The sequence below is a fragment of the Vulpes vulpes genome, chromosome 12 (genome assembly GCF_048418805.1).
Source record: "Vulpes vulpes isolate BD-2025 chromosome 12, VulVul3, whole genome shotgun sequence".
Taxonomy (NCBI): Eukaryota; Metazoa; Chordata; class Mammalia; order Carnivora; family Canidae; genus Vulpes; species Vulpes vulpes.
Window position 1 is genome coordinate 26,527,514 of NC_132791.1, and position 72,089 is coordinate 26,599,602.

The following is a 72,089-nucleotide window of genomic DNA, read 5'->3' on the forward strand; positions in this document are numbered from 1 at the left end:
CTTGAAAGAATTAACATACATAATTATACTAATAACAAGAGCAAAAATTTTCAAATATTTCTTAATGTTAATAAGCATGTGTTAGTGTAAACACGTTTTTACACAGCAAAAATGTGGTTTTTACACATAACAGTTTTTATGAAAAACAAAATTATTTTATGAAGAAAGCAGTTCTTCAATGTGACATTTACAATAGCTAACTTATTTAATGCATGTCTAGTAATATAGATAATACCTTATTAAAGGAACATTTAAAGAAAGCATATTTACATGAAGAGATTGAGAGATAAGAGACAAAAATTACACGTGTATAATTAAAGCACTAATTTTTAAGAACATAAATACTTTAAACTTTTTATAGGAAAATAAGAAATTTATATTTGTAAATACTATTTACAGTGATATTTCCATAACAGTTATTTATTAATGTATATTTTGAGTCTCACTTGTGTGCTGGCTTTTAGACCTTGCAGATGGAAACATGAACAGACTTGTTAAAGTACCTGCTCTTTTGGAGATTGCATTGTATTGGTAGTAAATAGGCAGTAATTAAATGGCAAGTCAATAAGGAATACCGCAGACAGTGATATTTGCTATGGAATGAAACAAGTCTATATATTGTTTGGGAAGACAATTACTGGACATAGGTACCCAGAGAAATTATTCCATATAGTATGGTCAGGGAAAGCTTCACTGATTAATGCATTTTTAGGCATAATTAAAAGAAATGAAGGAACAAGATAAATGGCCATCTGGGAAAATAGTATTCCAGGCAGAGGAAATAGCCAAGCGCTAAAGTCATGCTTTTAGAGCCTACTTGTCCTAGGAAAGCAACAAGAATAGTGTGGGTGAGGCTGAATGAGGAAAAAGGAGACCTTATTAAACTTGCAGCTTTCCATGTGAAACTTTGTCAGTGTAGACCACCCCTTTTTCCCAGAGGACATTAGAACAGTAGAGTGCAAGTAAATATTTGGCAGACAGCTCCTGGAGGGGATGGAGGGCTAATATCATTTACCGGTTCCCATATTATAAATGTGTCGACTATAATGATTTTAACCTATCAATATGATACTGAACATGGAGTTCAGAAAAGGTATACCCAATCAATTCTTGAGAGCCAGTATGAGGCAGCTCCAACACACCATTGCACTCATGTCTCTGTATCTATAATAAACTCCCATGAATACAGAGAATATTGTATAATTTTGTGTATATAGTTGAGCAATTATTGACACTTTGAATAAATGAAACAAGGATAAGTCCTATAATTGTTGGTGACTAACAACTAAGATTATAAATATTTACTAAGTGTGGAGCACTGTATCTGGAAGACAAATGCAGTTTCAAGATGCATCTTTAATCTTGTCACTTTTGTGGTAATTGACTTGGAAAAAACTTTAGGACTCTAAAGTCATTACCTTCACTGAATGACATCAAGTGTACTTCACTTTAATGGTCACGATATGATGTGGATCAAATTTAATGAGTAAATTGTATAGCAAAAAGTAGCTGGATGTGCTAATAGTAATTCAATTGATAGAAATTATTGAGACAGAAGTGGTCATTTTTCTAGCCTCAGTCATTCATTTTACTTTATCAAATGTGTTCAGTTGTAAAGAAAAATAACAAAAATAGAAAATACTGAAAATGTTCCATCATAGAACATAAATAAAGAGACATACTATCTGAAGGAAGAAAAGGAGATTTTATGTTTTAATTTAGCCTAAGAATCTGTATCAAAAAGGAAAACAAAAAGGGTTTAGGGAAGATTTTAAGATAATGTCAGTGGAAATAGCATATTCTTGAGCTTTTTATTTAAAATATTTTTAGGCTTAGATAATTCCATTTATAGATACTTTTAATTCCCATAGCCATATATACATGTGTATTTATAACCAAAAAAGTCTGTGTGCATATATATACAAGTATACATATATATTTATAAATCTATACATTTATACATAGATAGACCTGTTTATGTGATTTTACATGTATATACAAACACATCTATATAAAATTCTCTGGATAGACAGATAGATATTAAACTATAATAAAGTCATAGTTATACTTCTAATTCCAGTTGAATATCAGGTCTATTTTAGCCTTTCCCCTTCCATATTTATAATTCCCTACTCCAATGGTAAGAATCTTGGATCTTATTGTCCACAATATACTTATTTTCTCAGTTCCAGAATACCCATAGAATATTTCTGAAATCATTTCATAAGCATGAAAATATAGTTAAAACATTATATTCAAAATTTACCTTTCCCCTCCCTGTAATTAGTTTCATTTGTTTTGCTTGTATTGCATTCAATTCCATCCATCCTATTTTTGTTGATTTTCATTCTTTTTTGGGTATGTGAAAGATTACTATCATTCTAAAAATGAAAAGTATATAAAAAGCTGTATTCCAAAGATTATCCTTCATTCTCTCCTTGTTTCTGTCACCCTATCCTTTTAATGCCATTCCTTTCTACCTTTTGCATGTAACCAACTTCATTATTTTTTATTCACCTTCTGCATATTTCACACAATTAAGTGAATATTGAATATTTTTCTAAATTCGCTTTTGTACATAGAAAAAATAAAGCATACTGTAAATGCACTTTGACTCTTATTTACTAAAAAGGTGATTATAATGATAATGTCAGCATTAAAACATGAATTTGGGGTACCTGGGTGACTCAGGGTCCAACTTGTGATTTCAGCTCAGGTCATGCATGATCTTAGGGTTGTGAAATCCAGCCCCACATTGTACTCTGCACTGATTAAATTGTCTCCCTCCCTCTCCTTTTGCCCCTCCCCCTACTTGTGCTCCTCTCTTTCCCCCTCTTTCTTTAAAATAAATAGATGAAACCTTTAAAAAATAAATATCAATTAAACATCAAGCTCAAAAATGTAATAGAATAACATTAAATTAAACCAAAAGAAGAGAAGCAAGGAGTTACTGAAGATAATAATGTAGAAAACATAGTTAAAAATAAAAAAGCAATAAGGCAAAGAAATATGATTGCTAGAACTAAAATTAAATATAGAATGCACAATTAAATTTGAATTCCAGATAAAAAGTAATTCTTTTTTTTTTTTTTAATTTTTATTTCAATTCCAGTTAGCATACAGTGTTATGTTAGTTTCTGGTTTATGATATAGTGATTCAGCACTTCCAAACATCACCCCATGCTCATCACGACAAGCTCACTTCTTAATCCCCATCACCTATTTCACCCATTTCCCCCACCCACCTCCCCTCTGGTAACTATCGATTTGTTCCCTATAGTTAAAAGTCTGTTTCTTGGTTTCTCTCTCTCTCTCTCTCTCTCTCTCTTTGATACCTTCGTTTTCTTTTGTTTCATAAATTCTACATATGAGTGAGATCATATGGTATTTGTCTTTCCATGACTGACTTATTTTGCATAGCTTAATACTAGTTCTATCCATATTATTGCAAATGGCAAGGTTTCATTCTTTTTATGGATGAATAATATTCTATCGTATATATACACCACCTCTCCTTTATCCATTCATCAGTCACTGGACACTTGGGCTGCTTCCAGATCTTAGCTATTGTAAATGATGTTGTAATAAACATAAGGGTGCATTTATCTTTTTAAATCAGTGTTTTTGTTTTCATTGGGTAAATATACATTAGTGGTATGGTAATCTACTTTTTGGAATAGTTTGAGAAGAATAAGTATTAACTCCTCTCTAAATGTTGGTAGAATTCACCTGTGAAGCCATCTGGTAGTTTTTTGACTACTGATTCAATTTCCTTGCTGGTAATTAATCTATTCAAATTATCTATTTCTTCCTTTTTCAGTTTTGATGGTTTAAATGTTTTTAAGAATTTATCTATTTCTTCTACATTGTCCTATTCACTGGCATGTAGTTTTTCATAATATTCTCTTATAATTGTATCGCTATTGTGTTGGTTGTTACTTCTTCTCTCCCATTTGTGATTTTTATTTGAATAGTCTCTATTATTTCTTGATAAGTCTAGCTAGAGGTTTATCAATTTTATTGATTTTTTTTCAAAGAACCAGCTCCTATTTCATTTATCTATTATATTGTTTGTTTGTTTTTCATTTTCTATGTCACTTATTTCTGCTCTACTCTTCATTATTTCCTTCCTTCTGCTAGTTTCAGGTTTTGTTTGCTGTTCTTTGTCTAACTCCTTTAGGTGCGAGGTAAGGTTGTTTAATTGACATTTTTCTTGCTTCTCCAAGTAGGGTATCTTGCTATAAACTTTTTTCTTAGAACAGCTTTTGCTGCCTCTCAAGTTTTTGACCATTGTGCTTGAATTTTCATTTGATTCTATGCAATTTTATATTTCATTTTTTATTTCTTGGTTGACTCATTCATTGTAGAGTAGCACATTATTTAACCACTATGAATCTGTAGTCTTTCCAGATTTCTTCTTGTATTAACTTCTAGTTTCATAGCATTATGATCAGAAAAGATGCATAGTCTTCAATCTTTTTGAGTTTCTTGATATTTGTTCTGTGGCCTGATGTGTGATCTACTTTGGAGAATGTTCCATGTGCATTTGAAAAGAATCTATATTCTACTGTTTTAGGGTGGAATGTTCTGAATGTATCTGTTAAATGCATTTGGTCCATTGTGTCATTCAAAGCCATTGTTTCCTTATTGATTTTCTGTTTAGATGATCTGTTGATGTAAGTGAGGTGTTAAATTCCCTTACTATTATTGTATCATTATCAATTAGTTTCTTTATATTTGTTATTAACTACTTTGTATATTTGGGTGCTCCCATGTTGGATGCATAAATATTTATAATTGTTATATCTTCTTACTGGATTGTGTCCTTTATTATCATATACTTGTCCTTCTTTGTCTCTTGTTACAGACTTTGTTTTCAAATCTCTTGTCTGATATAAGTATTATTACCCCAGCTTTCTTTTGACCTCAATTTGCACGATAAATGTTTTTCCATGCCTTCACTTTCAATCTAGAACTGTCTTTAGGTATAGAATGAATCCCTTGTAAGCAGCATAGAAGAGGGAAGAGGGTTGTTTTGTTTTGTTTTGCTCTGTTATAACCCACTCTATTACTGTATGTCTTTTGATTGGAGCAGGTAGTCCATTTATAACCAAAATAATCATTGATAGATATGTATTTATTGCCATTTTATTGCTGGTTTTGTGCTTGTTTCTGAAGATTGTCTCTGATCCTTTATCTTTCTCTGTTTCATGGTGCTTGTTTTCTTTAGTGATGTATTTGGATTTCTATCTCTTTATTCTATACATATTTACTAATGGTTTTTGATTTGTGGTTACCATTAGGTTTGTATATAACATCTTCTGTATATAGCAGGCTATATTATGGTTGCTTAATTTTGAACCGATTCATTACTCCTCTCCTCCCCATGCTTTAAGTATATGGTGTCCTATTTTACATCCTTTTATTTTGTGAGTTCCTTGACTAATATTTCCACCTAAAGAGTCCCTTTTAATACTTCTTGCAGGTTGGTTTGGTAGTCATGAATTCCTTTAGTTTTTGTTTGTCTTGGAAACTCTTTATCTCTTCTTCCATTCTGAATGAAAAACTTACTGGATTGAGCATTCTTGGCTGCAAATTTTTCTCATTTAGCACTTTGAATATATCATGCTGCTACTCCCTTCTGGCTTGCAAAGTTTCTGCTGAAAAATCCACTGGATTGCTTTATGGAATTTCCTTTATATGTGACTGTCTTCTTTCGTCTTGCTGCTTTTAAATTTTTTCTTTGTCCCTATATTTTGCCAATTTAATTGTAATATGTCTTGGTGTGGATCTGCTTTTTATTCATTTTGGAGTTCTCTATGCCTTTTGAATCTGGATATCTGTTTCCTCCTCCACATTACAGAAGTTTTTAGCTATTATCTCTTTAAAAGAATTTCTGTTCTCTGTCCTCACTCTCCTTCTAAGACTCCTGTAATGCAAAAATCTTAAAATTGATGGATCGCTGAGTCTCCTAAGTCTTGCATAATTCTTTTTTCTCTCTTTTATTTGGTTTACTTTCCATTATTCTGTCTACTAGGTCATTAATCCATTCCTCTACTTCTTCTAGCCTGCTCATCATTCCATCTGGCATCTTTCTCATTTTGTTTATTAAGCACTTTATCTCTTCTATGTTATTCTTTATTTCTGTGGTTAAGGTCTCACTTATGCCTTCCACTTTTTTCTCAATCCACTGAGCATGTTTATGATCATTAAATTCTCTATCAGGCATGTTACTTACATCTGTTTCATTTAGATTTCTGGTCATGGCCTTCTCCTATTCTTTCATTTGGGAAAAATTCCTGTCTTTTCATTTTGTCTAAGTCTCTGTGCCTATTTCTCTGTGTTAGGAAAGTCAGCTATATCTCCTATTCTTGATGGCCTTATGAAGAAGAGATCTTGTAGTGCTCTGTAATGTAATGTCCCCTTTTTCCAGGGCCTGGTGCTTCTGGAAATGTCTCCAATGTATACTGTATATGCTCCGCTGTTGTGTCCTGGCCACTTTTTCCTTCAGGCCAGTCATTTGCAGAGGCTCTCTTTGCCTGTGGGGAGTAGTGTTTGGTCCCTGGCCTGAATTTCACACCCTGGCCTGGATGTGTTCTGGTTTGATTGTGAAATGAGACCTGGTGCTGCCATTACTGGAGCTGAGACTCCACAAACCCCTGGTAAGGAGATGTGGTATTGGCCAGGGTTTGGACTGGTCTTCTCTGGGATAGGTCCTGATGCCCTGGGACTGAGGCAAGTTAAACTGGGAAGTGTGATTCTACCAGATTTTGGGGGCAGGAGGGGCTTGGTGTAAGAAGCTAGTTAGCTACTGTTGGAACTGTGGTGGTTCCCATAAAGTGGCTCTGTACTTATATTGAGAGGTAGAGATGGGAAATGTCACTAGCCAATTCTTTTGTTTCTGGAGGGGTCTCTCTGTGAATCCTGCCACTCTGAAATGAGCAAGTAATCTCCCTGCTGTGTGCCCCAGGCAGTCTTTAGATTGCTGTTTCTCTACTATATGGCCTTGGGCTGTTTGCCCTGCCTTTTTCCAAGAGCAACTCCAATGCATCCAGCTCTCCCTGAGCCAAGCCCACTGAGCTGTAGAATTCCAGGTATTAAGCCCTACTGGTTGCAAGAACTCATGAAATTTGACCTCTGGCTTTCCAAGTGAAATGCTATGGGGATTCATCTTCCCTATATAGGCTCCCCCTGTATATTAGTCTGTCTTTTGTCGTTCTCCACCTCCATGGCTCCCTCCTCATTCCAGCAGCCAAGATCCATTTCTTTCTAAAATTGCATCACCCAACCTCTTACTTCTTTGATACGGATTCTTGTCTCCCTCTAGTTGTGGAGTTTGTTCTACCAGTCTTCTGATCAATTTCTGGGATATTTAAGGTGATTTGATAATTACCTAGCTGTATGCATGAGATGAAGTGAGCCTTGGGTCCTCCTACACCACCACCGTCTTCCAGTCTAAACAAGTAATTCTTTATTATTATTAAAAAACAAAACAAACAAAAAGGTAATTCTTAATACAATTATGGCAGATGCAGTATTTGGGACAAACATACTAAAAAAAGTGTTGTTGTTTTTTTTAATTCAAATTTAACTGGGTAGCCTAAAATTTGTCCAGCAAACTTGGAAAAATGTAAAAAATGATTTGTTATAAAAATAAATGTGCAAACTATGTGAATAACAAACAAACCCAACCAAAAGGAAAAATAAAGAAGATAGAAAAACTATAAATGCAGTAATTGAAAATGGCAATGGTGAATAATAATCAAAGGAATTTATACTGTGAGTTTACTCTGCACGATTCTAGCTGAAAAGCACATTTTTAAAGAAAAATTAAACTCTCCAAAATTTATTTCTACAGAGATAGAAAAATCTAAATCCACCAAACACTACACAAAAAAGGAGAGACTACTAAATAAATAACAAAATCTAAATAAATGTAATATTTCAGTAGAAAAAAATATATCCGACAGAAAGCACAAGACTCAGATAAATTCCCAGAGGAATTTTAAGAATAAGATAGTCATAAATCTACTTAAACTCTAGAACATATAAATGGAATGAAAACTTCCACACATTAGATGAAGCTGGTATGTATTTATTGTAAAATATGAAAAGATTTTATCATAAATGAAAACTACAAGCAAACTCACTTACGAATACCAATGCAAAATCTCACATAAAATATTTGTGAGTAGACCAAGAACATACTAAAAAATATAGTGTGTCATAACTAAATGGAATTTATTCCAGGAAAGCAAATGTGGCTCAATATACAGAATACATTAATATAATGCACCCCTTTGTTAAGGGTAAAGAAAAATATCATATAATTTTCAGTTACCTAGAAGGTATTTAACATTGTTCAACCTCTATAAATGTTAAAATGTTTCAAAAAATAAAAATTAATAGATTATCCTATACACACATATTCACACAGAATTAAAGCAGTGTATGGGACACCATATTCCATAACTATGAACCACTACAGGTTTTCCATTGAAGTCAAACATAAATCATAATTCCATTTCCAATTCCATATATCTTTATATCATGGGAATTGACCAATCTTAGTAAATAATAGAGACCATCCCATCCAGTAACTCCTAACCTTCAATATCTTCCTAATGTTTAAAGAAACATATTGTCATTTAGCATGTGAAAACTTCCAGAGTCTGCATTTGATCTACTTATATTTCTATCCTAATTTTCAATTACTTCCTTTCATATTCACCAAGCAGTGATATTTTAATATGCTGAACATTTTGTTCATCTCTCTATCTTTGTTCATATTATTTCCTCTGTCAGAAATCACTTTTTTAGCTTTAATCTCTATTTGATAAAATCCTGCCAGTACATCAAGGTCCTTTTTCTATACCAGAGAGAAGGACTCTTTTTGTGGGTGTGAAATCCTACATTCTGCCTCTTTTCTTAATATACCTATGACTTTCTGTACTGAAATTCAGTTTGTGTTTCTGTTTCCTTTTGCTTCACTAGATTTATAACTCATTGCAAGTGTGGAAGGAGGAATTTGGGTTATTCAAAGGCAGTTTGCTTGGTTTCTTGATAAGGAAGAGTTCTTCCCCAGGAAGTTGATTACCCTGACCAATCATCTTTTACTTTGTATTTGCAGTAATTGGGAGTTCAACGTGGTAGGTAAATCTCACTAAATATTAGGCCATTCCAATTAACAGATTTGTCTGTTGAGGCACATTTAATCCTTTTTGCTTTCATCTGTTCTTGGTAAAATTGGTTTATTAATAACTATAATTTGTTATTTGAATATAGAAAGACAGTAAGTACTATATTTATAAAATATCTTGATTATAGTACTTAAAAAGTTGTGCATTTTAAACAAATTGCTAACAAAAATATTAAGGTGAGAGAAAAAAGACGAGCACAAAAGAATACACATTATAGGATTTAACTTTTATAAATTCTACAGAAGACATCAAATTATCGTGGCAGAAAGCAAATCAGTGGCAGGCTGGAGTTGGTTGATTATTGAGAGGCAAAGAGGACATTCAGGAGTGATAATATGTCTGTAGTTTGGAGTTGTAAATAGGCAAATACATTTCCCAAAATTTATTGTACTGTACATGTAAAATGAGTATATTTTATTATATTTAAGTTACACCTGAAAATTTATTTAAAAACATATCAAAGCAATTTAGCTTGCTTTAATTCTTGAAGACAAAAACTTTCTATAATGAAATAAATAATTAGTAATTAATAGTTACCTTTAAAGCAATTATTTTAAGAGAAAACAAATCCTATATATCTAACCTCATATTACATGAAATATGTATAAAATTTATCATTTATGTCTTAAGGCAGAGAAGGATTATGGTGATATCTAAAGTATAATAAATTAGCATGGAAAATATTCTCTTAAATTGATATAGAAAGAATTTTTATTTCAAAAATACCTTTCTTACAAAAAAAGTTATAAAATCAACACTATGGGATCCCTGGGTGGGTCAGCAGTTTGGCGCCTGCCTTTGGCCAGGGGAGCAATCCTGGAGTCCCAGTATAGAATCCCACACTGGGCTCCCGGCATGGAGCCTGCTTCTCTCTCTGCCTGTGTCTCTGCCTCTCTCTCTCTCTCTCTCTCTCTCTGTCTATCATGAATAAATAAATAAAATCTTAAAAAATAAATATTCAAAAATAAAATAAAATAAAATCAACATTGTTGAGTTATTCTTAAAAAAACATTCAATTTATGTAATAGCATATCTCCTGTGGGACATTTTAAGCTTTATTTTAATGTTAATTTTTATATCATTCTAATAGCAAATATGTTAATTGGCTGGCAGGCAAACATTTATATTCTTTCAAATATTTAAGAAATTCATCTTTTTTTTTTTTTTTTTTTTCAGGAATAAAATCCAGTAGGTAGTAAATTTTCAGGTGATTATATCAGGCACTGGCTGGAGTCTTAATGTGGTGTAATTTTACCTCTCAGGAAATCTAACAATCACCATTCATTTGTACTGCCTAGGGTGTACTAGGTTTTCAAGAATAGAGTATTTCAAATAAGAAAACAATTTGCAAGTTAGTTAAATGAGGTGGATATTATATTTACTAGCTATCAAGATAGGGTGTTATTAGTAAATGCTACAGCCATCTAAAACCATTTTCTAATTTGATACAATAATTACTGCTGTGCAAATCAGGGAAATGAAAAATGATGAATAAAATGAAAACAAATTTCTTTTATTTCCAACTAAAAAATTAGCTAAGTTGGGATAGATCTATTTTTAGGATTAGTCAAAGAGCATCACTAATAAAAAACAGGCAAGTGTTTATATTTTATTCAATATGGCAACTAGGACTGGGGAGCCTAACATAGAAGACAATGTATAAAGATAAGTAAGACAAACTACCAGTCTATAAATATCTGTAATAAAAGTAGGAGGGGTGAAATTTACATAAAAATGTATTACACATAAAAATCTTTAATATAAGATATATCATAATAGGATATCTAAAATATAAAAAAATGATATATAAAATATTTTTTAAATGAGTATTTCAGATACTGATTGAGAAAGAACTTGTGAAGAATTCTGGTTTTGGTTAAGAAAAAAATCTGTTTCATGATATCAGAAAGCTGAATGCTCAAATTTTGAGAGGGAGGTGATGAAGCACAGCATTTGACACAAGGTTTCAACAATGCCAACTATGAAAGTCCTTTTGAGAGACCAATACCTTGAGCAGATATTTCTTCACTTTCATACAGATGTAGAAGCAAATAGTGAAGTGCAGGACATGTCATGTAGCTGGTAAATATGCTATATTTTTAGTAAGGACCCAGAAGAGAAATGTTCTAGGAGTAACTGAAACAGGCCATTGCTCATGAGAACTGAAAACAGTTTATCATCATTTCAGTCCCTGATTGGTTAAAAGGATTTTTACCTCACCTGATTTTATTACAAATATAAAAGAATATCCTACTATGACCTAAAAGATGTGTGAAATTCTTCATGTACTACATTCAACCAACAATAAAAAATCATGAGACACACAAGAGGACTCAAACTGAACTGCAGAAAATTGCAGTAACTAGAAAGAGACTTGGGAAATAAAGTTAAAGGAGTTAAGGGATACAGATTTTAAAATAATTGTGATTAATGTGTTTAAGGAAATAAAACAGAATTTCAGAAGTAAGATGAAAAATGTAAAGATAAATCAAATGGAAATTTAAGGATGAAAAAATAACTTGGCCTATGTAAAATGCATTTAATAGCTTGCTTGGCATAGCTAAAAAGAGAATTATTCTTTTGAAAGGTATTTCAGAAAAAAAAGTATTGAAGCAAAGACGATGAAAATATGGAAATAATGTAAGGGAAAATGGCATCATTTTCCTCTTGCATTTCCTCTTCCATCTTCTAGAAAAGTTCACAAAAGCCAGCCAAATCTATAGTCCTCTCAATTCCTTTTGGCTTTACATATTTAAGTGCAAGAACTTTTGCATAACAAATGCTTCCGTTTCCACTTAGTATCCATCACTGTCCACCAAAGATGAGTGTCTTAGTGTTTATACTGTGACAGCATGCCAGGCATTGTCTCACTCACATCCACAAGCAGTGTGTAGTTGTTGTTTTTAAGATTTGTATATTTGAGAGAGAGAGAGAAAGAGAGAAAGCCTGCATGCGTGAGCAAAGGGGGGTGGGGGTTGAGGGAGAGGGAGACTGAGAGAGAGAGAGAGAGAGAGAGAGAGAGAGAGAGAGAGAACCTCCAACAGATTCGTAGTGTGGAGCCAGAAGCAGGGCTCAATCTCAGGACTCTGAGATCATGACCTGAGCCAAAACCAAAAGCTGTACACTCAACGCACTGAGCCACCCAGAGGCCCCCAGTGTGGCTTTTGTTACCAACTGATCATCAAAATCCCAGAAGGAAATATTGAGGTACTTTTCCCAAGCAATACCTTTCTGGAGCTAGCTGCTTTAGTTTGGGTTCCCCCCTCAAATTGGACTCAAAAACAAGGACTTACATGAGGTGAACCTCATGAGAAAATGTTGAAAGTGAGAGAGGAAAGAAGGAAAAATGAATATTTTGCAGCAGTGAGCAACTGGAATACAGTCTTCTGAGAACCCTCTGGGACAGAAGTGTGTAACACAACACAGAACTGTTCTACAGGAGGCAAGAAAACTGGGTGTTTACTCACTTCCATTCCCATGAGCTGAGAACCACCCTAGCAACACACTTCTGGTGTGTGTGTGCACAAAGCTGTGCAAGATTCCTCGGTGTCAGAGAAAGCCTCTGCTAGAGGAGAGAGCGAGGTTTTAGAAGCCCAAGCTAAGGAACCTTAGCAAGCCAGGGACTGTTCACAGACACATGCAGCCTCAAAGGCCTGGGGTAGAAAAAGTAAGCATATACTGCCTAACAGCCTAAATGTCCATCAATAATAGAATGAAAAATAAATTATGAAACATTCATATAATGGCAAACTCTACAGGAACAAAAGTAAACAATCTACTGTGACCTGCCAGCTCTTGATGAATCTCACAAACATAATTTTGAGCAACAGAAGTCAAATATCAAATAATATATGTAGCCCTTTACAACTTCTATGAAGTTTAAAACCGGGCAACACAAATTTGTGGTGTTCAAAATCAGCAGGATGGTTAAACTTTGAGAAGAAAGACTGGCAGTTATTATTAGGAAGGCACACAAGAGTCTGTCTGGTTGTACTGGTAACAATATTTTAACTGGGTAATTGACTCACATGTGTTCACTTTGGGATAACTCACTGCACACTTATAATTTGTACAGTTTTCCATATGTAAGTTATGCGTAAATAAAAAGTTTTCTGGAATATATATTGTTCTAGCTTTTAAATATGTCCTTAATCTCTTTCTGTCTATAATTTACTTGCCAGAATAGAGACATTACTCCTCTTGAAGGTCGTGAACAACCTAAAAATTGCTAAATTCATTGCACTTTTCTCAATCTATATCTCATCCACTTATCTCTTTCACTGCATCGTCAAATGCATTTTGCTTCTTATAATTTTTTCCTCTCATGGCTTCTATCATATTATGTTTTTACTGATTTACTTCTCATCACTTCTTTATTTTTCATAAAATATCTATTTCTGAAGCCTTCCACATGGGTAAACATACTCCTATTTTCCACAAAAACCTCCTTGATTCTCCATAGAGAGTAGAGAGTAGTCTTTACTCTCTGCTACCATTATATAATTGATTATTTGGATAGATTTTTGACAAACAATGAAAAAAAAATAGGTAACTTCTTATACAATGAAGCTTTATCTATGTCTATAATCTGCATACATAATTGTAGAAATTCATAAAAGTGTATTTATAATAACTGCCCCATAACACTATAATAACTATTTTCCAGTCTTTAATAAGATATTATAGAAAACTGACCTCTGTACTTCAGAGCAAAAATCTAACATGAAGAGGAACAATAGCTTTATTGCTTTGCTGGGAAAAGGAGCCTGTAGCAGGTTATGACCTTCAAACAACCACACATTTGCCAGGAGGAAGAGGTTGGAGGGTTTTATAGGGGAATACAGGAGCTAGCTGGTTTTGACAGGAATTGTGTACTTGATGCCAGCCTCCTTCCTCATGTCTTTAGGGTGATACTAGGTTTCTAAAACAAAAAGCAAAGAAGGAAGAAGGGGAGGTTTGTGGAAGAGAGGAAAAAAAAAAAGTTATTCTAAAATCAAGCTTTGCTAAGGCATTGGTGCAGCCATTTTGATTGTTGTTCAATTTTAGCTTTTCAGTGGTTTCAGTATTTCCAAGAAGAGTTGTTCAAGGTCAAATGCCACCTTGATGTTAATTAAAAGGCTTTGTTCCATTACACTGTGATGAGGCAGATATTCTTATTCTATACAATGATATAAAATAGTACTCATGAAATTACTGAATCATCAAATAGGTCTTTAATTCTATAATGAAATGTCATTGTACAGTCAAGAATTCCTATATTATTACATATTTCACTTCCCAATGCCATTTTACAATGTTGTAATGAAAATTATGCATTTTTTAGTATTTTGAAATTATGCCTTGGTTTAGATTTTGTTAATTCTATTTATGGTGACAAAGTTTATAGAGTTTAAAGAATGTTCACTTATCTTACATATTTAAATATCAGTATTAATAATCACTTTTATAATATTTATCATTACATTTACAACATGTATATAACATATATAAATAATATTACATTATGCAATATGCTACAAATCTAACATAACCAAGCAATAATATATAAAGATATTAATAGGCACACACACAAAAAGAAATTGGTGTTCCATATCTCTGATAGTCAACAAACAAGTCAAAACTATCATAATGAGTTACCAGTCCTCATCCTTTAGACTGTGAAAATATTGATATTATCTACAGTTGTCAAGAATGTAGGCAAAAGGGGATGCCTGGGTGGCTCAGCGGTTTAGTGCCTGCCTTTGACCCAGTGCGTGATTTTGGAGTCCCGAGATGGAGTCCCACGTCGGGCTCCTGGTGTGGAGCCTGCTTCTCCCTCTGCCCGTGTCTCTGCCTCTCTCTCTCTCTCTCTCATGAATAAATAAATAAAATTAAAAAAAAAAAGAATGTAGACCAAAAAAAAAAAAAAAGAATTTAGACAGAAGTGCCCTACTCATATGCTATTAGCAAGAGTATAAATCATTTAAGCCATTTTGTGGAAATTTTTCTAATCTATCTGAATTTAAGGAAGTACATTTACTTTTTTTTTAGTAAACTGCATATCTTCTAGATGTGTATTACTAATTTCTGTGAGCCTGGTCTTTCCTGATGCTATTCATGGGGGGGGGGGTGGAGGGAAGAAGAAGAAAATGCCAGTGATGCTCTTCTGACTTAACAAAGAAAACATGAAACTAATAATACTTCCAATAAACACAAATGGCAAGTTAAAAATTATTACATGGCAACACATTAGTGAGTATTATAGATTGTTAGAGTTTAAAGGTTATTTTTTAAAACATAATTTCTTAAGACTAAGAATCTCAAAAGGCTACACTTTTATTATAATTTTTTTCTTCTAAGAACAATTTTATTCTGAAGGATAGTATCTGCTTTTCAGCAGCATTATAAAATCGAGTTTTTCCAACTTGTTAATATTACTCCAGCTATATACTAGAAGGACTTGCAATTTTAAGACTTAAGTATTGGAAAAGCATTATTTTGAGAAAGAAGCAGACTTATAAAGCCAAAATTTAATTTCTGAAAATGAAGAGCAGAAAGAAAATTTGAACAAATGGAATATGGATCATGTAAATTTTCCTTTAATATGTACATAAGTACAGACATGGATTGCTATAGATACAGGTTTGATAGACTTATGTATATAGTACTTCACTGCAGCATTTGAACTTAAATGTCCACCTAAGTGTCCCATTTAAATGTCAACTGTTCAAGGACTGCTTATATAAATTATGACTTGTCGGGCAGCCCCGGTGGCCCAGCAGTTTAGTCCCGCTTTCATCCCAGGGTGTGATCCTGGAGACCCGGGATCGAGTCCTATGTCAGGCTCCCTGCATGGAGCCTGCTTCTCCCTCTGCCTGTGTCTCTGCATCTCTCTCCCTCTCTCCTCTCTGTGTATTCTCATGAATAAATAAATAAATCGTTAAATAAATAAATAAATAAATAAATAAATAATGACTTGTCAATATGCAGTCAAAGAAGGCTTTATACAAACACAATACATTTCATAAAAAACTACACTGCACAACAATATGAACATTTTGCTTCATTCACTCTATTAAGACTCTATCAATAATGGCCATCTTACTTCTGTGCTATTAACTCCACATTTTATTCACATCCCAACAGCTATCTCTTCCTTCTCCTAGTCCAGGAATTCTCACATATGGCAGAATGCAGGTTTATGGACATACATCATTGATTCTTAATTGATTGATCTTCTTGTTTCCAAATTTCCCAGTTGGCTATTAGGGTCATGTCATACTAGATGTGATTTAAGACATAGAAAGAGAAAGACCATAAAACTCTACAGTTTTTATAAAACTGCCAGTTTATCTCACAATGTCCTTGCTCTAACTAAGGAAAAAATAATGTACTTTATATCATTATATATGTAAATATATAAATAAATATGTCTGTGTGTGTGTGTGTGTGTGTAAAAGGAAACCTGACAGAAAAGAACCAGGGTTATTAAATAAGGAGTGCTACTTGAGATAAAATGATAGTATCTTCCTGGAGCAAGCAAAACCAGTGTGCTAATTGGAAGTCACTGATTAAAAAGGCTTGAAAATGTAGGTCTATGGAGCCCAAATGCATCCATCTCATATACAGATTTTGTTTTTAAACTGATAAAATATGAATCAACTTACATGTATCAGTCTATATCTTAGCTACTACATATGTATTTTATATATGTATAATATAATGCATGAAAATTTAATATTAAATTTGAAAGAATCGAAAGGATTTCAACTCTACTTAATGAATTAAACATTTCTTTTTTTTGAATTAAACATTTCAACATTTTCTAGTTTTAATTTTTTCATGAGGCAAACAGTTTTAAATTATGCATTATTTTGAATAAATGATAATGACATTATTCAATATTCTACTTAAGCATTTTAATTACAAGAAATTGCAAGGACACCTCCCCAGCTCATTAAGGATCATGACTCTTCCTCTTCAGCCCTTTCTTTACCAGCACAAATTGATTCCCATGAGCTTTGGGTGGGCTGCCCTCGGGAAATACGCCCACTCCTAGTTGACTTAGCTGTCATGGCAGGCTCATGTCAAACAAACAATGGCCACTAGTATAAAATACTGGAGGCTAGGCAGGTTTATTTGGAGATTATAAACTATAAACATAGTTCAGTGCCCTACATTTATCTATATCCTTAATAGTTACAATGTTGTCAATTGGAACAAGATTTTAAGAAGAGAAGAATGAATAAACATACTTTTGACTATCTTATTCCATTATCTTCATGAAATAGAGGAGATTATAAACATTGAAGACAGAAGCTTTGCATCTCAAATGGTAAATCATACTGTGGCACATAAAACAATGCAATGTATACACTTGAGATTTTGTAAAGATCTTTACATTTTCTAAAGATGCATTGTAGAAATTAAGGGAATAAAGCAAGCCAACACAATCTCATTAGAAATAAGGAACAGATACGAGTAGATTAACCCTAAATATTGTTAACTTTAGAGTGAGCCAGGAAAGGTGTTCAATTAAGGTCAACTGATTGACCTAAAGATTGTTGTAGTGTAGTAATTTCTCAACTGGTATAATAGAAAGTATTTTACCAGAAAAAAAACTGGCCAAAAAAAATGGGCTGAAAAGGTTTTTTGAACTGATAGCTTTAGCCATTTTAAAAACTGATTATTAAAAAAGTATGCATTCATCACTGTTTAATTTTTTTAAAGATTTTATTTATTCATGAGAGACAGAGAGAGAGAGAGAGAGAGGCAGAGACACAGGCAGAGGGAGAAGCAGGCTCCATGCAGGGAGCCCGACGTGGGACTCAATCCCAGGTCTCCAGGATCACGCCCTGGGACGAAGGCAGACGCTAAACTGCTGAGCCACCCGGGCCGCCCTGTTTAATTTTTTTTTAAATCGGTGTTAATATGAGATGGAGTCTGTATTTCTTAGAACACGAAGAAATGTAAACCAATTTTAAATTCTGTGGAACATTAGTATAGAACAGGAATTTTAACAGGAATTCCTTCAATCCAGTATGTCCACATAAAAAAAAAAATAAAAAAAGTTAAGAGGTTGTGGCAGAATTATTTTTTAAAACCAGAAGGTCAAAGATGTGACTGCTTATTGGTGGGGGAGTGAATTTAAGAAAAATAGTGTTTGAACATATTGAAAGCAAGGGATTTAGTTGAGGAAAATCCCAAAAGGTGGAATAGAATGTTTTCTATTTCACAGGCCTTTAATTTTATCCCACTTCTGAGCATTAATAATCACTTCAAAGTCTAAACCTCTTCACATGTGACTGAATGCTATCCTTTCCATCCAGCTCTGTGGTAAGAAGGAAATGGTGCAGGGTTGAAGTTGGGGAGGAAGACATAATGCTAAGATAATCATGATATCTTGGTTCAAATTTGGAATATACAAGAGTGTATGAGCGCAAAATGTTGGCGTTGATGGTGTGTGAAGTGAAATGAAAACCTAGCAACCAGAGCCATAGCCATGCTGAGAAGGATTAAAAATGAAGGAACTAATGGAAATACCCATTTGGAGAATAAAGAAATTTTTATCTTCAATTTTTGTTTTGTGAGAGCAAGGCTTTTCAAAATATTAACTTTATAGTTTAAGAATAAAATGACTTTTGCTAAATTAAAAGCATAAATCTGAATGACATGACATAGCCAAGTATGGATTTCTGTGATGAGTTAAATAACTCATCAACTAGGATTTGAACCAGGCCTGCCATACTCTGGGATCCTATGTGCTTCCCTTATTCTGTTAACAATAGAAAAGAATGAATTCCATATCACCCAATGACTAGCATCCAGCACTATAAACTCTAATTCCTTCTTAATTAGTCTGTACAGATCCTATTTTTTTAATGTTATAACTTTGCTTTCTTTTGATTTGTCAACACTCAACTTAGTTAAATTCAGTCCTACTAATAGAGTTCCTAATCCATTAAATGATTGCTTCAGACCTGCAGATCTCATCTGAATAGGTCAAGCTCCCATAGGATCATTTCCCTTTTGATTAACTTTAAATTCACAGAGGGAGACCTAAATAGATCTGAAAAATCCCTCAAGGATTTATATTTTGCCATATAACATAACCTAAGAAAGGGAATGACTATTCCATCCTATTCGTATTACACCTAAAAGCCCCTATTAAGGGACACTTGGGTGGCTCAGTGGTTGAGTGTCTGCCTTCCACCCAGAGTATGATCCCAGGATCCAGGATCAAGTCCCACATGTGGCTTCCCATTGGAGCCTGCTTCTCCCTCTGCCTATGTTCTGCCTCTCTGTGTGTGTGTCTCTCATAAATAAATAAATACATCTTTAAAAAAAAAAGTGCCTATTAATGCAAGGCCTATACACCAGGGAACAGAGATCTTGAAGAATGTTACGAGTTGAGTTGTATCATCTCAAAATTCTAATGTTAAGGTCCTTATCCCAGTACCTCACAGTGTGACCTTATTTGGAGATAGGGTCTTTACAGAAGTCATCAGGTTAAAATGAATTCATTAGGGTGGGTTTTAATCCAATATGACTAGTGTCCTTACCAGTTGGAGAAATGTGGACACACAAGAGAATGCTGTATGAAAATAAAGACAGCCATCTATAAGCCAAGGAGAGAGGCCTGGAACAGATTCTTCTTTCCCAGCCTTCAGAAAGAGCCAGCACTGCCAACACCTTGATTTTGGACTAACAGATGTCAGAACTGGGGGAGGGAGAAGGAATTAGGTTAAGCCACCCAGGTTGTGATAATTTATTATAGAAACCCTACACAACTAATACAAGGACTATTTAGGAATTCTGCCTACCAAGTTCTCTACCCTTTCTTACTTTTTTCCATCATTATTAGCAGTATTTACTTCTTTATAATCTTCTGCCCTCTGGAGGAGATGCTCTCAATCCTATACTGCATATTTGTGACAGATTTATTTAAGAGTTTTGGCTATTTATTTAAAATATTTAAATTACGTGAAATATTCCTAGCTCAGAGTAGAATGCTTTAAGAGCCACATATTTCTTCATTTCTTGGAACCAGTGTGACTAAGAATGGTGTGCACTCTTGTGGATTTCAGTTTGTTGCTCAGAAAAGGGCAAGAAGTCCCCAGAGTCAACATGATTCTGTTCCCATCCCAAGCCTTGCTGTACCGATGACTAACATATTGAGGAGTTTCTATGTACACACAGTTCATTGTATGTATTGTTGCCCCATTTTACAGATAAGGAAACACATCCTGATGAAGTTTAATATCTTCCCAAGTCACACAGCTAAAATATTATAGAGATTAGTTTTAGAGCACAGATATTACCAGAGCTTCATGGTTGGACAGATTCACACTAATTAAATGTACAAGACACTAACAAATCATGATACTAATACTAATATAGATAGGAAACCTTTATTCTAGTTTTAAAGTAAGAAACAAGTGGTAATCAGAAGGATTTTTTTTTTTTTTTTTTGTCGGTTTAAGTTTTGGCTTTCCACAGGTAAACTTAAAACTAAAAGATTAAACATGGTAGAATCGTAATTATCTGTCATGTAAAACATGGTGAAAGCTAATAATTTAAGAATAGATGGTGACAGGGCAATTGGGTGGCTCAGTCGATTAAGTATCTGTGTTCAGCTCAGGTCCTGATCCCAGGGTCCTGGAATCGAGCCTCTCACATCAGGCTCTGTGCTCAGCATGGACTCTGCTTAAGATTATCTCTCTCTATTCCTCTGCATTCTCTCTCTCTCTTTTTCTAAAATGAATAAATATTTTTTTGCAATCACACGAGGGTTTATTTACACGAATAAATAATTTTAAAAAAGAATAGATGGTGACAATACAACTACTTCCAACTTTCCCCCAAATCTTACTAAAGTGAAACATTTTACCTTAAGGCTGTCACTACTGCCTCTTCAGTCCAAGCCTCAGAGCAGAGAGAGAATAAGAACACTTTCTTTGATGTGTTCTTACTGTCTCCTCTAGTATTTATTTTTACACATATCACATTGGCTAGCACCTGGGTTTATGTCCATGTTTACCTACAAGAAAAACAGGGAGATGTATTTCTAGTCAACACTTTGACACACTACATAAATATGCATGTAGGAAGAGTAGAAAATGGTATGTTGCTGCAGACAACTAAACATTTCTGCCACAGTGGGTGTACCAATTAAGAAACAGTTACCTACTCTAAAATCCAATTGATACTGGATTAAATAGAAAGGGGATTTGATAGTTACATCGTTGAAGTCTAGAGAAAAAATTACCTAAATAATAGAATCTGGAAGTCAAGTATGCCAGTGAGACTATGTATTCTTTAACATTCTCTATGCTCTTATCTACAATTATTTTTTTTAATTTCTAAGTTTGGGTCCCTTCATATATATGAAGTTACTATCAGACTTGTGTGTTTCTCCTCTTTGCATTCAGCAGAAAAGAAACAATCACCACCTAAAACTTGGAAAAATTATAATTCCAAAGGAATTATGAAGCAACTTTAGCACTCGTATCCACACAAGGTTAAAGAAATCATTTAACTTTTATGAACTGATTAGCTTAAATAAAAAATGTAAGAGTGTTAGCCAAACTTGTTTACTTCAATAAGCAAGAAGTTAGAACAAACAGAACCAAATGATCTTGATTAACATTTCCTTCAGGTCTTCAGCAAGACCTGCTGAATTGTTTTCTGACTTGAAGTCGAATAAACTTCTTAAAGAAGAAGAAACTGCTACACTTCCATATATTAGTGTCTCACTTATGAATATTGCTAGAAATAAAAACTAACAAGAGTCCTCTTATCTAAGACTTCTGCTTAAAACTGTTGTGTTGAAGTTATTTCCAAAATTTGTTGATGCAATCTATTAGATAGAAGTTTCTCTTACCTAAATCAAATTTAGGAAGTTTATCCTGTCTTAGATAAATTTTAATATGTTTCTTCCACTTTGTACAGTATCCTCTCTCATTCATATGAATTTTACATTGAATTTATTAACTTGGTTTGAAAAGAATAATTTTTCTTCAAATTTAGAAGGATGTTTTTTCATTACTTCCTAATCACCCATCATATGTGATCATATTTATTATCATTTTGTATGACTTTCAGTATAAAAAATAAACATACTGAAAATGGCATCTTATATTCAATAAACTTAGGGATGAGAATACAGAGAACATGAGTCTAATTTTTTGTTCTGATACTGACACTTTTGAAACATTTAATTATAAAATATAACATTCCAAAGTAGAATAAGAAGATAATTACCACTTTAAAACTATTATTTTTGTTATTATAGTCTTATGAGTACATAAGTAGTAAGTTAGTTAAGAAATAAAGAAACAAATAAAAGAACAACACAAAGCTTTCCAAACTTTTTTGACATCTTGGGATTGGGAGAAGTAATAATTTCTTCATAAATGAGATAGAATTACAAATAATGCCATCCAAATTTTTATGAATACAGAGCTGTATTTCTTTTTTACCTTTTGTGTCGTATTCATCTGCATTTATCTGGAAATTACATTATCAGTTGCTTATTTACACTTTTAGCTTAAAACAGCTTATTTGTATGTTTTAAAATGTAAATGCTTATAAGTAGGACTCTCTCAGTGACTGCAATATTCCGAAATTACATTAAGCCATCTGAGAGTGAATTCTCATTTTCTTATTGCCTACTTAGTACACAAAAATGAGACAGGAAAAAAGAAGAAAAAAGAGTAAATTAATTCCAGGATGACATTGACAGTAAGGACATCTGCTACAATTTACCATAAACAAAATCAAAACTGCTTTCTCTCTACTTAGTCACATACAAATACCAAATGAAGTTTAGAGTAAGTATATTCTGTTAGCTGACTCTATGCACTAGAGCTTTTGTCAGCACACAAATTTACTTTTTCAAAAAGTATATTTAAATTTCAACAGTGAACATCAAGTTGTATCTCTTTTATTTGTTCGCTTTTTAAAAAAAGCATTACGCTAAGCGATAGAAGTCAGACATGAAAGACCACATGTTATTTGTTTCCATTCATATCATTCCCAGAATGTGCAAATCCATAGAGACAGGAAGCAGATGGGTGGTTTTCAGGGGCTGAGAGAAGGAATGAATGGGAGTGACTGTTAGATCGGTACAGGTTTTCTTCTCCTTGGGGTGATGAAAATGTCCTGGAACTAGATAGTAGTGATGGCTGTACAACACTGTGAATATATTAAATGTCACATAACTGTATGTGTGAAATTGGTAAATTTAATATTATGTATATTTTAGGTAGGTAGAATTATAAGTAGATATACATTCTGTCTGTTGGTAGAAGTATAGATATACTCTTCAGTAAGTGTGCTGAAATGTTAAAGAGAATGTGAAAAGTAACAGCATTTAATATTGTCTTAATTAATGATACAGAAGTTGCTTTAAAATATGGAGGGTTTATTTCACTTGTACAGTATTAAAAAGGACAACTAGTTGTGACTATTGAACAATTGAAATATTTTTATATGAAAAATGTGGAACATTATATTTTAAAAAGAAAAAAAATACACCAAAGCTGGAACATTCTTAAATAACAACAATCTGCAAGAGCTATGGATTAAGATTAATATTTTTAAATTAACTTGCAGGATTGTAATAATTATAGCACATTTTGACAGACTCAACCTCAATGTCATTCATCGGTAGCATGAAATCTACAGTATCATTTTAAACCATAATGAAAAGGTAAGGACTAACCTGTCTAAAAGTGATCACCTGCAGACTAGTCTCCAAAGAGGGAGAAAACTTTTTGAAGAGCAAGATCACTTGGGAACTGAACTGTACTTCATAGAAAAGAGCTACAGATGGGTACTTGAAGCAGTAATCCTCGTTGAATGGTGAACTGTCATATCAGGAATGAACATCACTAGCTTGATGGGTCATAGAGCTACAGCTGGAAAGCTTCCAGCCAGTTCCAAATACTCCAGGGAAGGAGTTGATGCTTCATTAGATATGAATACTGAAAAAGGAACAAGGCTAGAGGACAAGACTAGTACCATTTTACAGTAAAAACTGGGAATAGTCTTGGAACCCAGGTTGTGATATTACGGAAGGGACTGATGTTTTCCAAGTCATGTCTCTTGTTAACCCTAGAGCACAATGTCAAAGGGTCCTCCCACAGCATGTGACATTTAGTTCTGTTCAATATTAATATGCTATACCCATGCAGATACAATACCCATGCAGAGTATAGTTAGCAATAATTCACCTTCTACTCTTTATACCTCTGCAAATTCTTCCCAATAAACAGTGTTTTCAATCTTTATTTCCTAATTTAAAATTTTTTTTTCTAACAATTCAAGGCCTCAAATTTCTAAACTCTATGAATATATTCTCATTTTGGCTTAGAAACTAACCATTCTTGGGTACCTGGCCTGGGTGGCCTAGTGGTTGAGTGTCCGCCTTTGGCTCAGGTCATGATCCCTGGGATCAAGTCCCACATTGGACTCCTCGTGGGGAGCCTGTTTCTCCCTCTGCCTAAGTCTCTGCCTCTCTCTCTCTCTCCCTCTCTCTCTCTGTGTGTCTGTGTGTGTGGGGGGGTGTGTATCATGAATAAATAAATGAAATCTTTAAAAAAAAAAAAGAAACCATTCTTTTGAATGCATCTGTTACTTTTTGGACCCAACCAAATGGCTAAAGAATCACCCATTCACATTGAAACTTCATTCTAATTATTTTGCCAGAAGATGCAAGATCTACAATCTTGAGGTCCATCTCCTAAGTTATTACTGGCAACAATTTTTCCAAATATTTCAACTGAAAGACATGCATCACTAACTTTATAACCTCTAATCACAGTTTCTTCTTGCCCACTGCCCAACTCCTAATCCAAAGCCAAATATTTAATTTTTGACACTAAAACTCCTATGACTTGTACTAATTTCAGAATTGGTCAATATATATATAATGCTAGGTGTTACAACAAATAAACTCTCAAATCTTAGTGATATAACCCAGGAAAATACCACTTTCCTGTCCCTTTACTGACTATCCAGTATAAGACATTATATATGTTGTAAATATGAAGGGAAATCTTCAAACATTGATTCAAGGCCCCAGGTTCTCTCAAACTTCAACCTGCAATTTCCAGATTAACCTAGAATTATAGCCGGGGAATAAGAAATGAGATAATAGAAAAAATATGTCTATGTTTTACTACTCTACCCTAAAAGTGACCAATAATTTCCATACTTACTCTATGGCAACATTTTGTTAGATCAACATAGAAGCAAAAAAGCTAGGAGAAATAGTTTGGCTGTTGACTAAGAAAGAAGGAAAGTAGGTTTGTCAATGCATAGCAATGTGTTTCCAAGTTTATTAAACTAGTTGAGTTGCTAGTAATTAAATGTCTTACAGCACTGATTAGATCCAGAATAGAAACTAAATCAGTTCCAGATTAGTTGTTCTACTTTTGACAGGATGTAGACCTGATTCTAAGTGACAGGAGCAGTGAGTAATGTAAAAATCCGCTCCTTCCTTCTCTAACACATACTCTCCAAGTAGTGCAGCCATGCAATTATCCATTATCCAAGAGGATGTAGTGACACTGAACATATCAATTACATCCATTTCAAGGGAAAGTATTCTACATAATGAGTTACTTACCTGCCCATGTCCAAGAGTAAGAAAATAAAATGAAAAAGGTGAATATAGTTGGAATTTCACACACACACACACACACACACACACACACACACACACCCTACTCAACTAGTAATGGTGGTCTTGGTGTCACATTGACGACAAAGCTACACAGTGTAATAGGCTTCATCCAGAACCAGTATTACTTAGTTTGAGAATGGATATATAGGACTGATAAAACACAGCAACTCAGCAGGAAAGTAACGACATAGTTAAAGCTCTAAAACTTCTAGACAGTTACTCAATGTCCCAGTCACTCCTTATTTGGGATACATATGGTTATGAGAAACGAGACACAGTGAGCAGACACTATATCAGTTCAGGAAAGTCATGCGCTTCAGGGTACTGTCAGCTTCTATAACTTTCTATCTATGAAGCCTCTCAGCTATGCATGACTCGCTTCCATTCTCTGGTACACTGAACTCTTATCAGTACCTCTCATTACTAAATAGATAGCTTTGGTATTGAGGTATAGGTGTTTGTTCCAGTAAAAAGTTATCTGTACTGAATTCTCATGCATATTGAATCTGGTATGCCTTTATAAGTTCTTTGAGTGTTTCAAGGAAAATTAAAAAAATAACTCCTCCAGTGTTTCTGAAACTAGAGAACAGATCAGAAACCAGATATTAAGCTTTTCCTTTAAGAGCCATTACTATGTGTATTATGCAAATACTTCTCCCCACCACACCATTATTTAAATAAGGAAAATAGTAAGTTCTCCTCTAACTCTAAAGTAAATGTGGTACTTAGTCTTCATCTGTGATCCTACCATGAATCACATCTTTCACTATTCATGCCCTTATGTAGTCCTGCCCATATTGAGTCTTAGGCTGACCCTGTGATCATAAAGTATGTCAGAGATGATGATTCCATTCCAAACTAGCCTTTATGAGAATTGTCAACTGCTTACTGAGATTCTCACTTTGGGAATACCCAGCTGAGCCTATAAGAAATCTAGTTAAACTCCTGGAAAGCCCATAGGCAGAGCCCATGTGTAAAGGTCATATGGAGAGAGAGAGCCCCTTTGACTATATGGAAAGAGAACAAGAGAGATTGAGACACAAACATCAGGAAATCCTATGCCAGCCTCCAGGTGATTCCAGCCCCAGAAGGCATATGACTACAACCAGTTAAGAGACTCTAAGCAAGCAACAGACCTACTTAGCTAGACCCAGTCAATACATAAAATCATGAGAGATAATAAGATTCCTTGTCCACCACAATTCTTGTAGTGGTTTGTTATGTACCAGTATATAACCAAAACAATAGGATGCAAAAATAAAATAGTATGAAATGAGAAGTCTTGCAATTTTGATACTAATGGTATAACCAAGATGAGCCTCAAAACTAGCTGGCCAGAAATTCTGGGACCTGGATGCCAATCACAAATAAAATTACATATATGAATATTTACTCCTGCAAAGTTTATTCTTCCTAATATTGAGACATATGAAAGTGCTAAGAAATATTGAAATAGAGAGTGTGTAACCTTTCAAAGCAGAACAAGCTATTTTACTATAGTCACACAAGCCAATATTAGAACAATATCTTCTAACCCAGTATCTACCAATTCAGAATCCAGTGATTTTCCATTGTATCTTGCCATAATATAATCCTAGTTTTTTAACTTCCAAAGTCTTTTAGCACACTGTTGTATTTACCTGAGAAGAAGTGCTATGAATTTTGACCCTTAATGAATAGTGATTTAATTAAAACTTCTCATAATAATTAGTTATTTGCATGTATATTTTATTGGGATAAGATTTGGGTATAGGGGAGGCATTAGGGTTTTAGTATCACTCAGAATGTATGCATAAAGCAAAACCCATCAATTCTCACTTTCATCTCTCATTACCATTCTCTGACACATGTTTACTTAATTGCTAGCAGTTCATGGATCTGTGATAAAAGCAAACTAAAGCCATATCTAGTAGCCTTGTTGTTATTCCATGGAAAACACCCTGCTTAGGCTTAATTATTACATGTTTTCTTTCCCTTCCAGAATTCTTTTCTTTTATGGTTTGTAGAATGTTTGTGAGAGAGATCTTTGGAATTTATCCAGCTAAGTGAGGATGTGACATTCATTTTGAACTAAAGACTCCCTGATTCTTCAAAACCTGGTCTTTTATTTCATAAATATGAGTGCAGAAGCTAGTCTCCAATAATTATTATATGCAATTATCACTTCTCTAGCATAACAACTGTCTGTTCTAAGCGAGGCATCAAAGGATAAGGACAAAGCACTTATCTATTCAACTTCATGCTTTATTTTTTGACATAATCAGCTTTATACTCCTGATCTCTAAGGTCTTTCATTTTGTTCAAAGTTTAGATTAAATTAACTTGCACTTGATTTCTTATTTCTCCTTCTTACAAATTGTGTCATGTGTTGCTCAGTGTGGCTCTTTTGTCATTAAACCTGAGAATTAACACAGAAATGATATACCTGTCACCAACACCTGTAGAGAGTTTTAACCATTCACACCATAACAGCCCCTATCCTACTGTCACTTCAGCTTTCCTATGAAAGTTGTATTGATGGTTTATTGTGTGGTAAAGATCAGAAACATAGACTTTTCCTTTTGTGCATATAACTAATACATGCTTATGAAAAAAATATATTCCGGAATATTGAAACTTTCTGAATTTCATTTTCTTTTATTTTTTTAAGATTTTTTAAAAGTACTCTCTGGGATGCGTGGGTGGCTCAGTGGTTCAGTGTCTGCCTTTGGCTCAGGGCATGATCCTGCAGACCAGGGATCAAGTCCCATGTTGGGCACCCCGCAGGGAGCCTACCTACCTCTCCCTCTGACTACGTCTCTGCTTCTCTGTGTGTCTCTCATGAATAAATAAATAAATAAAAGCTTTAAAAAAATAAATAAAGTAATCTCTATGTGCAACATAGGACTTGAACTCATGACCCTGAGATTAAGAGCCGCATGCTCTACCCACTGAGCCAGCCAGGCATTCTACTGATTTTCATTGTAAATGCTAGTGACAGAAAATAGAATTAATCCATTTCAAACATCTATTAGCATCTTTTATGTCCATCTATTTGAGAGCTCTATAATAGCTGGATTTAAATTGGTGTTTGTCTCTTCTGATCAATTTTCCTCAGGTTATATATGTGGAAATTATCTAAAAAGGTGAATCTTTACAAGTCATCTGAATATTAATGTTATATAATGAGAATTTTGCAAAAAGATAGGAGTCTTAGTTTGAAAATTTTTATTTCATGTTCTTGCAAGTTGAAATAGGCCCCTCTCCTCTTTTGAGAGCTCCATATTTAATCCATTTAATCACCTTTATTTTTTCATGAAACATAATGTATTTGCAAATAATGGCAAATAATACTTTTATATACTGTCAGTATGTGCTCTACCCTTTCATCTCTCCCCCAATCTTACCAACCACGGGCAATCACTGATCTTTTTACTGTCTCTGTAGTTTTGCCTTTTCCAGAATGCATATCTTGCATATCTAGACTCCTACAGTAGGTAACCTTTTCACATTGGCTCCTTTCACTTAGCAATATACATTTAAGGTGTCCCTATATCTTTCCATGGCTTAATAGCTCATTTCTTTTTTTATGCCTGAATAATATTCCATTATCTAGATGTACCACAGTTTATTTAACCATTCACCTACTGGAGGGCATCTTTTCATACTTTTTCATATGCTTATTTGCCATCTTGTATGTATCTTCTTTAGTGAGATGTTTAGTGAGATCTTTGGCCTATTTTTTAATGAATCTGCTTGTTATTGTTGAGTTTTTAAGAGTACTTGAATTATTTTTGAAAACTCTCCTTTATCAGATATATTTTTTGCAAATATTTTTTCCAGTCAGTGGTTTGTCTTCTTATTATTTTGACATTGTCTTGCCCAAAGAAGAAATTTTTAACTTTAATGGAGTCTGGCTTATCAATTATTTTTCTTAGACCACATCTTTGTTGTTGTATCTAAAAAGTCATTGACATATCCAAGATTACATAAGTTTTTCATTATGTTATCTTTTAGGAGTTTTATAGTTTGTGTTTTTCATTTAGGTCTGTGATGCCTTTTAAGTTCATGTTTGTGAAAGGTGTAAGGTCTATGTCCAAAGTCATTGTTTTGCATATAGATGTCCAGATGTTCCAGCACCACTTACTGAAGAGATTATTTTTGCTCCATTATATTGCCTTTGCTCCTTTGTCAAAGATCAGTTCACCATATGTGTATGAGTCTATTTCTCTACTATTTTATTCAGTTGATCTATGTGTCTATTTTTTTTGCCAGCAACACATGGCCTTGATTACTGTAGTTTTATAGTGTTTTTTTTTTTTTTTTAATGATTTATTTATCTTTAGAGAAAGAGTGTGAACGGGAAAGAGACAGGGGGAAAATATCTCAAGCAGACTCCCTGCTGAGCACAGAACCTGATAAGGGGCTTGATCTCACAACCCTGAGATCATGACCTGAGCTAAAATCAAGATTCAGATGCTTAACCAACTGAGCCACCTTGGCACCCCAGTAGTTTCATACCTAGTCTTAAAGAGAGGTAGTATTAGTCTTACAATATGTCCTCCTTCATTATGGTGTCAGCTATTCTGGATCTTTTGCCTTTCTATATAAACTTTGGAGTCATTTGTGTTATATCTCTAACAAAAATTATTGGAATTCAACTGGAATTGCATTAAATCTGAGATCGAGTTGGGAAGAACTGACATCTTGACTATATTGAGTCTTCCTATCCCTAAATATAAAGTCTCTGTCCATTTATTTAGATTTTTGATTCATTCATCAGACTTTTGTAGTTTTTATCATATAGACCATGTACATATTTTGTTAGTCTTGTACCTAAATATTTCATTTTTGGAGTCCCAGTTTAAGTGGTATTGTGTTTTTAATTTCAAATTCCATTTGCTCACATATCTACATGATTATCTTTTGATAATAGCCTTGTATCCCCTAACACTGCTATCATTGCTTTGTGATTTTTTTTCAGTTCTTTTTAGTTTTCTGTATCGAGGATCATGTCATCTGTGAACCAAGCAAATTTTCTTTCTTCCTTCCATTCTGTATAACTTTTATTTCCTTTTCTTATTTTAACAAATTAACAAGTATTTCCAATAAAATATTGTAAAGTAGTGGTAAGAGGGGACATTCTGCCTTGTATCTGACCTTAAGGGGAGATCTTCCAGTTCTTTGACATTGACTTTGATGTTAGCTGTGGGGTTTTTATTATAGGTAGTCTTTTTCAAGTCTAGAAAGTTCCTCTCTATATCTACTTTACTGTGAGTTTTTACCATGAATGGATGTTGGATTTTCTCAATTTTTTTTTTTTTAGTTTTATTTATTTATGATAGTCACAGAGAGAGAGAGAGAGAGGCAGAGACACAGGCAGAGGGAGAAGCAGGCTCCATGCACCGGGAGCCCGACGTGGGATTCGATCCTGGGTCTCCAGGATCGCGCCCTGGGCCAAAGGCAGGCGCCAAACCGCTGCGCCACCCAGGGATCCCTCAATTTCTCTATTTCATCCATTGACAGACTCATGTAACTCTTCTTTTCTAGCCAACGGATGTGATGAATTGCATTAATTGATTTGCGAGTGTCAGATCAGTCTTGCATACCTGGAAAAATTCCACTAAGTCAATGTGTATAATTATATCTATGCTCTTTTGGAGTTAATTTGTTGATATTAGAGTTTTAGGATCTATGTTCTTGAGAGATATTAGTATGGCTTCCTTTTCTTGTAATGTCTTTACTTTGTTTTGGTTTTATATACATAATATATATTCTCTTTTCCTTTTAGATACTTTTTATCTGCAGTCATTTTATCACAGGATAGGATTATTGTATTTTACTTATCAGCACTTGGTTTTATTGGTACATCTTTTTTTAAAATTTTATTTATATTCATGAGAGACACAGATATATATATATATATATATATATATATATATATATAGAGAGAGAGAGAGAGAGAGAGAGAGAGAGAGAGAGAAGCAGAGACACAGGCAGAGGGAGAAGCAGGCTCCATACAGGGAGCCCAACATGGGACTCCATCCCGGGTCTCCAGAACCACACCCTGGGCCAAAGGCAGCACTAAACTGCTGAGGCACCCAGGCTGCCCCTTATTGGTGCATCTTAACTCAGCTTTTTACTCTTAGGTTTTTCATGTAGATGCCTAATTCATACATTTAATACATTTATTAGACCCTGTAATTTGCCAGACACATTTCTACTCAATATATAGAAACTCTTGTCCCCGTGGTTATTCTAACAGTGGAGACAGATATCAAAAAAAGTAAAAATTTGATGAAGGGACAGCTGGGTGGGCCAGTGGTTAAGCAAGTCTCCTTTGGTTGAGGATGTGATCCCGGAGTCCTGGGATTAAGTCCCACATCAGGCTCCCTGCATGGAGCCTACTTCTCCCTCTGCCTGTGTCTCTGTCTCTCTCTGTATCTCTCATGAATAAATAAATTAAATCTAAATAAATAAATAAATAAATAAATAAATAATAAATAAATCAAATAAAATTTAATGACACCATTAAAAAAAACCTAGGAGGGTGGTGCAAGATGGCAGAAGAGTAAGGTCCCGAAGTCACCCGTCTCCACCAACCTACCTAGCTAACTTTCAAATCATCCTGAAAAACCTACAAATTCAGCACGGGATTTAAAGAGAGAACAGCTGCAATGCTACAGAGAGGAGTTTGCACTTCTAACAAGGTGCGAAGACGAAAATAAATAAATAAATACATAAATACATACATACATACATACATACATACATACATACAAATAATCCAGTGCAGGAGGCTGGGGCAGCGAAATCCTCTGGTACAGGAAAGCCCAGTCCTGGAGAAGCAGGAACTTTTAAAACTCTGCACCGGATTCTTCCCGGAAGGCAGGATCCCTGGAGGGGCAGTGGAGCCTCCAGTCTCCTGGGGGCCCAGGGGAGAGCGCCCCACACACCGTGGCCAACATCCATAAAGGGCTGGAGCACCCTGCGGGACCTCAGGAGCAGCTCAGGCGGCGGCTCTGCGCAGAGCGGACTGTGCCCCCGGGAGCCAGATTCCAGCAGCGCAGGCCCCGGATCCCAGGGCGCTGGGGACACAGCCCACAGCCCACGCCAGGGACAGGAGGAGGCTGGGAGGGCCCAGGACAGCAAGGACGCTCCTGACACCAGACAGCCCCGAGCTGTGCAGGTCAGCACTCCCCTCCCCCGGAGTATCCAGGCCACTGAAGACTGGGAACTGCGGGAGTTACTGCGGGAGCTGACTCCAGGGCTGGAGAGTTGGCCGCAGCCAGTATGGTTGCTCCTCCTTGTGTCACCCTGTGCCTGGAACGGAGCGGGGCCATCAGGGAACAGAGGCCTCACAGGATAAACAGCTCCCATTGAGCCGAGCACCTGGCTAGGGGTGGGGCAGCTCCCCCAGGTGCACACACCTGAGAATAAGCATAGCAGGCCCCTCCCCCAGAAGACCAGCTGGAAAGACAGGTGAAAAGCAAGTTCTTGACCAGGCAGTGCTGGAAAGCTCGGGGGGAAGTCAAGGGATTTACAGTATATAGAACCAGAGGATATCCCTCCTTGTTTTTTGTTTTTCTTTTTTTGTTTTTTGTTTCTTTTTTTACCTTTTTTCTCTTTTTTTTTCTTCCTATTTCCAGTACAACTCGTTTTTAGCCACTCTGCACTGAGCAAAATGACTAGAAGGAAAAACTCACCACAAAAGAAAGAATCAGAAACAGTCCTCTCTCCCACAGAGCTACAAAATTTGGATTACAATTCAATGTCAGAAAGCCAATTCAGAAGCACAATTACAAAGCTACCGGTGGCTCTAGAAAAAAGCATAAAGGATTCAAGAGGCTTCATGACTGCAGAATTTAGATCTAATCAGGCTGAAATTAAAAATCAATTAAATAAGATGCAATCCAAACTGGAGGTCCTAACGATGAGGGTTAATGAGGTAGAAGAAAGAGTGAGTGACAGAGAAGACAAGTTGATGGCAATGAAGGAAGCTGAGGGAAAAAAAGAGAAAAACAATTAAAAGACTATAAGGAAAGGTTAAGGGAAATAAATGACAGCCTCAGAAGGAAAAATCTACGTTTAATTGGGGTTCCAGAGGGCACTGAAAGGGACAGAGGTCAGAAAGTGTATTTGAACAAATCACAGCTGAGAACTTCCCTAATTTGGGGAGGGGGGACAGGCATTCAGATCCAGGAGATAGAGAGATCCCCCCCTAAAAGCAATAAAAACCATTCAACCTCAACATCTAATAGTGAAACTTGCAAATTCCAAAGATAAAGAGAAGATCCTTAAAGCAGCAAGAGACAAGAGATCCCTAACTTATATGGGGAGAAATATCAGATTAACAGCAGACCTCTCCACAGAGACCTGGCAGGCCAGAAAGGGCTGGCAGGATATATTCAGGGTCCTAAATGAGAAGAACATGCAGTCAAGAATACTTTATCCAGCAAGGCTCTCATTCAGAATAGGAGGAGAGATAAAGAGCTTCCAAGATAGGCAGAAACTGAAAGAATATGTGACCACCAAACCAGCTCTGCAAGAAATATTAAGGGGGACTCTGTAAAAGAGAGAGGACGCCCAAAGAAATAAGCCACAAAAACAGGGACTAAATAGGTATCATGATGAGACCAAATTCATATCTTTCAATAGTAACTCTGAACGTGAATGGGCTTAATGATTCCATCAAAAGGCACAGGGTTTCAGACTGGATAAAAAAGCAAGACCCATCTATTTGCTGTCTACAAGAGACTCATTTTAGACCTAATGGAGAACCATTTCCCATTCAAATGGTCCTCAAAAGAAAGCAGGGGTAGCAATCCTCATATCAGATAAATTAAAGTTTATCCAAGACTGTAGTAAGAGATGAAGAGGGACACTATCTCATACTTAAAGGATCTATCCAACAAGAGGGCCTAACAGTCATGAATACTTATACCCCTAATGTGGGAGATGCCAAGTATATAAATCAATCAATAACCAAAGTGAAGACATACTTAGATAATACATTTATACTGGAAGACTTTACACAGCACTTTCTACAAATGACAGACTTAAGCACAACATCTCCAAAGAAATGAGAGCTTTAAATGATACCACATGGATTTCACAGATATTTGCAGAACTTTACATCCAAACACAACTGAAATCATATTCTTCTCAAGTGCACATGGAACTTTCTCCAGAGTAGACCACTTACTGGGTCACCAGTTAGGTCTTAACCAATATCAAAAGACTGGGATTGTCCCCTGCATATTTTCAACCATAATGCTTTGAAACTAGAACTCAATCACAAGAAGAAATTTGGAAGAGACTCAAACACGTGGAGGTTAAAGAGCATCATGCTACAAGATGAAAGGGTCAACCAGGAAATTAGAGAAGAATTTAAAACACTCATGGAAACTAATGAAAATGAAGATACAACCATTCAAAATCTTTGGGATACACCAAAGCAGTCCTGAGAAGGAAGTACATCACAATACAAGAATCCCTCAAAAAACTGGAAAAAACTCAAATACACAAGCTAACCTCACACCAAAAGGAACTGTAGAAAGAACAGCAAATAAAACCTACACCAAGCAGAAGAAGAGCCTTAATAAAGATTCGAGCAAAACTCAATGAAATAGAGACTAGAAAAACTGTGGAACAGATCAACAAAACCAGGAGTTGGTTCTTTGAAAGAATTAATAAGATAAATAAACCATTAGCCAGTCTTATTAAAAACAAAAGAGAAAAGACTCTAATTAATAAAATCACGAATGAAAAAGGAGAGATCACCACCAATACCAAGGAAGTACAAATGATTTTAAAAACATATTATGAGCAGCTATATGCCAATAAAGTAGGCAATCTAGAAGAAATGAACGCATTTCTGGAAAACCAGAAACTTCAAAACTGGAACAGGAATAAATAGAAAACCTGAATGGCCCAAACATCTGGGAGGAAATTGAAACAGTCATCAAAAACCTCCCAAGACACAAAAGTCCAGGGCCAGATGGCTTCCCAGGGGAATTCTATCAAACATTCAAGAAGAAACAATACCTATTCTACTAAAGCTGTTCCAAAAGATAGAAAGGATGGAATACTTCCAAACTCATTCTATGAGGCCAGCATCACCTTAATTCCAAAACCAGACAGAGACCCCACCAAAAAGGAGAATTATAGACCAATATCCATGATGAACACAGATGCAAAAATTCTCAGGAAGATACTAGCCAATAGGATCCAACAATACATTGAGAAGATTATTCACCGTGACCAAGTGGGATTTATCCCCAGGATGCAAGGCTGGTTCAACACTTGTAAAGCAATCAATGTGATAGATCATATCAAGAGAAAAAAACAAGAACAATATGATACTCTCAATAGATGCAGTCAAAGCATTTGACAAAATGCAGCATCCATTCCTGATCAAAACTATTCAGAGTGTAGGGTTAGAGGGAACATTCCTCAGTATATTAAAAGCCATCTACAAAAAGCCCACAGCAAATATCATTCTCAATGAGGAAACACTGGGAGCCTTTTCCCTAAGATCAAGAGAACACGACAGGGATGTCCACTCTCACCACTGCTATTCAACATAGAACTAGAAGTCCTAGCCTCAGCAATCAGGCAACAGAAAGAAATAAAAGGCATTCAAATTGGCAAAGAAGAAGTCAAACTCTTCTTCTTTGCAGATGATATGACACTGTACATAGAAAACCCAAAAGACTCCACCCCAAGATTGCTAGAACTCATACAGCTATTTGGCAGTGTGGCAGGATACAAAACCAATGCCCAGAAATCAGTGGCATTTCTATACAGTAACAATGACACTGAAGAAAGTAAAATTAAGGAGTCAATCCCATTTACAATTGCACTCAAAAGCATAAGGGACCTAGGAATAAACCTAACCAGAGAGGTAAAGGATCTATACCCTAAAAACTACAGAACGCTTCTGAAAGAAACTGAGGAACACACAAAGAGATGGAAAAATATTCCATGCTCATGGATTGGAAGAATTAATATTGTGAAAATGTCAATGCTACTCAGGGGAATTTACACATTTAATGCAATTTCTATCAAAATACTATGGACTTTCTTCAGAGAGTTACAACAAATCATCTTAAGATTTGTGTGGAATCAGAAAAGACCCTGAATAGCCAGGGGAATATTAAAAAAGAAAACCATAGCTGGGGGCATCACAATGCCGGATTTTAGGTTGTACTAAAAAGCTGTGGTCATCAAGACTGTGTGGCACTGGCACAAAAACAGATACATAAAATCAGTGGAACAGAATGGAGAATCCAGGAAGGGTCCCTCAACTCTCTGGTCAACTCATATTCGACAAAGCAGGAAAGACTATCCACTGGAAAAAGGACAGTCTCTTCAATAAATGGTGCTGGGAAAATTGGACAGCCACGTGCAGAAGAATGAAACTAGACCATTCTCTTACACCATACACAAAGAATAAACTCAAAATGGATGAAAGATCTAAATGTGAGACAAAATCCATCAAATGCTGGAGGAGACCACAGGCAACACCCTTTCTGAACTTGGCCACAGCAACTTCTTGTAAGATACATCTATGAAGGCAAGGGAAACAAAAGCAAAAAATGAATTATTGGGACTTAATCAAAAGAAAAAGCTTGTGGACAGCAAAAGAAACAGTCAACAATAGTGAAAGGGAATAAAGGGGAAAGGAGAAAAAAAAATTAGTGGGGAATATCAGAGAGGGAGACGGAATATGAGAGACTCCTAACTCTGGGAAACAAACAAGGGGTGGTGTGGAAAGGGAGGTGGGTGGGGGTGTGGGGGTGACTGGGTGATGGGCACTGAGGGGGGCACTTGATGGGATGAGCACTGGGTGTTATATGTTGGCAAAGTGAACTACAATTAAAAAAAAAGAAACAGTCAACAAAACTAAAAGACAACCTACAGAATGGAAGAAGATATTTGCAATGACCTATCAGATAAAGGGCTAGTATCCCAGATCTATAAAGAACTTATTAAACTCAACAGCAAAAAAAAAAAAAAAAGAAAAAGAAAGAAAGAAAGAAAAAAAAAAAAACTCAACAGCAAAGAAACAAACAATCCAATCATGAAATGGGTAAAAGACATGAACAGAAATTTCACCAAAGAAAACATAGACATGGCCAACAAGCACATGAGAAAATGCTCTGCATCACTTGCCATCAGGGAAATACAAATCAAAACCACAATGAGATACCACCTCACACCAGTGAGAATGGTGAAAATTAACAAGGCAGGAAACCACAAATGTTGAAGAGGATGTGGAGAAAGGGGAACACCCTTGCACTATTGGTGGGAATGTGAACTGGTCCAGCCACTCTGGAATACTGTGTGGAGGTTCCTCAAAGAGTTAAAAATGGAACTGCCCTATGACCCAGCAATTGCACTGCTGGAGATTTACCCGAAAGATACAGATGCAGTGAAATGCCGGGACCCCTGCACCCCAATGTTTCTAGCAGCAATGTCCACAATAGCCAAACTGTGGAAGGAGCCTCGGTGTCCATTGAAAGATGATGGATAAAGAAGATGTGGTTTATGTATATAATGGAATATTAGCCATTAGAAACGACAAATACCCACCATTTGCTTCAACGTAGTTGGAACTAGAGGGTATTACGCTGAGTGAAGTAAGTCAATTGGAGAAAGACAAACGTTTTATGGTCTCATTCATTTGGGGAATATAAAAATACAGTGAAAGGAAATAAAGGGGAAAGGAGAGAAAATGAGTGGGAAATATCAGAGAGAGTGACAGAACATGAGAGACACCTAACTCTGGGAAACGAACAAGGGGTAGTGGAAAGGGTGGCGGGTGGGGGATGGGGTGACTGGGTAATGTGCACTGAGGGGGGCACTTGATGGGGTGAGCACTGGGTGTTATGTTATATTTTGGCAAATTGAACTCCAATAAAAAAATTAAAAGTTAAAGAAAAGAAACAACTAAAGTCAACAAAAAGACAGGAAATATGGTTTGTGTGCAATATTTTTAAGAGTTTTACTGAGATACATTCACTGAAAAGTGTACAGCAAAGGAAACAACAAAGTGAGAAAGCAACTGCAGAATGAAAAAAAATTGCAAACCCTCTTTCTGATAAGAGGTTAATATCCAACATATGCAGAGAACTCCTACAACTAAGTAGCCAAGAAACGAACAATCTGATTAATATATGGGCAGAGGAACTGAGATAATATGTTTGTGGCCTTTGGATTTAATTTGCCATCTCAGGAGGAACAGAATATAGAGATGGCAGTATTCAGGACAATCTATGGAAGAGCATATTATCTGAGGGCTTGGATCCCCATGAATTGCACAGCCTGCCAACAAGGATTTAAGAAGTTTGTTCAAGAAGAGACACTGCTAGCTTGGAATGAAAAGGATGATGCAAGACAAAAACAAAAGATGGTTGTTCAACTTTTTAAATAGTACAGGTAGGAAATGGGCTTTAATCAGCTACAAACATGATATTTTTCAAGAAAAGAGAATAATGACTTCAGGGTGGTTTGGAAGTCAGTGGGACCACTGAGGATTCTCCAGTGGGCGGGGTAGTGGAGGTGTGTGTGTGTGTATTTTATGGAATCAGCTCATCTAATTGTGGAGCTACTATGTTTGAAAACCTGCTAGGACAGGCCAACAGACTGCATTCCAGGGAATTGTTGATATTATAGCTCAAGTTGGGAAGCAATCTGAAGACAAGATGCCTTCTTCTGTAGCATAATTCAATCTTTTCTCTTAAGATCTTCAATTAATTGGGTAAGGCCCACCCACATTGAAGGCTATCTGTTTTACTCAAAGTCTATTAATATAAAAGTTAATCATATCTAAAAAATATTCTAATGATATCTAGGCTGCCATTTGACCAAACAACTTGGTGCCATGATTTAGCCAAGTTAACATACAAATTAACCATCACAAGCCTCTCTTATTTACCTCCTCTTTGAAACTGTAGGCCTTCTTCCTTGAGATGACTCTTCTTAATGAACATTCTCCTTATTGCAATAGCCTGAGTAAAATCATCTAAAATCATCTCCGCAGCCCGGGTGGCTCAGGGGTTTAGTGCCACCTTCCGCCCAGGGTGTGATCCTAAGGACCCTGGATCGAGTCCCATGTCAGGCTCCCTGCATGGAGCCTGTTTCTCCCTCTGCCTGTGTCTCTGCCTCTCTATCTATGTGCCTCTCATGAATAAATAAAATAAAAAAAACAATCTTTAAAAATAAAATAAAATCATCTCCTTAATTGTCTGGGGCATTTTGTCTTTTATACCTCATTACATGTCTCTTGAATTAGTATTTTTTTCAATGGGATTTAAAAAAAAATAAATAGGGAAATGGCTACTTTAATTCCCCAAGATTTCCCTTTTAAAAGTGATCTTTTTTTCTTTAGATATTTTAATAACTAAAAGGAAAATATATTTTACTCTCCTAAAAGAGGTTTTTCTATTTTCCATTTTTCTATCCAACTACTTGATTGCCTATTAGTTATTAATTAACTCTATTATCTATAGATTAATTTTCCTAAATTATACCTTTTTATGTTGTAATTTTTCCCCTTTTTTCTCTTGTAATTATTGCCTTTGGTAAAAAAGTCATATGCTGATATACTAATGATATTCTCAATATTCTATGTATTATTACTAATTTATTATCTTTATTATTAGTTGTTTTGATCTTTTTATTCTGATAAGGGTCTTATTTCATTATATATATGTTTTCTATATTTCATTTAAGGTGAATTGCTGATGTTCTATTAAATTTGCATGAAATGACCTGGCCTCCACTCCGAAGCAGATGTGTTTGGGTATTGATTTCTCTGTTGGGGAGGGTGTAATTGAGGGAGGATGTTTTCTGGATTCTTTAAACAGTTTATTTGTATTCAAAACCTACATTTTCTACTTATTCCGCCTTCAATATTAGTTATTATTTTATATTTTCTGAATATTTTATAGGTTTCCAGTCTTTCCCACTTAGAGACTTGGGTATATTTTCAGAAACCTTTGCAACTATCTGATTTATCTAGAGCCCCGAGGGAAATTGTGACAGTACCCATCTTACTTTTAACAAAAACAATGAAAAAAAGCTAAAATGCCTCCTGACCACTTTCCAAACTGGTTTATCTAAAAGCCACACAAATGAACACATTTCCCAGAGAAACCAACTTTTCTATAAGAGGTATCTGGCACTGACATATTATTCAATAAAACTAAGTGCTTCCCAAGGCAACTTATCTAGAGCATTCCTCAAAAGGAGTACATTACCAACTGCTGAGAGAGCCCTGGTTCTCAAGATAAACAAATTCAGAAAATCAAGAATAGCATTGGGAACATATCTATTGGCACTTTGTTTTAATGGCAGGATTAAACATAGAATATTTTAGGAATTCCAAGTATGCATTTATGTGTTTAGGTGCATATCACATTATGAATTAGTTCCAGGTTTTTGTGAGTAGTTTAGGAATATGAACCACTATCCTTCCTATATTTATTTTTCAATTTTTTTTCTGCTGGAAATATTTAACATAATCATCCATTTTAAACTCTAAAATATAAGAATATAACTTATAGGGAATAACATTATATGTTTTAAAATATTCTTTAGAATAATTTGATTTTATTTTTATTTATATATTTTTTAAAAACAGTTTCCAGGGCAGCCTGGGTGGCTCAGTGGTTTAGCGCTGCCATTGGCCCAGTGCGTGATCCTGGAGCCCCCGGATCAAGTCCCACATCAGGCTCCCTACATGCAGCCTGCTTCTCCCTCTGCCTGTGTCTCTGCCGCTCTCTCTGTGTCTATCATGAATAAATAAATAAAATAAAAAAAAAACAGTTTTCAGTATTTGCAGTCCACTTTACTAATGAAGAAGTAAATGCATCAATAAATACAAAACTGTGTTTTAAATTTAATGAAGAATGTATGTGCATATGTAATATAGACAGACAATGGAGACAGAAAAGAAGGAAAACAGTGGTTGTAGAACTTAACAAACACCTGATAAGTATTATTTGATGGCTATTTTTGGTAATAGAGTTGCAAATATGCTGAACCATAAAATGATTTCTAAATGCTCTCACTGATAAAATGAAGCGCTTTCCCATATATTGATGATACACTGCATGTTCTACCAAAAAGCTGTAATTTCATATAATAGGAGTTTGAATATTTATGTTTCTTACTTTTAGTATAGAATCGTAACATTCGATTTCTGTGGTTATGTGTTTTATATAAAACACACTATATTGAGTACTCTTGTTGTCATCCCATTATTTCTGTGCTGATTCTATAACTGAGGAAAAGAATTAGCTTCTTTGGGAATTACTGAGGAAGTGTAGAAATGTCTATGCAACCCCAAGCCATTGTTCCAACAGTACCCTCTCCCTACCAGCCCAAGCAGAAATTTCTCCCTATATAAGCAGAAGAGTAAGAAGAAATCCTTGGGATCAGAAGTTATCAACATATGGAGAGAGGAACTGAATCTTCCTCATCTCTCCATTTTCAGTAAGTAGGAGAATGTCCTTCCTTTTCTCCAAACCAATTGAAATGGAGGAATTCCAAAATATTTCAGGGTGGCTGGGGAAAGAGTCACTTTAGGATGGTGAGGCTGACTTCTGCTCAGGCAGTGGATGTACTGATAATGTGTCAGGAGCCAGGACAGGGATGATGAGTTCTTGGTATTTTTCCTCAATTTCTTTCAAGTCAACCTGTTCCTTCTTCCTAATCTATTCAGATTTATATTTACCTTGTGATAGTCCTTCTAAATTAACCAAAAGTATGTATATATGACCATACTTAAAGCATTGGAAGAAATGTGCTTATCTAGTAATACTGAAGTGTATTAGACCAGCCCAAATTATGTAAAACCTATACCAATTAATAAAGCTATAAAGTTTAGACCTTCTTTCTGCTCATTTACTTGCTTCATAGTTTTTGTCTTAACAAGCATATTCTCTGAAAGAAATATATCTAAAGGGGATGATCGTCAGTATTTTCTGAATAAAATATGAAGTGAGAATCCTACTATCAAGAAACTTTGTCTCCAATTGTTATGGAATGCTTACTAATCTAGAACATTACCTTTATGACAAGCTATGGTATTTCCTATTAGAACATTACTAGAAAACATATTTTGAAACAATAATGTTCTAGCTTTCTCAGTCTTTGACATGAAAAGAATAAGAAGAGATGCCTGGGTGGCTTAGCAATTGAGCATCTGCCTTCAACTCAGGGTGTGGTCCTGGAGTCCCAGGATTGAGTCTCACATCAGGCTGACTCGAGGAGTCTGGTTCTCCCTCTGCCTATGTCTCTGCCTCTCTGTGTCTCTCATGAATAAATAAATAAATAAATAAATAAATAAATAAATAAATAAGTCTTTTTAAAAAATGAAAGGAATAATAAGAAGAACAGATATCTTCTGGGTTCTTGAGTGGTTCAGTTGGTTAAGTGTCTGCCTTCAGCTCAGGTCATGATCCCAGGGTCCTGAGATTGAGCCCCACTTCAGTCTCCCTGCTCAACAGGGAGCCTGCTTCTCCTCCATCCTCCTCATGCTCTCTTTCACTATCTCTCTCTCAAATAAATAAATAAAATCTTAAAAAGAAAACCATAAAGTATGTTCTTACATCCTAATGTTCTTTTTTTCTGATTGCACACTGTGCAGTCTTTCTCACTTTGAGATAGTAAATGAATGCACAAGTATTCTTTTTTAAACAGTGAGTTGAAATAATTTTTTTACTATAATATGTGAATTTTGATTTTATACTTTTGAGAGTCCTTTTTTCCCCTCTCAATTGCAGGAACGTATAGATCTTAATGTCTATACATTGCTTAATGTGCAACCAAAGAAAATGTTTTCTATGAATTGTGTCTCATATACTTTGGCTTCATGGACGGGGCCTGAGCTCTTCTATGCACTTTGATTCTTCCATTGTTTCACAGTTAATACAGTAAGAAAGTGACATGATCCTTCCCGTGTTTGCTGTTATTTTTGTGGTATTTTGTGTGTGTGTGTGTGTGTGTGTGTGTGTTTTAATAGCGTCTTACATCATTAAACCTGAAAAAAAGCTTTGCCTTTTTCTAAACTTTATTTGACATTAAGTATGCTTTGAAAACCCAATAGATGGTATATATTAAATTGTGTACATTGTAATCCTTACATGGAAATAAGTGGCTAATCAAGACTGTACATTGTGTGTATTGTTGCAACAGCCAGTAAAGTCCTATAGGCTTCAGTTGACAATTATGATTAAGCAGATACCTTCTAAGTTAAAAAATGTAATTAGGCAAAAAAAATGGTTGTGCTATATAAAACCATATATATAGAACATCTCCTTTAGCACACATTTTACAAATAAGGGGAAGAAAACCCGGAACTTTTAAGTTTTTGCATATAGTATGGTAGGTAGTGCCTCGGGGAGCCTGGATGTTGGCCTACTGGTTTTTCATTTTGCTGCTTTCTCAAGTATGTAGAGGTAAAAGCTAAATGGAAAAAAACCAAAAGAACCATAACCTAGAGTGACCAATACCTATTGTTTAATTTGTATTTCAGAAGGAACAGTTTGGTTAAAGTCTTGATGCAAACAAATTTCATTAGACTCTGTCTCATTTTACAGAATAACAGAATGATTGGGTGGGAACTTTCTGAACTTTATCTTCAATGTGCAATTGTATCTGCACTTCTATTTTATTATATTCTCCTTCCTTTTGGTTATGGTCAAGTAGAGGTTCTTTAAAAAAAAAAAAGATTTTATTTATTTAATCATGAGAGACAGAAAGAGAGAGGCAGAGGGAGAAGCAGGCTCCATGCAGGGAGCCTGACGTGGGACTCGATCCCGGGTATCCAGGATCATACCCTGGGCTGAAGGCGACGCTAAACCACTGAGCCACCCGGGTTGTCCAAGTAGAGGTTCTTGAACCAATGCAAAGCATCACCTCCACATGTGCTCTGTATCTCACGCACAAGAAACTTCTCTGGAACGTCATTCTCTCTCCTGTAACTTATTCACCTTTTCCTTTATGGAAAATGCCCCCTGTGATCATTTAACATACTCAACCCTCTTTCACCTTATAGGAAGTTCCCTTTAAATACCGTACTGTTCACAAATATTGCCCTGACTAGCTCTTCTTCTCCAAGTCATTGTGAGAGAATTGACCATATATGCTATCCCTAAGTCTTCACCTCTCACCTCTTAAACTATTTAAGTCTGTTTTATAGTACTTAACACAATTTGTTCTAAGGGGGCATCAGCACCCTTTTGATTCTTAGACCCAGTAAAGTCTGTCAGTACTACTCCTGCCTGATCCATCTAGCATCTAATGCTCTTTACTATTTCTTCTTCAACACTTTCTTTTTCATTGCCATAGCTGATTCTGTAATTCTAGTTATCTACTTCTTTTAGTTTCCTTTTTCAACATTATTTTATATGTTCCTCTTCCTAAACACATGTATTAAATGTTGATCTTCAGAATTACCTTCAAGGTCTGTTGTCATCTTATAATTTTTAGGTGTAGTCATTCATTTTCATGGTGGCTTCAGTAATTATATATATCCTGATGACTTCAAATCCAAAGGCTACATTATCAGTGCTGATGTTTAAATCCATGAATCTAGCAACATTTTGCCCTGTGCAGTTGTTTATTTTACAAATGCTATGAATCCTGATTATAAAAATGAGTGCAATTTCTCTTATCAGTGGTGCTTCTCTGATTGAGTGTAATTTTTTATCACCATCATTCACGCCAGCTCTTTCCATCACAAGCCATATAAATAAATTACAAAGCCTCATTTTTTCACTTATTTATCTCACATATATTTTTTTCTGAAAACATAGTTTACTCAAATTCCCTGGATTAACCCAATAGCTTTCTAATTAATCCCACTGTCTCCAGTTTCCCTTTCTTCTCATCCACACTTCACACTGAGATCAGATTAATCTTTCTAAGTACAAATGTCACCATGTTACTCCTTTCCATAAAAACTTTGAACTTCGAAATGATTTCCCACTGTGCTTAAGGTAAAGTGGTAGATCCTGATTGTTGGTAAGGTTTTTCTCTACCCTTTTTATCTTTCCAGTTTACGTCTAATCAATACCTACTCTACCAAATGGAATCATATGATATGTTCTCCAGATCTCTAAGTGCATCACTCTTTCTCTCAAGTCTGCCTCATTACTTATGGGTTACTCCTGCCTGGAAAATCTGCATCCCTTCCTTTACAGGCTATGCCCTCTATGTATTACCTTAGCACACTATATTCCCTCTGCTTTACCAGGTAGTGTACCACGGGGTAATTACTGATTTGTCCTTCAACACGAAAATATACTATTAGCTCCATGATATCACGATCATGCCTGTGTTGTTTATTGTTTACCCCAAAACTAGTGTAATGTCTGATGATAGTAACAACTAAGTAAATATTTTTTGAATAAGAGAATGAAAGAATATTTTATCTTTGTAGCAGAGATCAGGTAATTTATTTTTATTTATTTTTTATTTTTTATTTTTTTTAGGTAATTTAATTCTTTATTTGTTTTTTTTCTATTTTAAATGGTTCATTGTGTTATGGAACATTCTTGGGAAATGAATCTATATGGGATCTGGTGTTCTCAATACCTCTATGTTCTGCTCTTTCTTCTGAAAAGCAAACAGGGCTACCTGGTTGTTGCTATTGTTTCTAGGCAAAGTGTACTGAGATCTCTGAAGTCCAGCTAAAAGACAGTTTACCTCTCTCTTGTGGGGAGTAGAAATGGTCAGTATCTAAAGGTCTGGAATTAAGAGTTTATTTTTGTGTAACTATTGTGTCAAAAAAAAAAAAAAAAACTATTCCAAGTTCTTCTTTGAACAGTTTACAAACTTCCTTCCTGATAGTAAATTAAGGAAAAATCTACATATAAACAATCCAAAAAATGTAAATAAGGGTGTGTGTGTATGCATATGTGGGGTGTCTTGTTGGATGTCATCATACATACATACATAATTCCCAACCTGGACAAAACAGTAAAATGTGAGAAATCAACCCCTGACCTAGCCTCCACCCTCAGCTCCTAACAATGCCTGAGGTCACCTTATAACAAACGGCAGATAAGACCTCTTCTTTGCCCTCATCACTAAGTTAATATGCCAAATCCAAAATTCTGTATGGTTGAGAGATCAGAGGTTCCTATTTGAAGTAGAAGACTAAAATGGAAAGGAATAAAGAAGAATAAAAATGACTAATATTAATTTACTGTCTCTTGGTTTCATTCAGTAAAAGTTTTTTTTTTTTAATCAAAACTTATTCTGATCCAAAAAGGAAAGAGAGAGAGAGAGAGAGAGACCCAATTTCATCATAATACAATTTTTGCCTTTATTTTTTAAAGATTTTTATTTATTTATTTGATATTGAAAGAGAGACAGAGCAGGGGTAGAGGCAGAGGAAGACACAGACTCCCCTCTGAGTGTAGAGCCTGAGGCAGGGCTTGATCCCAGGATCCAGGAGATCATAACCTGAGGCAAAGTCAGATGCTTAACTGACTGAGCCACCTAGGTACCCCAGATCTTCCCTTTAAATGGCAAGGCTTTTAGTTATATTAGTTTTAAAACATGATAATTTTTCACAGATTATTTATTCAAGAATTGGTAGAAGGGCATTTATATTTTTGCTGTCACACTTAAAACAGTGTATGTTCCCCAACCCATTTTATCTAAAGAGAAATCCCAGGATGTAACAAGTGCAGTAGTTTAAAAATGTACGACATTATTTTTCATGTCAAATACCATTCAGCAAATATTTATATAATACTCACCAAATTCCAAACACTGGATCCTTATGTTGCAAATATAAAGAGACTATGTGTTTACCATTTTGGGGTGCCTAGTACAGAGGGAGAATTTGATAAAAAAAAACAAATTACACAATCGCAACTTGAAAAATGTCAAGAAATAGAATAATAATAGTAATAATAATTGATGTTTGTTGAACTTCTGTTCAATTTATTGTAGGCATTTTATTGAAGGAGCATAAAATTGTGGTATGAGCTTTCAGTTTCAAATTGTGTCAAGAAGTTGGTTTCTATAAAAGTATCAAATATACAGTTCCATAGTCACATTTAATTCTAAACCAGAGAAATATGCTTCTTTATTTTTGGCAATAAAGAGCACAACATAATCTCCTTCATGCGTCATCATGCCACTAACCTGAGCCAGCCAGCCCTGCCTCCCTCTCTCTCCAAGGCTTTTGGCCCCAGGCTCCTTTCTTCAGTCTAGTTTATTCCTCTGAGTGGTCATGCCCTGGTCAGGTTTGGAACTGAGCTGGCTGTGACCCCTCCCTGGATCCAGGGCTCTCCTGGAGAGGCCTCCTGCTGTATCCTTCCCCACCTTGAATAGTGGTTATTTACAACAAGATCTGTTCCCACAAATCGGAACCCTAAAGTATTAAAACAAAACAGAAAAAGCCACACATGAACCAAAGATTTTATGGGAATAGAAAGATAGCCCTTCTGCAAGGTAGTCAATAAATACCAGCACTAGAAAAAAAAATCTTACAGCTTGTGAATTGATAAATCAGAATTTTAGCCTGAGAAGACTTGCTATAAAACCTCTATTCATCTAAAACCTCTATAAAACCTCTAATCATCTAACCTACTTATCTACTTAATATATTAAACTACTAACTTAATGTTCATCAGATCTTCTTTTGGTGCTAATTTTCAAGTTTTATCTGAAGTCCTGAATTCTCTTTACTCTTTCACCATTAAATATTTTTAACATGGCCATAATGTTATTATCTCATATTCATCTGCAACAGACTTCCATCTAAATTTTGATATATCAAACACAAGTAGGTCTGTTTTATTTCAATAAGACAGTCTTTACATGTCACCTGGTATAAAGAGTCTTCTCAATAAATGTGTGTTGGAAAATGAGTTTCAATTGAAATAACTACTTTAATTTTGTTCAACTCATCTTTCCCTTTCTTATTTTTTTCCCTGTATAACATCAGATGAAATAAAAATAAAGATAATCCTCCAAATATGAGAATCACTTGATAATGTCTAAGGGGATCTTGGACTCTGCAAAAAAAAAAAAGTAAAGATAAACCTTAAGGGGAAAATGGAGCCGTGTTGAAACAGAATGATAGGATCTTTATAAACTACGAAAATAGGAGTGATTAATATTTTGAGTTTTGCAAGACTTCTTAAACTGCACAAACAAGTGGATTGATAAAACAGGAACAACTTAGTCTATTGAAAGTACTACAGGGTATTTTCAGTAAGTCATTGAGGAATAATTTAAATACTTTTAAAATTAAACCAATTCTTTTCACTCTGTGTGTGTGGTGGTGGTGGTAGATAATGGAATATTTTTTGTTTCACTAAATGCTAATACCTAGAGGGAAAAAGATCAAAGAAAGTATTAGAAAACAAGATATTACTGCATTTGTATGTTCTAGTGTTTGTATATTCATTAACTTCTGACCTCTGTATACTTCTCTCAAGAAGACCATTGATGATAGAAACAACCCTTCCTTCAAGGGAAACAATAAAATGTGAATGCCCTCTTTTTTTCACTTTCCACATATCTGCTAACTAACCTGATCTTCTCCCAATAGCTAACAACTGCTCAAATGCAGTCTCTGTTTCTTAGTTTACCCAGGACACATAAGTGTCAGTGAGGAGGAATGATATCAGAAGGAAATGGAAGGAATGCAGTGAAAATAATATCATAGGACAAATTCTTCTCCTTACCACCACCCAGCCCATGATGTGTGTTCATACATCTTATATAGTTTACACAGCAGGTACTCTTACTTCTATTGTCTTTCCTCCCAGAATAGTGTTTTTGCAAATAATAGTCCTGACCACAAAGGGACCAGAGTGGTCCTTCTGGAAGAACACGAAATATTCTACTTTTATAAAAACTGTCTTGTGTTATTATATAAAAGTAGAGGTGTTATGTCTGGTAACTTACCTCATAGGATGTCAGTTGACTAAGCAGAAACATGTCCCTAGTCCTGGCCATAGTAACCAAAGTGAAATATAAGAAGGTGGTTCCGGGACACCTAAGTGACTCAGTCGGTTAAACATCCAACTTTTGGTTTGGACTCTGGTCATGATCTCAGGGTTGTGAGATTGAGCCCCATGTCCAGCTCTGTGCTCAGCACAGAGTCTACTTGAGATTCTCTCTCTCTCTGCCCCTACCCCTTGCAGGCACATGCACATGCTCACTCTCTCTCTCTCTCAAATAAATAAAGAAAATCTTAAAAAAAAAAAAAAAAAAAGGGATCCCTGGGTGGCGCAGCAGTTTGATGCCTGCCTTTGGCCCAGGGCGCGATCCTGGAGACCCGGGATCGAATCCCACATCGGGCTCCCGGTGCATGGAGCCTGCTTCTCCCTCTGCCTATGTCTCTGCCTCTCTCTCTCTGTGTGTGACTATCATAAAAAAAAAAAAAAAAGAAGGTGGTTTGAAACAAAACAACTCATCAGCTCAATTACATGCAATATTTTAAATAATACATATATGTGCATATATATGTATATATTTTCCCCCTCACTGTTACATTAGCCTATACATTTTTTTGGGGAAAGAAAAATATAGTATGGTACCATTAAATATCTGGAGCTATTTGCCATATTATCTTCTAAAGATATTTGAAGTTTTATTCTGTCCATAGCATCTTGAAACATTACCAAAAACATTTGTTTTAACTTCCATGAGAGACTTTTAACCATGCGAAACAGAATTGCTGAAAGAGAGGTAGATGGGGAAATGGGGTAACTGAGTAATGGGCATTAAGGAGGGCACATGATGTGATGAGCATTCGGTGTTTTATGCAACTGATGAATAACTGAACTCTACATCTGAAACTAATGATGTACTATATGTTGGCTAATTGAATTTAAATTTTAAAAAAAGAAAAAAATTTAACACATCTCCATTTACATTTCACTTTTATTGATCAATTGCAGTGTGTTTTCAATTAATACAAACAAAAATATTGATTTTAAATACAGATATTAAAAATTAATCACTCTTATTTTCCCCTTAATTATCTAAATTATGTCTCTGCAATGAAGTATATTGAGTAATTAGTATTAATATTATTACATCACTTATACCCATTTGGCATTTTTTAAATAATTACTTTAGTAGTTTTATTTTTTGAATGTGTGTGTTTTGGCATACAGATTTCACATCTGGTATAAAATCAGTTTGAATATTTTAATAGATAAGGAAAGCCTAAAATGTTTTTGATTAAAGAATTATTTTTTGGTATAATTGTGATTCCTAATATATATTTCATTTTTTATCTTTCTTTGGGAAACAACAGTATGCATTTGTTAATAAATTGATTAAAAAGATTATGTTCAAATTCTTTCATATTTTTGCTATAGAGAATTAAAGGTCCATTAGGAAGTAGGGATTCCTTTTGTATTTATGCATAACTGGCATTTTTTCTTCAATGTGCACTTGTGAGAATTTTCAATGGATGCAAATACTGGGGATTACTAATTTGTAGAGTTCATTCAGTTATTCAATTAGTAGACTTTTGAAGCTTTCTAATGCATTGTTCTGGAAATTTGAGATCTTCGGTCTGAAAAATTAACCAACTGTTTTAACTAGAATTTAGCATAGAATGCATACTATTACAAATTAAAGAAGCAGTTATAAAGAGAGAGGATAAAATAGTGTTTGAATTTTAAATGAAACATAAGTTAAAAGTGATAGAAAATGAAGTGCAAATATGTGTAGTCCTATTTTGACCTTCCACCACAGGAAAGAAACGGAAGCATGGAGAAAGTACTTGCTATTTATGAAAAATGATTCCATTCTTACAAAGATAGGGAATATCCATTAACATAGTAAGTAAAAAGAAATACAAGAGGAAACATCATATGGAACAAAAGACTAGTGAAAATTGAGATGCACACTAATGACTGTATCAGATAATGCAGCAGTTGGAAAACTCATATTCCAAATTAATACTAGAGCCATAATTAGAAATGCTGGTAAACGAACATATACATCTTTTTTAAGAAAAATAAGTTGAGATTAAGTATATGATTATAGTGCCAGTTTTTTTTAAGATTTTATTTATTTATTCATGAGAGACACAGAGAAAGAGAGGCAGAGACACAGGCAGAAGGAGAAGTAGGCTTCCCATAAGGAGCCCAATGTGGGACTTGATCCTGGACCCCGGGATCATGCCCTAAGCCAAAGGCAGACGCTCAACCACTGCCACCCAGGCGTCATATAATGCCAGTTTTAATTGCAAAAGTAATTGAAAGCCCAAAGTAACATACATAATTTCAAGGTAAGAAAGTAAAGCCTAATAATAACATATTGTTTTACAGTAAGTAGCCAAATGCAAACAAATAAATAAAAACCTAGGAATCTTCGACAACAGAAAGCAACAAAGAACACATCTTTTATAATAACTTTCTAAAACTAGCTGAGAAGGAAAGCTACTGCTTGAACCAAGTCATTATCCTATCTCCATCACCCTCCAAAAGGATGCACTCTTTAAGTGGCAAAATTCTGCAAATACTTATATTTGCAGAGAAGCTGAGTAAGAGATAAGAAAGCATTTTAATATGGAAATAATAAAAGCCCAAAGAGTAGATTTCTCATCCCTTTAAACTAATGCTATTTGGACCAGTCAAAAATGCAAGGAAAATTGACAACAAAATCAAACTATCCGTAGCAATAAGGAAAACCTAAGCAACATAAACCAGTGGAAGAACAAAAAAGAAAATAGGAGAGAATCTTAAAACAAAGTCAAAATTTAGGAGGAAAAAGGACATCGAAATCCCCTTCCCCCAGGCCCCTCTGCTCCAAAGACAAACAAAAAGACACCCAAAACTACAGATATTAATTTCATGCTTTTCTTTGAGTACAGATAGCTGATATACAAAAGATATTTGAAATTCAAGAAACAAAGCAGAAACTGACACATTTCTAGAATCCAAAGTCTAATGGGCTTCCCTATAATAATAAACAACAATTCTTACTAGATTGAAAAAACCCTGTACAGTCTATTTAATAAAATCAGAGCTTGAAGAATACATCCCAAGTCCAGCAACCAAAATTGATCTTTGTTTTAGCTGATTTTTACTATCTACCCTATGCTCTTAGACTACCTAAAAACAAATACAACATATAATCTTTAACCTTTAAGCTATAGTTTTAGAGAAAAGGTAAACTGCTCTCTCAGTAGTGGAAAAGTCACCTAATGTCAAACAGTCACCCAAAATGAAGTAATATTCAATTCCCCTGTTGAGCAAAATGGAGGGAGAAAAAGGAAAAAGAAATATGGCAGCATTAAAAAATAAACTCTACATAGCAAAAGAAAAATAAGAAAAAAAATAACAAGTACATAATGAAAATCAAGCACGGAATTAAATTATCACAAGAAATAGAAGATATACACATGGCCACTCCATGCTTAGTTGAAAATGAGGGCCATGAATTAACTGAGTAGGTATGTATAATCTCAGTGTGCATCAATCTGTCTGGACTACCAATCACACACACACACACACACACACACACACTCAGCAGCAAGAAAATAATAATCATGTATTTCTCACATGTCTCCAGGTCACCTGGGGTGGTTTTGGTGATACAAATTTGCAGTGTATGGGTAGTTCGAGGCTACGGTTGAGTTCTGATTCACTTCCAATGTCTCTTTTACTCCTTGATCTAGCAGTCTGGCCAGGCATGCTTGTTTCATGGAAATGGCAGAAACACCAGAGGGAAAATCCAATGTGACCTTTCTTGGCATTATATCTACTAATATCCCACTTGGGAAACCAAATCACATGGTCAAAAACTATCAACAGTTTTAGAAGACACTCTATGTCTGTGATATACACAGAGTGAGGATACTGTATATCTGTGTAAGAAAAAGAGCTTAGAGACAGAAAGTGGTAGAGAATTGGAGCCAATAATTTAATCTACCATAATGGAGCTCAGACTCCAATCGCGACCGTCGGCTCCTGGTTGCCTCAAGGAGAATCGGCCCTGGGCCTCTGAATGAACCTGGAGGAGCCACAGGGGCAACCTGCTTTCGGATCAGCCCTGCCCGGCACCCCCACCCCTGCGTACTACCCACCCTATGCTCTCTCAGCTCACAGTCTGGCCAGCCTCCTGACCATGGACACCATCTTCCTTGAGTTCTCCCACACTTCCTTCCCCGCAGCCAAGAAGCCACCCATCTTCCCCTCTGTCTCAGAGCTGCTGGCCTGTCCAGGCCTGGCCAATCTAACAAGGATATGGTGCCAAGTCCCTCCCATCTCCCTCCTCTGACTCATTCTGATTCATCTTCTGGGACCAAACTCTATTGCCCAGATGGGGAAACCGAGGCTCAGAATGGGTTCTGTGAGCAGAAGCAGAGCCCCTGGCCTTCCAGCTCTGCTAAGGCCACCCTTTCCCTGCTGGACTGGACTAGACACCATGCCATAGGGATGGATTTCTTGGCTTTCAGTTACTTAAAAAAAAAAATGTTAAAGATAAAATGTTAAATCAAAATTATGAAAGCTCAAATAACTGATACAGGACAAAAAATTACCTTGTGCAACTAAAATTTCCTTCTGGAATAGCAAGTCGTTAGCTGGAGGACTGAAAGTCAAATTGTAGCCAGAAGAATAGCTTAAGTTACAGTGAAATAAAAGTAAAAGGACATTAAAATAATTAGGCAAGATGATATGGAGGACAAAGGTGATCTAAATTAGATATGAATGATGTTCATAATAAGTTAAAAATTTCAATATATGCTATTGAGAATGTATCAAAAGGTTATATTAGAAAGAAAAATCCATTCAAGTAATAATCATATAATAAATCCTGCAGATTGTAAAGCACTATTGTACAAGAGAAATTAGTACAAAATAATGAATAATGAGTTGTAATTTAATTTTGAAATATCAGAGTTAAAGAAATATTTGTGTATAGAGATTTTTAAAAATTCCTACAAAGAATGAGGCTTGCTTCAAATATCTCAATAACAGGAAACTCCAGAATTTAAAGAAATAACATTTGCAATTTATGCCTTATTGTAGTGTTTATACTTTATCACTATCTACTAAAAATAGATAAAGTAAAATAAATAGTGTTTATTAAAAAATAAACAAGGGCAAGATAGTCATAGTAGGATTTAACCCTTTTGTTGAACACAAAAAATACAATCTGAATAAGACTTCCATTTTCAGAGGTGCCTGGGTGGCTCAGTCCGTTGTGTGTCTGCCTTTGGCTCAGGTCATGATCAGGGGTCCTGGGATAGAGTCCCAGACTGGCTCCTGCTCAGCAGGGAGTCTGTTTCTCCCTCTCCCTCTGCCCCTCTATGGCTGTGCTTTTTCTCACCTGTGCGCTCTCAAATAAATAAATAAAATCTTAAAAAAAAAAATACTACGCCTATCAGAAAGCTGAAGACACAGAAACCTAAGTCAATAAAATTTCAGAATTTTGGGGAAGCTCAGAAACGACAGGGAACATTATTAACAAAGAAATAGAACCCAATCAGGTCACTGTAATTCTACAATGCATAATGTTTTCATCTGTTAAATGACAGATTAGAACTCATTAGGTCTCTAAAACTTCTAAAAACATACTTCAAAATTATTTTCATAGTTAGCAAATAGATGTTTTTATTTACTAAGTTTTTAAATATGTACTCTAATGTATTTTTCCTTATAGCTTCTAAATATAAACATGAAAATGCTTATAATAAAAGTACAAAACTTCATGTTCGACAGATGTATATGTTATTTTTATTGCTGTTAGTTGAATGATTTTAAAAGTATAATTTTTTTTCAGGAAAGAAAGTGAATATAGAATAAGGACTTTGCAGAATCCACCAAGTAAAATTTTCACTTCAATGAGTTAAATAAACAGAAGCTTAAAAAAGAGAAACAGGCTCCACAAAATTTCAATAAAGTATATCTCTGGTTGAAGCATCATTACTCTTGTCAAATGAAATAGAATCAATTCAGTGAATTGGGTCTTCCAGCTCTGTATCTTGAAATGAATTACTATATTATGGTTATTTAAGGTAATAATTTGCTGTATGTTTTGGCTTATAATAAAATAAAGCTTATCTCATAATTCTACAATATCTCATAAAATTAGAAAAAAAACATTAGGTACTTAATGAAATAGCTACCTTTGTCAAGTTTGAAGATCATTAACTTTTGGGTTAAGCTACAATTTTAATGATATAGACACTAGCTCATCTATCATATGTTTGACATTTCAACATGTTCATTACATCTAAATATCATTACCTGTAAAATAGCAATATTTTGAAAGCTTATTCACTACTTTCCAGTAAAAAGGATACTTTTAAAAATAGTTTTGATATTTAAAAAAAAAACTTGTTTATTTCTGCATTGTCTTACCATCCATTTATTGTGTTCAAATGACCTTAACAATAAGTATATGTTTTTCCAAGAACTTCAATTGGAGATTTATAAAAGCATTTTCACTAATTAATTCCTTCATCAAATAGTATTACTGAATACTTACATATAGAATGATGTCAGAAACTTTGTTTATAAAGAAATATGAATTACAAAAGGCTATTTTAATTATTTATTCCATGCATTTTAGATGCAACATTATAGAGTCAAGAATGAATAATTTTCTAACAGATAAAACATATTTTACTCTTTATTTTTACTATATATTACTTTAAACCATATGAAATTGTCATTCTTAGAGGTCAAAAATGCTGACTATATCAATATATTTTTTTAAGATTTTATTTATTCATGAGAGACAGAGAATGGGGCAGAGGGAGAAGCAGGTTCCCTGCAGGGAGCCTAAGGCAGGGCTGGATCCCAGGACCCCAAGATCACAACCTGACCCAAAGGCAGATGCCCAACCACTGAACCACCCAGATGTCCCTATATCAACATTTCTTATTATTCAATCTAATATCTTTTACTATATCAATTCTAATGTTGTGAAACATAAGTGGTATATATGATGTGCATAAAAATGGAAAATAGAGCACCTCATGGCTCAGTAGGTTAAGCATCAGCCCTCAGCTCAGGTCATGATTCTGGAGTCTTGGGATCCAGCCTGACATTCAGCTCCCTGCTCAACAGGAAGTCTATTTCTCCCTCTTTCTCTGCCCCTCCCCCTGGCTGTGCTCTTTCTCCCCCTCAGATAAATAAATAAAAACTAGTTTAGAATTGTGTGTATATAAGAAATACCACATCATGTTTCCAAACTTCATTTAGCACTCTTCTGTGTTATTTATCTTCACCATTGAGGAAGAGACTGCTGTTCACCAAGAAACTTTATTTCTTTTTCTTTCTGAGCATGGACATAGTCTATAGTTCCCAGGCTCATAGCTAGATATAACTATATTTCCTAAATTCTAACAAAAAGGGTATTAGTAGAAGTGATGTGAGTTTTTACAGGCTTTTAAGATATTTGTTTACTATATTTACATTTTCTTTCTCCATCAACTGATCAGAACCATATGATTATAAAACTCTAAGGGTTGGTAGCGCCTGGGTGGCTCAGTTGGTTGGGCATCTGAGACTTGATTTCCACTCTGGTTGTGATCCCAGGTTGGTGAGATCAAGGCCTGTGTCAGGCTCTGTACTAAGTGTGAAGTCAGCTTAAGATTCCCTCTCTCCCTCTTCTCCTCTGCCCCCTCCTCCACTTGCATGCATTCACGCTTTCTCTCTCTTTCTCAAAAAACAAAACAAAAACAAACTAAGGGTTGGTGAAGCCATGTGAAGAAAGAAGCCTCTGAATAAGACACCACACGGAGGAGAGCCATCTGCCAGTGAGAAACACCTGACTCAGGCAGTTAAACAATTGAGAAAACAAACTTGTTTAATGTTAGTTGATTGTTATTACAGCCTAGCCTGCCCTTTCTAATGCAAACTGTAACCTAACATGTATTGAGGAAAGAAAAAGGCAAATTTTCTTCAGAAAAAGCCAATTATGAAGTGATAAAAAGTACAAGTTATTTTAAAAAAGGATTTGAAAAGTTTATATAATGAGTTACAAGACCACTTATAAATGGAATGCCCTGTGGTTTAGTAACTGTTAATTATAGATACCACTATTTCCTCTTGAGATCCCTATGATATGCCATATATCAAGATTTTCTGTTTTCCATCCAGCAGAAGCTTTGAGAAGGGTTGATCTCAGCAAATACAAAAGTATAGCACATTGAGTATTTTTAATACTTTGTCTAGGTATTCATCTTTCTATTATACAAATCCCCACTGTTCACCTCCCTCCCAATTTGTGTGTCTTTAAATCAACTCTCCATGTGAAGATGACTCCCATTTCTGAGAATGATGAAAAAACTTTGGGCTGATCAAAACTCTTGTTGAAAAAATTGTGAAATAACGAAAACACAAAATGTTTATATATTACTTGAATGCATGGGGAAAATGAGACACCGTCTTCAAGAAAAAAACCCAAGAGAAAGTTAGTGTCAAGGAGAAGACAGTTGCATTCTGCAGCTACATTTTTCCTGAAAAACAAAACAAACAACAAAAAAACCACGTATTTTTTTGCGTTAAAAATATATTTAAAGTTAAAATGCAAGAGTACCACCATGGGATGAGAGTTTATGTGGATTTAATGGGTTTTAAGGTCTTATATTCTCAGAAAACTGATAAAAGTGATATTTTGTAGTATGCTGTAATAAAACAGGATAAGTGTTTTTAAAGTCTGATAGTTTTAATACACTCTAACAAAGAATGTAAAATAGAAAGCTAATAGATGGAAAATATAGTTTTAAAGTTGAATAATCCAAAAGAAAAGAGAATGAAATGGAAACTATTCGAAGTGTGAATTAGTAGGCATAACTCGAATATGAAAATAATCACATTAATGTATAGGGACTAAAAAATTCAATTACAAAGACATAGATTTTTAGACAGCTTTAAAAAAACTCAACTGTAAACTCCTTACTAGAGACCTATCTTAAGCATGAGAACACAGAAAGTAAATGTATTGTAGGGATATATTATGCAAACACTACCCAAAGGAAAGCTAGAGTGACTATGCTAAAATATAGACATTAATAATAAAATTGCCTGTGCATATTCATCAATAAAGAGAATGTGCATAGAAGCCATATCCATAATAGACAAATTAGAAAACCAAAACAGTTGAATCGTTAAATAGTGCTGTGTGCAAACAATGTAATATTACATATTACTAAGGATGAGCAAACTGTTTACATTGCAACAATCAGGATATATCTCACAAATGTAAGGCTGAGCAAAGACACCAGACACACAGTATGAACTGTGTGAGTCCATTTATATTTGTGAAAAGCAGACCAAAGTTAGGACAGTAATTACCTTCCATGGAGGTAGTGAAAGGAAATGAGGACTCTCGATTACTGGGAAAATATATTTCATTATCTTATTCCTGGTTACATAGGTATGTTTACTTTGTAAAAATTCATTAAGTTTTATACTTACTAATTATGTTCTCTTCTATATATAATAAAACATATATAACATACTTTATTATTGATGTATTAATATGTCAGTATTTAAAAATTTCTTAAAAATTTATACTTTTTGCTTTTATACTTATATTCCATGACTATTATAAAAGCAGTGTTCAGGATCCCTGGGTGGCTCAGCGGATTGGTGCCTGCCTTTGGCCCAGGCCATGATCCTGGAGTCCCGGGATTGAGTCCTGTGTCCCGCATCAGGCTCCCTGCATGGAACCTTCTTCTCCCTCTGCCTGTGTCTCTGCCTCTCTCTCTCTCTCTCTCTCTCTCTCTTTGTATCTCTCATGAATAAATAAATAAAATCTTAAAAAAGCAGTGTTCAAAGTAGAGACATCCCCTTTCCCATATGGTATAAACTTATTTTAATTGCTCTCAAATTCTTTCCTGCCCTTTATTTTTTTACCTCACTTTTCTAATGAACTAATTGTGAAATATTTCTAATAAAGCATTGTTATTGTTTATATCACCTCTACTTACCTGTCCTCTTACAGGCTAACGGGGCAAGAGGGTAAGTAAAGATCTCTCTAATCCCTTTTGGAGAAAGCACAGAGGCACATGTATATAAATATGAGGTTAGTCTGTGCTACTTATATGAGTGAAATTTAACAGAATTTCTGTTAGAGAAGTAATTCCTATATTAAATAAAATTATAAAAATATTTCCTGGATTAAAATTAATTTATAAGAGTGCCTGGGTTGCTCAGTCAGTTAATCATCTGACTCTGGTTTCAGCTCAGGTCATGATCTTAGAGTCAAGAGATGGAGCCCTGCATCAGGCTCTGCAATGAGTATGGAGCCTGCCTAAGATTCTCTCTCTCTCCCCACTTTTCCCTCTTCCCCTCCCCCTGTGCAAGCTCTTACTCTCAAAAATAATAATAAAGATAATAATAACAATAAGAATTTACATATAGCTTTGTTCTTAGGCACTTTTTTTGTTTTCAGTCATATTGAGACTTTTTACAATGTTGAAATGATAATTGGAAGCTTTGTGTTATATATTCTAAATTTGTGGGTGAAAATCTCTACCATAGATAATCTACACATTCTTTTTAGAACATAGAAGCATACTTTGTCTGAAGGCTATAGGAAACCCAAATGAAAATGAGTCGTTAACATAATTAAGGGATCCTATTTCCTCCAGTAATTAAAGATAGGAATCAGAGTCTTCAACTGAACCTCAAATTGAGCTGGCACAGAGTCTAGAGAACAAGAAAATAAAAGTGAAAGATTTTGGCAAACTATTCTACCCTATATATCAGCGTTGAATTTGCCCTGTTGCTCTATACTTCTGTGCACCTATTTAAGTAGATATGTTTTAAGAGAGAAAGTAACCTATTAAAGGCAGAACAAGGTAAGGGCTAAGAACCGGTTATATGCCATATATTATCACAAATAATGATTTACAATGATCCTATGAAGTAGATTTTAGTGATCTCATTTTTTGCTTAGAGAAATTTAGGCTTCTGGTGTCAAAAGTCCAGAAATATACCAAATGCCCAAGTTTCTATTCAAACCCAGGCTTACCAATTTAAAGTCTCTCAATCTCCAGGGCCTTTGTCCTTTGTAATCTGCTAAATACACATAAAGATGAAGTACTGTCTCCCTCACATCAAAAGACCAGTAAAGGGGATCCCTGGGTGGCTCAGCAGTTTAGTGCCTGCCTTTGGCCTGGGGTGTGATCTTGGAGTCCCGGGATCGAGTCCCATGTCGGGCTCCTGTGTGGAGCCTGCTTCTCCCCCTGCCTGTGTCTCTCCCCCCGCTCCCGCCCCATCTCTCATGAATAAATAAATAAAATCTTAAAAAAAAAAAAAAAGACCAGTAAACATCTAACATAATCAGGGTTTTTTGGGTGAACTTACAAAGAAACACAAAGACATGTGTCCCAAGTATATTAGTTTCCTGGGGTTGCCATAGCAAATTACCACAAGTTGAGTGACTTAGAAATCCAGAAATGTATTCTCCACAGTTTTTGGAGCCAGAATTTGAAAATCAAGGTGTCAGCAGGGCCATGCTCCCCCTTGAGTTTCTTGGAAAAATCCTTTCTTGCTTCTTTCTAGCTTCTGGTAGTTGGAGGCTTTCTTTGGCTTGAAGCTGCATCAGTCCACTTTCTGCCTATCTTCAAATAGCTGTCTCCTCTCTTAGTCTATCTCTCCTTCCTCATAAAGACACCACTCATTGGTCTTGGGGCACACCCTAATCTATCATCCTCATCTTAACTAGATTACATCTGTAAAGAACATTTTTCTAAATGAGATCATCTTCATAGACCCTAGGGGTTACAACTTCAACATGTGTTTTGGTGGGGAACACAATTCACTCACTGCACTAAATCATCTGCAGTTTGGAGAATTTCTAAGAAAAAAAAAATACAGCCAATAAGCATATTTTGTGGAGGTCTCTCAATATTAGCCCTGTCTTGAACTGCGGTCTGCATAACACACAGCAAAGATGATTTCCAGGACACGTTAGCCTAGAAATGCGTTTCTAAACCTTCTTCTATTAATGCTAAGCCTCAGGTTTTGTGTAGACCCAAGTTGATATACATGTATGGATGAAATGGCACAATAGATGCATGAGATAGAGAGCTGTTGATACCAAAGCACATAGTTTTCTAGGAAGAAAAGACAACTCTGGACTGAGTCAGTAACATGTATTCTATTGCCCTGTAACTGGGTTAATTAAACTAAATATATTTGACTAAACTTAACATCACAATTAGATTTACCATAGATTTGAATCATTTTAGGGAATTATGTGGTGGACCCTAAGAACCCTGATAACTCATTTGGTTCTTTATTGTAAGAAATATTTAGTCATTTAGACAAATGTCTTTTATTTGGCTAATTTTTTGTCAAAGGGTGTTTTCTTTCCCATTCGATACATATCAGCAGCTAGATCTCTATTGGATACATTGGATCTATGCAGTCTGCAAAGATTTCTTTAAAATAAAGTTGGCTTTTAAACATTGATTGATGTTTTAGATTTGTGTTCCTTCTTTTCTTGGAATCCTAAATTCTACGATTCAGGACACTCCCATGGACCTTTTGCTTTTATGGCTTCCACTAATGCAGCATTTTTTTCAAACTTCTAATTAAAAATTGAATATATCCAGATGGTCTCATGCTTATACATTTAAAAATTACCCATATTGCATGTAATTCTCAAATATTATATTATTCAATCATATTGGTATGTAACATTAGCTTTAAGAAAAATGTCTTGGGAATTTTACCTTGTTATATTTAATTAACATTTAAAGTAGTTTTAAATTGTTTAGTACCAATGCTATTTGTTTTTGAACTTCAAAAAAAAAAAACCCTCAGAAATATATGTGCAAGCATTCTGTTACCCATTTGAACCATCTAGAATCCTGTGAGAATACTTACAGTACCATTAATCTCACTTTGGTGTATTCTCACTGCAGCTGAATGTTACTTGTAATTATTAGTGTTTCACTAACTCCCTTATTCAATTTTATTCCTACACGTGGAAAAAAAAGTATTATAAATTAATGTTTTCTTCATATCCCTCTTCCCATTATGGATGGTATTGGATTTCAATAAAGTATTTTCTCTAACTTTATAATTTTCTTTATAGTACCCACATGTTCATTTTTACTACTAAAAATAGGTATTAACAATTTAAATATCTAGAGTAGTTTATGCTACATAATTGCTGATTGAGGTATTCCAAGAATGAAATGGTATTTACCTATTCAAAGTGCCCCTACAGTTTATACATGGTGAGAGGCATTGATGGTGAGCAGGCAATCTTTTTTTTTTTTTTTTTTTTCAGGCAATCTTTTAAAGAAGTACATTTGCCTAGTTTGGATGCTCCATAACAGTAGGAAAGGAAAGGCAAAGATTAAAGTGCAAATAAGCAATCAAATTTGACATTAAGAGTTCCAAATCAATAGGACAGGAATGAAATACAGTTGGTCTTAGGAAATAGAATTTAATTGGAACACAAATAAGCAGATTATGGTCACAAGACAAGGAATCAAAACATTGAAATGGGATTGGGATAGGATACAAAGAATGGAAATGATAGGATGAGGTGTCCTCTACAAATAAATAGTCCCTATCATTCCAAAGATTATGTCTTTGATCATAATATTCAGGAGAATTCTCCTGTTTTAATCTTAAATCCTCCTAGAAGGACAGTCTTAAAAGGGTTGACTTGGAGGAAGGGTTCACCATATAGTTTAGTAAGCAGTTAGAAAAGCTACTAACGCAGAGCAATAGATCTGGTGTCAGATACCCTGGCAAATCCACCATGTTAAATCTGTGGACTCTTCCTCGCCTCAAGTATTCTGTTCCACTTTACTCATATATTATGGATTTTATAATTTCATTCAAGCATCAGTAATCATCCTCCAATGTGCTCTGAGTTTCTTTGTATGTATACCAACTGCCCATTGTCCTACAAACCATGTGTCTCTCAACTCAGACATAGACCTAAAGGGTATTATGTGAATACCCAGACAGAGAAAGACAAATATCATATGGTTTCACTTATATGTGGAATCAAAACAAAACAAATGAACACAAAAAATGAAGTGAGAGTTCTTTAAATATTGAGCATCACATGCTTCAGGTTCTAGTAAAAATCCTCATTTTTTAGTTCTTCTCTCCTTTCTCAAACTCATTTTCTTTTTCCTATTTGTTTTCAAGTAACTGACCTACTTTGAGAAACGTAGCTTGGCCTTATGCTCCGCTGACTTCCCTATTTGCCAGTATTTTGCCCCTTTCAGTATTCCAACTACTTACTCTGATGGTTCCTCTGGTGGGTCACCATGAGCCCTTCCTCATTGGGAATTGGTTCCCATCTGAAACACTAAAATAAAATAAAATTCATGAAGGGAGGTAGGATAGGGAGTAGTTAAAAGCTTTTGACTCTGGAACCAGAGCACTGTAGTTTCTCTCTTTGTGAAAATGGGAATCACATCTCAAAAGATTGAGGGTTAACCATTTAATACATATAAAATGCTTGGATGCTGTGTGCTAACTAGGAAATACTCAAAAATTAATTACCCATGTTTTTCTTTCTACTTCATTCTCCCCATTTCCCTTCCAAGTGTCTCAATCATTTAGTTTTTCTACTTAACAGTCAATCACATTGTAACATTTTTCTGTGTCCTTTTTGCTTTTTAAATATTTTATTTATTTTTTCATGAGAGACACCAAGAGAGAGAGGCAGAGACACAGGCAGAGGGAGAAAGCAAGGCTCCATGCAAGGAGCCTGACGTGGGACTCAATCCCCAATCCCGGGATCATGCTCTGAGCTGATGGCAGATACCATTCTGAGCCACCCATGCACCTCAGCCACCCAGGTGTCCCTTTCTGTGTCCTTTAGATTTCTTCTTCCCATATGATAAGATCTTTCTACTGTATTTGCAAGCTTTCTTTCTAAACATTCTACACATTCTCCCTTAATATGTAACATATCCTTAAGCATTTCCCAGCTTAATCCATCTCTTTGGCTCTGGATTCCTCTTCTTATTATCATAATTGCTCTTCTTTCCCACTGGCAGTCTGAGTTCTGCCTCATCCCATCTCTGAAATTGCCCCTTATCAACTTTACCAACCATGTCTCTTAGCAAATGCTGCCAGTTCTCTCTCCATATACCCTAGATATGATTTGCCCACCAGGCTCACTTCCAGTTGCCAGCACCAGCATGTCTTTAATAAAAGCTTGTCCTCCCAGGTTCCTGGAGCTCTTGTTGCCTTCAAGCACAAAAAACTGGAATTGTCTGAGAGTTTACGTATCTGGGTCACTCCTGACCTGAGGCTGATGAATCTGGGAGTATAATTATTCCAGCTCCATTACTCCATGCTTGTGTGGAGTGTTCTATAAATGTCAGTAAGGTGCATTTATTTGATAGCGATCATGTCTTACATAATCTTACCAATTTTTTGGTCTGGTTTTTTTTCTATCAATTTTGAGGAGTTTTGAAATCTTCCACTATAACCATGCACATATATATGCTTTCTCTTTGGGAAGTTTTTGCTTTATTTATTTTGAAGCTCTATTATTCGATACACAGATATTTAAAATTGTCATGTCTTCCTGATGACTTGAAGCCTCTTTTTTTAAAACAGTTTACTAATTTATTATTGATCCTTCTGATATTAATATAGTCATTGCAACTGTCTTATGTTTAGTTTTATATGGTATGTAATTTCTGTATGTTACATATCATTATTTTAATATTTAAAATCATGGGGGTTTTTTATTGATCCTATATTTGGATGTTGTTGCTTTTTCATTCTTGTAAGATTTATTGGAGTATAATTGAAGTATAATTTCCATATAATCTCACCTCTTTGGTATATATAGTTCATTGGGTTTTATTAAATTATGCGGTCATGTAATCACCAACATAATTAAGATTTGAAACATTTCCATCACTTTTAAAAAGTCCCTCATACTCTTTTGTAGTTAATAATTTCCTCCCATCCACAGTCCCTGGACCACTGATCTAATTTCTCTTCCTGTAGTTTTGTATTGAGATAAAACTAGGTAGCCATTTATGTTTGGCTTTTTTCCCTTAGCATAATGGTTTTGAGATTTATCCATGGTGTTATGCCAGTAGTCTTTCTTCATTATTGCTGAGTTGTAGCAATATAAACCAGTCTGACAATTATTGTCTTTTAATTGAAATTGTTAGATCATACCTCTATAATGAAATTAATGATATGGTTGAGTTTACATCTACTATCTTGCTATTTGTTTTCTATTTATCCATTTATTCCTTTTTTAACCCCCTTTTTGGATTGAATATATTGCATAGTCCATTGTATCTCCACTATTTGTTTTTCCAGTAAACTCTCTTTGATTTACTTTCTTATTTGTTACCCCAGAGTTAAAAGATGCATTTTCAACTTAACACATTCTACCATCTGGTGATATCAGACTTACTGTGTCACATGTAATGTAAAATCTTTTTTTTTTAATTAATTTTTATTGGTGTTCAATTTACCAACATACAGAAAAACACCCAGTGCTCATCCCGTCAAGTGTCCGCCTCAATGCCCGTCACCCATTCCCCTCCAACACCCGCCCTCCTTCCCTTCCACCACCCCTAGTTCATTTCCCAGAGTTAGGAGTCTTTATGTTCTGTCTCCCTTCCTGATATTTCCCAACATTTCTTTTACCTTCCTTTATATTCCCTTTCACTATTATTTATATTCCCCAAATGAATGAGAACATACACTGTTTGTCCTTCTCCGATTGACTTATTTCATTTTACCCCTTCATGTGTGCTAATGATATATTTTGCTTGTACCTATGTTATGAATCTCACAATATTTTGTTATATCTAAAAAACAAGGCATTAGAATTATAAGTTATTTCTTTAAAAGTTAGCTATATTACAGGGATACCTGGGTGGCTCAGCGGTTAAATGTCTGCCTATGGCTCGGGCATGATCCTGGGTCCAGGGGTCAAGTCCCGCATCCGGCTCCCACAGGAAGCCTGCTTCTCCCCCTGCCTATGTCTCTACCTCTCTTTCTGTGTCTCTAATGAATAAATAAATACAATCTTTTTTTTAAAAAAAAAAGTTAACTATATTACAAAGTTCCTATATTATAGTTCTCTATTTCTAGTGCCTTTTCTTTTGTGAATCCAATTTTCCATGTAATATTTTTAGTTGAATAATTCTTGTTAGCATTTCTAATACTGAAGGTCTAATGCAAAATAAATAAATAAATAAAATTCACAAGATTTTGCCTGAACTAGTTTATTTCATTTTATTTTTAAAGGATATTTTTAAGAAAATTCTAAGTTGACTTTTTCTTTTGACACTTTCTAGATGCCTTCTATAGTTTCTGAGGAAAAGTAGGTAGTCGTTCTTTATTCCTCTATATGTAAGGTGATTTTTTTTTTCCTGCCTAATTTTCAGATTTTCTTTTTTTTTTTTTTTTTAGCATGTTTTTAATAATCAGTAATTATGATGTGACTTGGTGTAGTTTATTTTGCTTTGTTTTGCTGGACTTCTTGACCTATGGGTTACTATTTTAATAAATGTCAAGTTTTTCTTACCATTTTTTGTAACATATCTTGTATTCTTAGACATTGAGATTTCTAACTAATGTGGATGTAGTATTATTTTCTCCTCCTTTACACAGTACTTCATTCTTGAGGACAATTTAGTTAATGCATCCTTTAAAATTTGTTTTTATACTTTGGAGGGTGGATTTACAGTAGCCTTACTCTAGTTTGTTTATTCCTACTACCAAGGCATGACTGTCCATGGGTACTTGCTATATGCCACAAATACTTGACAAGGTTTCTGCACTCTGGTTGAAACTTAACATCCATTCATCTTGTAGGAGTTTTGAAAACTATTTGGATAATCATGTCTCAAGAAACCCTTTTTTTTTTTTTTTTTTTTTTTTTGCTTTTTGCGTGGCCTAATAGAGTGAAATCCTATTTGTATACTTCTTAAGATTCATACAAATATTCAAGGAATCCCTATGAGGATTTCTGGAGTGTGTGTGTTAGTCTTACCTTTATTGTTTCTTCTCTCTCAAGGATCATAGCACTGTGATGTCTGGTGTCAAATATCTGAAAGACAGTTGTTTTACATATTGTGTCAAATTCATAGTTGTTGATGTTAGGAGAGCAAGTCAGGTACCAGATACTCTATCATGTTTCAAATATTCTACAATAGTATGTTTGTTTTGTTTTTCTCACCTTGAAGGACATTAGCTTTAGCTTGTATTTCTGAATTCATGTGAAATAATGTGTATGTTTATCATTGGATTTTTCTGGGAGAAAGACCATAGTTTTTATCTTTCTCAGAGATGCTAGTGTATATGAATGTGCATGCTTGCTTTGTGATTTCTAAACCATTCTATGATGGTGACGATACAAGATGCTAAAAACTGGTTAATTTACTGAGACTACTGTTCAGCGATAGTGAATAAAATGCCACAGTGGCACCTACAAAATGAATTTTAAAATTTTATAACACTAGATTACAAATTAATAGAGTGTAGTAGTATGTATATGGAATAAACTAGTTCATAGTTCTGGAAAGATAAAAAATGTTCAGTACATACTTAACAAACATATATTGAACTTAACTGTGTATAGAAGGTATTGGTAGAGGTGGTAGAAAAAATACAAATGTAGGAAATTGGAGGTACTTCCATATTAAATGATCACATACTAGATTTGATTGTTGTTATTCACTCTGCTTTAATAATCTGTGACTAAATGTAGAAATAACAATATGACATGTAATGTACACTTCGTTTACATGTCATATTTCACTTTCTGTATATAGCCCATAGACATAGGTCCTGAAAACACTTACTTAAACACATTTTTTAGTATTATAATAAAAATAATTTTAGCTAAGTCACATTAGGAATTCCTCTCCCATAAGATAAGTTTAAAGACTATAGTAACTTCTACTTCACTATTGATTTCTATATTTATTGATAAATGATTTAAAAATAGAGAATATGTTTACTGTTAGGAAAAAGCACTTTTTAAAAAAGTATTTAGCAATACAAATACTTCTTTTTAAATTCTGAGTTTTAAGGAGTAGCTTTGTATTTCTGTTAGAAATAACAGAAATATTTAGATAATAATCATAGTTTATACTTATATGATTTAAATATTTATTAGTTTCAGAATTGATAAACCTGTGAATATTATCTACTGGGTTATTTTTGCTATATCACAAACCTTTAAGCCATCTTCATTACAAATGTGATTTAACATTATTTTCAAACCAGTAGACAAAAACAAAATCTGACCATTAAAACTTGTCAAAAATTTGATACATTATTCATCTACTTTCAAGTTATTGAGGAGCAAAATGTTAAGAATCTAGTCTTTTGAATTCTTATTTTGTAGGTATATTAAGATAGTTATTCCTTGCAGATTTGAGGAAACAACTATACTTACTGCAAGATTTTGCTATGTTCAAAATGAAGAAATTGAAAAGAAAGTTTCAAAGTAGCAATATTTAAATATAAAAAAGTTAAAGTTTATTTTTCAGGATTCTTAAATAAAATGTTAGTATAATTCAGTTCATATATACCTCTTCCACATCATTATCACTCTATATGAAAGCTCTGTTCAGAATTAAAATATTTTGAGTATACTCATGATGATCCTCTGACAAGACACATTAAAGAGGCAGATATCTGCAGATCAATTGCAATATCTTACTAATTTTATGGGATCTAACACCACTGAAACTCCATCCATTTTAAGAAATATGACATTAGCAATGTAAGTTGCATATGAAGGTTACAAAAATTTCAGATTTCATAGTTGTTCTATAATAAAGGCTGACCCTATTCATTCACATATCTCTACAAGCTCTGCTGAAACAGCAAGATTTTCAAACTGGCTGTGAAATTAGATTTTTCCATCATGAACCATAAAAGCTGTCATCAGTCTGATCTCTAAAGGAAAAAAAAAATGTGTTACATGGCATATTTCTATCTCCTGTAAATATCTTCTCTGATCATAATATACAAAGGGTAGTGTATAAATTCAAGTTGACTTTTGTTATTTGGGGGTTTTTAATAAGATTTAAGTTTTGAAGTTTCTTCTGACATTTTATGAAGTAAGTATCTAATAACAAATAGATGATTCTTCCATGAAAACTAAAGAATATCCTGTATTGTATTTCAAAACAGTTTATATCCTCCTCCCTCCCAAATTTTTAAGTTATTAGTGGTAGAAGTGACTACTGTGGGGCTTTCTAGACTAATTGCACTTTCTAACTAGACAATGGAATATACAAGCACTCTCCTTACTGGATCATTTTTATTATTTTAGTGCATAGTATTAAAATAAGCTTATCACCTACCTATGTGTATTATTGCTTAGGTCTTTAAATTAGAAAAGAATTCAGTTCTAAATTTGACTTTGTGTTTAGACATTTTTACTAGGCAGGCCACATGAAGTCTCAAAGCTACTGCATTCTCATCTTAAAAGCAGAGATCATTATAGTTTTATATTTGTTAGGGTTGTTTTGAAGATTAAATAAAATAATTTACATGTATTCTTTGGAAGAGTACTGGCTATGCCTTATAGTTACTATTTTAAAAAATTTCTTTTTATTCCTTATGGTGGGCTAAGACAGAGCTATGCTATGGTTGTTCAATGGTCTGAACCAAATTGGCAAATCCTGACCAGAGTGGCTAAACCTGGCTCACACTACAGAAATAGGCTTAGAGGATCTGAAGAGTGACAACAACCTTGGAATAGAACTGTTATGTTAGATATAGTCCAAAGAATCAAATGGTTTAAGAAATCCTCTGACAAATTTTTAAATTATGTTCATCTTGAAACAATTGGCATAGATTTTCTCAACTTCTCACTAAAATAACTATTAAGACATGCCAAAAAAGGGAATAAATCAAGTAAATAGAAATTCCAGAATCTGGACAAAATGTTCTCTATCTATAAAATTGATAGAATGGCTTTACAAAGAGCAAGGTACCTCTATTGCCAGAACAGAGTGTGGCAGTGTATGGAGAAGTAGGAGAAAAATCACCTAATTCCCCACCCCAGTGTCCACTCTCCTGGTTGAGGAAAAGCAAGCTAAAATCAATCCAGAATTCGAGCAGTGGGCACTCTTACTATGTCATTGACTTTGGAGCACTCTTATTATGTGTCAATTTGATAGGGAAGGATAATGCTGCCCATTACACCCCATCTTATTAGTACCCTTCTTTCTAGATCCATTCTGAGACCAAAACTATCAGAAAACTGCCAAGGGAAGCAATTTGGTATGCAGATTAATGTGCACAATACATTCATGGAAAAATCCGTGAAAAGTGATCCACACCTTGTTAGAGTCTAGTTTAGAGACATATTTTTAATTAAAAATATAAAGAAACCTCCCTGCTTCCAAGCAAGGGGAAAAAGAGAGAGACAAAGTAAAAGGGGTTACCACTAGAGAGACAAAAATAAGGCTTCTCCTAGGCATTCTTGTGATACCAAATACTGGAAAAAATAGAGGAAGGAGAACTTATTTTGGAAGATAATAACTCAATAATTTGGTAATGAGTCCAGTTGTTTTATGCATTTGATAGAAATTGAAATACTATTTCTACTGTAAATTCTAAAAAAAACTTCGTTATCAGAAAGCTGTCAGAGGATCATACTGTATTTTGTGAATTTATGCAAAAGATTAAATCATAGTGTCTATAAGTTTTATCAATCTTGTAGCTTAATAACGTTGTTTTGTCACTTAATATATTCTACAGGTTTTCATGAAACAAATGCTATAACATGATCACTTATGATCTTGCAGTGATATTGGCAGCATTAATTACTGATGATAAACTCTGAAGAGAACAAGAGCTCATAGATCACCTAGTGTGAATCCAGCTTTGACCACTATGCCTTGAGCATTTATTTTTTCAGATCTGTGATATCAATTATTTTCCTACCAGTAAGGCAATGGGAATAATAGTTAGATGTTAGCTCTGAACTCAAATTATGTAGGTTCAGGTTCATATTCACATTTAGTGGTTGCCAGACTCTACAAAAGTTGTATTTTTTTTTTCTGGGCTTTGCTTTCTTTTTCTGAATGAGAGATAAATAGTACTCACACCATAGAAATAATAGGGTAAAGTACTGGAATAATGTCCATTGCTTAATAAGGATTCAGTTAATTATATAGTATGTATAAATATGATACATATGTACATAATTAGCTATTGACGTAACGCTCAGAAGAGAGTAAATGAACGACAGTGTTTACCATTACTATTATCATTATTGCACCA